The following is a 71,354-nucleotide window of genomic DNA, read 5'->3' on the forward strand; positions in this document are numbered from 1 at the left end:
TTTGTCTAGGTCACCCTGGACTCTATCCCTACCTTCCAGTGTATCTACCTCTTGTCCTAGCTTAGTGTCATCTGAAAACTTGCTGAGGGTGCAATCCATCCCATCATCCAGATCATTAATGAAGATATTGAACAAAACCAGAGCCAGAACCAACCCCATGGGCACTCCACTTGATACCAGCTGCCAACTAGACATCAAGCCATTGATCATTACCCATTCAGTCCAACGATCTAGCCAACTTTCTATCCACCTTGTAGTCCATTCATTCAAGCCATGTCTTTAACTTGCTGGCAAGAATACTGTGGGAGACCATATCAAAAGCTTTGCTAAAGTCAAGATATATCACATCCACCACTTCCCCATAGTCACAGAGCCAGTTATCTCATCACAGAAGGCAATCAGGTTGGTCAGGCATGACTTCACCTTGGTGAATCCATGTTGATTGTTCCTCTCCTCCACCCACAGCTAGCCTTTGCATTTGTGATCCTTTAAGATCCTTTCAAATCCCCCTTCCAGGTTTGTGAGACTTTCATCTCAGGCCCTAAATTATTATGTTTTAGGATGAAATCAAAGTGTGATTCCCAAGCAGAGGGCTGAGAACACTGCATCACAGGATACACTGAAAGATGGGAGGAGTAGAAACTGGAGAACATAAATTCTATCTCAAAGAGAGAAACAATGCTGGAGTAATTTGGAAGGTGGGACTCCCTCCAACTCACTGCTTCTTCTTCAGGTGTCACAGAGGTTGAAAAAAACTTTTCTTTTCATGTCCCTAATCCTGCTCCTTCTCTTTGTTATATTTAAATATATTAAAAATGAGAAAAATGGTACAAAAACATTCATCAGAACCCAGTGCAATGTGAAAACAATTGGGAATGAGACAATTTGTCCATAGTGGGGGAACCTGGTGAACAACACTTGCTTTGCAGTGGGAGAAAAAGTAAAAATGTGATGCTCCAAATTTGTTTACACTAGGGAAAGGGTTACATCAGGTCTTCATGAAGTTTGCTAAATTACTGCGGCCACTATATATGGGCTATTTTTATTGAAAAAAAAAACCAGTTGTTTTTACATCAAGATTGTTAATTGAAGCTAGTTAAATCCTAGTGGAATCAAGGCCCAAGTATATTTAACCTCCGTGTACCTAGCTGAGGTCACTCCTGGTTCCCTCACTTGGAGTTGACTGACATTCTTGTTTGACAAATATCAGAGGGGTAGCCATGTTAGTCTGTATCCACAAAAACAACAAGGAGTCCGGTGGCACCTTAAAGACTAACAGATTTTTTTGGGCATAAGCTTCCATGGGTAAAAAACCCACTTTGTGTCTGACATATAGCCAAATAAATCTGTTAGTCTTTCAGGTGCCACCGGACTCCTTGTTATTCTTGTTTGAGGGACACACTTCCATGACATAGAACAAAGCAGATGATCATGAAGACTATGAGATTTTCCCCAAGACAGGATGTGCTACAGAAGAGAAAAGCAGACAACTCAGCTGGGGGAACTGAAAGATCACAGGGACACAAATGAGGCCTTAAATTTTACTATGTGGGAATTAGCAAAAGGAAAACAATCTTTTCTCATCTCTAGACAGGGTTTGTATAGTCTCTAGCTCCCTTGCAGCATCTCTAATGCTAAATAAAGCCTGAGTTCTGATATAAGAACCTGGCATATTCATAACATTCACAGGGTCACTCTCTTGTGTGGATCCTCTGATGTGTAACAAGGGCTGAGCTCTGAGCAAAGGTTTTCCCACACTCACAGCATCGATAGGGTTTCTCCCCTGTGTGGATATTCTGATGTTGAATAAGAGCTGAACTCCGAGAGAAGCTTTTCCCACACTCACAGCATCGATAGGGTTTCTCCCCTGTGTGGATTCTCTGATGTTGAAAAAGAGCTGAGTTCCGATAGAAGCTTTTCCCACACTCACAGCATCGATAGGGTTTCTCCCCTGTGTGGATCCTCTGATGGCTAACAAGGTTTGAAGTACCAGTAAATGTTTTCCCGCACTCAAAGCATTCATAGAGTTTCTTCCCTGTGTGGATCCTCTGATGGCTAATACGGTGTGAACGATCAGTGAACATTTTCCCGCACTCAAAGCATTCATAGAGTTTCTCCTTTGTGTGGATCCTCTGATGGCTAATAAGGTTTGAGCTCTGAGTGAAGGTTTTCCCACACTCATAGCATTCATATGGTTTCTCCCCGGTGTGGATTCTCTGATGTTGAATAAAGGATAAACTCCGAGAGAAAGATTTCCCACACTCCCAGCATCGATAGGGTTTCTTTCCTGTGTGGATACTCTGATGTTTAATAAGGCTTGACTGCTCAGTGAAGGATTTCCCACACTCACAGCATCGATATGGTTTCTCTCCTGTGTGGATTCTCTGATGTTTCATAAGGCTTGAGCTCTGATTGAAGGTTTTCCCGCACTCACAACGATAGGGTTTCTCCCCCGTGTGGATTCTCTGATGTTGAATAAGAGCTGAGCTCTGAGCAAAGGTTTTCCCACACTCACAGCACCGATAGGGTTTCTCCCCAGTGTGGAGTCTCTGATGTTGAATAAGAGCTGAGCTCTGAGTGAAGGTTTTCCCGCACTCACAGCACCGATAGGGTTTCTCCCCGGTGTGGAGTCTCTGATGTTGAATAAGAGCTGAACTCTGCGCAAAGGTTTTCCCACACTCACAGCATCGATAGGGTTTCTCCCCTGTGTGGATTCTCTGATGGATAATCAGGAGTGGGAGCCTATTAAACTTTTTACCACACTCAGCGCATGTGTTATTTCTCTCACCCGTGAGGATAATCTGCTGGGCCATGGTTTTCTTGTGGCATTTCTGAGTTCCCTGATAATGAACAGATCGACCAATTTTCTGCATTGGCTGGTTTCCCTGCTGCTTCGCTGGCCTGTACCGATTCTTACAGGTTTTTTCCTGCTCACAACTCCTGGACACATTCCCTTTGCATCTTTGCAGTAACACCCCATGTAATTCCCCTTTCTCATCATCTTCCTGCAGGGGATTCTGCTCCACAGTCTCATTCACGATCCCATCATCTGGTGGGACAGAAAAAGAAAAACCTCAGAAACTAGAATGGAAAAGGGGAGAACAAACCAAAAGAAGAAGCTGGAGATGGAAAAAAAACAAACAGGGGCTGAAGTTCCCCAAACTCTTTCCTAAAGGGGAGAGAGTAGGGGATCAATTCCGCATCCAGCTCCCATCCAAACACTCGGGGAGAAGGAAGTTCAGGGAGGGAGCTACTGCCAGGAGTAAGTCAGGATAGGTAGGAAGCCATGAGCAATATCTGTCCTGTGGATATGACATCTGCTGGGGACAATCCTGAATTCATAAAGCTCAAAAAGTCTTTGTTGGGAATCCCAGCTATTTCCTTCAGGCACTGAGTTGGTTTGATGATCACTCACCTGTACTCCTGCCTCTCAGGAGCTCTCTTTCTACTGAGGTCTGGAGATCTGGGGAAAACGGCTCTTCCTTTTGTTCCTGCTGGGAGATGACATCAGGTTTGGAAACTGGAAACCCTGCTCAAGGGAAAGAAGACAAGTGACATTAGGTAAATTCATGAGACATTTGTCACCCACAAAAACAGTTCTGTTATTTTAACCCAAGCCCATTTTAAAGCAGTAAAATCCTGGGGCCAGCTCCCCACGTTCTCAAAGGTGTATGGGTTTAACTGTGCCCATGTCTCATGGGAACACACACAGCCAGACACTCATGATCAAAGGAAAAACCCAGAGCAGATTCCAGCCAGAGGGGACTCCCCCTACAACTGCTTCCTATTGACAGACAGAGGCCCACAGACATTGAGGGAGAGAGAAAGGCTCAAGGCCTGACAGCTGAGGGGAGATACTCAGAGAGATAAGGAAGGGCACAGAGAGGCAGCTATCCCTGCCAATCACTATGACCCCCTCATCTCTTCCTCTAATTGCTCTCACCCTTTCCCAGCTCCTGCAACCTGAGGAGCAACCACTCCTTGAGTATGTCTACACTACAGGATTATTCCAATTTTACAGAAACCGGTTTTTGGAAACAGACTGTATAAAGTCGAGTGCACGCGGCCACACTAAGCACATTAATTCGGTGGTGTGTGTCCATGTACCAAAGCTAGCGTCAATTTCCAGAACGTTGCACTGTGGGTAGCTATCTCATAGCTATCCCATAGTTCCCGCAGTCTCCCCCGCCCATTGGAATTCTGGTTTGAGATCCCAATGCATGATGGGGCAAAAACAGTGTCACAAGTGATTCTGGGTAAATGTCATCAGTCAACCCTCCCTCCGTGAAAGTAACGGCAGACAATCATTTCGAGCCCTTTTCCCTGGATTACCCTGGCAGACGCCATAGCATAGCAACCATGAAGCCCGTTCAGCCTTTTTTCACTGTCACCGTATGTCAACTGGATGCTGCTGACAGACGCGGTGCTGCAGTGCTACACAGCAGCATCCCATTGCCTTTGCAAGTTAGCAGAGACGGTTACCAGTCATATTGCACCATCTGCTGCTGTCATGGGTGCTCCTGGCTGGCCTTGGTGAGGTTGGGCCAGGAGCGCATGGACAAAAATGGGAATGACTCCCCAGGTCATTCCTTTCTTTAAGTTTTGTCTAATGGAGAGTCAGTCCTGCCTAGAATATCAGGCAAGCCTGCTAAAGAACCAGAGAGGCAAACTGCCGCTCCGGGTCAGAGCCCCAGACATCCCACAGAAATGATGAGCTGCATGCCATTCTAGGGGGTGCCTCTGCAACAACCCCACCCATTGCTTCCCTCCTCCCCCACCCCTCCTGGGCTATCGTGGCAGTTATCCCCCCATTTGCGTGACGAAGTAATAAAGAATGCATGAATAAGAAACAACACTGACTTTATTTAATCCTGAGAGAAGCGCAGGAGCTGGTCCAAGAGGTAACTATAGCAGGACCGCTTGGAAATAGTGACCATAATACAATAGCATTCAACATCTCTGTGGGGGGAAGAACACCTCAACAGCCCAACGCTGTGGCATTTAATTTCAAAAGAGGGAGCTATACAAAAATGAGGGGGCTAGTTAAACAAACGTTAAAAGGTACAGTGACTAAAGTGAAATCTCTGCAAGATGCATGGGCCCTTTTTAAAGACACTATAATAGAGGCTCAACTTCAATGTATGCTCCAAATTAAGAAACACAGTAAAAGAACTAAAAAAGAGCCACCGTGGCTTACCAACCATGTAAAAGAAGCAGTGAGAGATAAAAAGACTTCCTTTAAAAAGTGGAAGTCAAATCCTAGTGAGGCAATAGAAAGGAGCACTAACACTGCCAGCTTAAGTGCAAGAGTGTAATAAGAAAAGCCAAAGAGGAGTTTGAAGAACAGCTAGCCAAAAACTCCAAAGGTAATAACAAAATGTTTTTTTAAATACATCAGAAGCAGGAAGCCTGCTAAACAACCAGTGGGGCCCCTTGACGATCGAGATACAAAAGGAGCGCTTCAGTCTTCACGGCTGAGGATGTTAGGGAGATTCCCAAACCTGAGCTGGCTTTTGTAGGTGACAAATCTGAGGAACTGTCACAGATTGAAGTGTCACTAGAGGAGGTTTTGGAATTAATTGATAAAAACTCAACATCAACAAATCACCGGGACCAGACGGCATTCACCCAAGAGTTCTGAAAGAACTCAAATGTGAAGTTGCAGAACCATTAACTAAGGTTTGTAACCTGTTCTTTAAATCGGCTTCGGTACCCAATGACTGGAAGTTAGCTAATGTAAAGCCAATATTTAAAAAGGGCTCTAGAGGTGATCCCAGCAATTACAGACTGGTAAGTCTAACGTCGGTACCGGGCAAATTAGTCGAAACAATAGTTAAGAATAAAATTGTCAGACACATAGAAAAACATAAACTGTTGAGCAATAGTCAACATCATTTCTGTAAAGGGAAATCGTGTCTTACTAATCTATTAGAGTTCTTTGAAGGGGTCAACAAACATGTGGACAAGGGGGATCCAGTGGACAAAGTGTACTTAGATTTCCAGAAAGCCTTTGACAAGGTCCCTCACCAAAGGCTCTTATGTAAATTAAGCTGTCATGGGATAAAAGAGAAGGTCCTTTCACGGATTGAGAACTGGTTAAAAGACAGGGAACAAAGGGTAGGAATTAATGGTAAATTCTCAGAATGGAGAGGGGTAACTAGTGGTGTTCCCCAAGGGTCAGTCCTAGGACCAATTCTATTCAATTTATTCATAAATGATCTGGAGAAAGGGGTAAACAGTGAGATGGCAAAGTTTGCAGATGATACTAAACTACTCAAGATAGTTAAGACCAAAGCAGATTGTGAAGAACTTCAAAAAGATCTCACAAAACTAAGTGATTGGGCAACAAAATGGCAAATGAAATTTAATGGGGATAAATGTAAAGTAATGCACATTGGAAAAAATAACCCCAACTATACATACAATATGATGGGGGCTAATTTAGCTACAACGAGTCAGGGAAAAGATCTTGGCGTCATCGTGGATAGTTCTCTGAAGATGTCCACGCAGTGCGCAGAGGTGGTCAAAAAAGCAAACTGGATGTTAGTAATCATTAAAAATGGGATAGAGAATAAGACTGAGAATATATTATTGCCCTTATATAAATCCATGGTACACCCTCATCTCAAATACTGTGTACAGATGTGGTCTCCTCACCTCAAAAAAGATATTCTAGCACTAGAAAAGGTTCAGAAAAGGACAACTAAAATGATTAGAGGTTTGGAGAGGGTCCCATAAGAGGAAAGATTAAAGAGGCTAGGCCTCTTCAGCTTGGAAAAGAGGAGACTAAGGGGGGATAGGATAGAGGTATATAAAATCATGAGTGAAGTGGAGAAAGTGGATAAGAAAAAGTTATTTACTTATTCCCATAATACAAAAACTAGGGGTCTCCAAATGAAATTAATAGGTAGCAGGTTTAAAAGAAATAAAAGGAAGTTCTTCTTCACACAGTGCACAGTCAACTTGTGGAACTCCTTGCCTGAGGAGGTTGTGAAGGCTGGGACTATAACAATGTTTGAAAGGGAACTGGATAAATTCATGGTGGCTAAGTCCATAAATGGCTATTATCCAGGAAGGGTAAAGAATGGTGTCCCTAGCCTCTGTTCATCAGAGGTTGGAGATGGATGTCAGGAGAGAGATCACTTGATCATTGCCTGTTAGCGTCACTCCCTCTGGGGCACCTGGCATTGGCCACTGTCGGTAGACAGATACTGGGCTAGATGGACCTTTGGTCTGACCCGGTACGCCCGTTCTTATGTTCTTATTATGTTTATTGCCTTTGCAAGCAGAGATAAAGGTAGGGGGGAGATGGCAGCCTCCAGCAGCTATGATATTCCAGGCAGGACTGAATCTCCATTATACATCAAACAGGGGAGGGGAGGGCAGCCTCAAGCTGCTATGATACTCCAGGCAGGAGTGAATCTCCAGGAGACAAAGCTTAAAGAAGGGAATGACCGGAAGTCATATCCGTTTTTGCCCAGGTGCCCCCGGCAGACCTCACTGAGGCCAGCCAGGAGCACTCACGGGATGTTGAATACCAGTCATATTGTACTATCTGCCATCGGGAAGGGAAGGGAATGCTGCTGTGTAGCGCTGCAGCACTGCACCTGCCAGCAGCATCCAGTAGACATACGGTGACACTGAAAAAAAGGCAAGAATTTTTTTTCCCTTTTTTTTCACGAGGGGTGGGGGAAGGGGCTGATGACATACCCTGAACCACCCACGACAATGTTTTTGACCTTTCAGGCTTTGGGCGCTCAGACAAGAATGCAAATGGTTTTCAGAGAGTGCGGGAACTGCAGGATAGCTGGAGTCCTCAGTCCCACCTCCCTCCCTCCACGAGCGTCCATTTGATTCTTTGATTGATTCCTCATGCATCTGAGGAAGTGGGTATTCACCCACGAAAGCTCATGCTCCAAAACGTCTGTTAGTCTATAAGGTGCCACAGGATTCTTTGCTGCATTTGATTCTTTGGCTTTCTGGTACACTTGTCTCAGCTCCTCCATGCAGCACTGTGTTGAGTCCCTATTGTGGCCTCTGTCCAACATAGCTTTGGAGATTTTTTTCAAATGCTTTGGCATTTCATTTTTTAGAACAGCGTTCTGATAAACAGATTCATCTCCCCACACAGAGAGCAGATTCAGTATCTCCTGTACGGTCCATGCTGGAGCTCTTTTTTGATTCTGGGACTGCATGGTCACCTCTGCTGATTGGCGCTCCACACTGGGCAAACAGGAAATGAAATTCAAAAGTTCGCAGGGCTTTTCCTGTCTACTTGGCCAGTGCATCCGAGTTCAGATAGCTGTCCAGAGCGGTCACAATGGTGTACAGTGGGATAGCACCCAGAGGCCAATTCCGTCAAATTGTGGCCACACTAACCCTAATCCGAAATGGAATACCGATTTCAGTGCTACTCCCATCGTCAGGGAGGAGTACAGATAATCACTATTAAGAGCCCTTTATAATCGATATAAAGGGCTTTGTTGTGTAGACGGGTGCAGGGTTAATGTGATTTAACACTGCTAAATTTGATATAAACTCGTAGTGTAGACCAGGCCCTTGTGTTTCCTCCTCAACTCCCCCATTGCCCAGTGCCCTCCTTGCTACCAGTACTCCCAAATTCTCTATTCCCCAGCCTTTTCCACCCATCATCCCACTGTCTCAATTGTTCCTTGGTCCTGATTCCCAAGAGTTCCTGCCAGAAGTGTGTCCCATTGCTAGCACCTCTATTTCCTGGAGCACCACTACCTAGAGTAAAGGGAGCATGGGTTCTAACCAGCACCAACCGTTCCAGATCCTTGATTTCCATTTCTTCCAGCCCTCCACAGCATCCTAATTCCCTACAGCAGCTGTTCCATGGCATCCCCACTCTTAGTGTCTCCAGCACTCCTGGCTCACAGGAGCTCTTTGCCCAAAACCTTCCTCTCCTCAGCTCTCTAACGCCTTCCCTTCCACTGCCCAGAACCTGCCTATTGTAGCCAATAATGTTAGTTTGGTATTCATTTATTGTGTGGCGCTAAGATTAATCAATGTGTTATATGTGGTATACTCACTATGTTAATAAAAATTGATTTATAGAAATTGGTTTATGGAATTATAAAAGCATAAGATTAAGCAAGACATGAGGATGAGTAATATTTAGTGGAACTAGGTGAGAAATCAGACAAGCTGAAATGCAAGGAAACTGTAGGCTGAAACCTGCAAGATCTAGCTTAGCTATTTTAGGCCTTAGATACAAGAAATGGTTCAGGGATGACCTGATGACCTAAAATTCTAGTAACATTGCGAAAGCAACTTCAGGAAAGCTTAAAATTAATCATAAAATGCTGCAACAACAAAATGGTTCGTAACACACGCCTTAACTGCAAAACAAAGGTGGAATATCATCCTACACAGTCTATAGAATTCGGAGTCCCTTGTGTCTCCAAGGGACAACAACCAATAAGAAAGAGACAATCAGAGCATGTACATGCACAGAAGTAGGTATAGTCAAAGTCACTGTATAAAAAGGGGTGCCCAAGAATAGGCAAGTTCAGCTCCCTTTGGGAGACTCTAGCAGGAACCACTACCATACAGATAATCAATCCATGTGAGGGCCAACAGACACTGGGAGGGCCGAAACACTCTAACACCGCCTAAGAGGATGTGACTATGTCTATAGTTACAGTTAGGGCATGGTACATATCTTTTTGGAATTATATATGCTGTTACTTTCATGATTCTATTGGCAACTTTAATAAAATTACTAAAAGACAGATGCTCTTGTAATTGTAGGTGTTACTTGCCTATGGTTTACTGTATTCCTATGGGCTCCAGATCTAGAACCAAGAGACACACCTCTGTTGAACTGGAGACCGTAGCCACCAGAGCTGAACCCAGGGAAATACAATTAACTTTAAGTAGAATAAAAGACTACACCATTATTATAATTTCTATTACTGTAGCATTTAGTAGCATTAGTCACGGACCATGATCCCATTCTGCTGGACATTCTACAAAACACAAAACAAAAAATTCTTTGCCCCAAAATATGAGAATCTAAGAATAAGATAAGAGGAAGATGGATACAAACAGACATGGATTTGACAGAGATGAAATTTTCTGCAATATTCTGAATCATCCTTAGAGAATTAACTCAAACCTTACTGAATTAAGTGTTCAGTATTCTAGGAATTTATTTTATTAAAAATATGAATGTGTATGCATTATTGTGGGATGGTCTGTAACCCCTCTGGGGAGGGGACCTGGCTAACAAAAGCCCTAGAAAGTGTTATGCGCTTCAAAGAATCCTTTGAAACAATATGCTAGACAAAGTTAAGTAGGATTACTAGGAAGTACATGGGGGGAGGAGAAGGCAATGTTCCACCTCCATCCCAAACCTATGGTAGCTGCACCCGGAGAAGAAACCATTGCCTATTGATCACCTATTACCTGAATGTAAGTTCTACTCCTGGGAAAACTCTGCAGCAAAAATTAAAAATTCTGCTCACAATAGTTTAGAATTCTTTATATTTGTCAAAATAGAACAATACAATCACACAAGTTTCAATTATTTTAATAATTTATTTCACAATACCTGTCAGCAAGTATTTCTGTAGCAATACAGTGCACAAAAAAGATTAAAGAAATGTTTTTTGACAAATAGATTCATTACTAGTGTGACGCTGTACCCCATAATGCTTTATGGGAATATGACATAACTGGAATATGTTTTGTGCTGCCTGTGCCATATAACGTATCTCTGTAAAGGTTATGGTTTACTATATCTATTCATCCTATTTGTACACATCTCATTTTGTACTTGAGGTTAAGAATATGGGCTGTATACCTGCTTGATTTCTAAGTAAGCTTTTTGAGGCATTTGGTCAGCTTCTTTAGGAAGGAATTCGCAAGGTTAAGTACCTGATCAGGAAGCACTTGGGAAACAGTGCATCTTGGAATGCTTCAATCCACAAAAGAAGTTTTCCTGGAGACAAACAAAATACCATGTAGACGATGGCTTCTGCCTGTAAAGAGTGTGAGTCATGCATGAACATGTGACTTGCCCAGGCAACTCTATAACTCCATCTTGGAGCTGGACTTTGCATAGGAGGAAGGTCTTCACCCACAAGAGAAAGTCTATTTAAACTTGAGAGACCTCTCCATTTTGTCTTCAGCTGGCTAAAGAGAAAGCCTCTCCATTCCAAAAGAGACCAGAAAGAAACTGCAAGGGGGTGAGTGATTGCTGGACCCAGACTAAGCCCACGTCCAGACTAACCCACGGCATCGGCGGGTTAAAATCGATTGCTCGGGGATCGCTATATCGCGTCTAGTCTGGACGTGATGTATCGATCCCCGAGCGCGCTTACATCGATTCCGGAACTCCATCAACCCGAACGGAGTTCCGGAATCGACATGGAGAGCCGTGAACATCGATGCCGCGCCGTCTGGATGGGTGAGTACCTCGATTTTAGAAATTCGACTTCAGCTACGTTATTCACCTAGCTGAAGTTGCGTATCTAAAATCGATTTTAATACCCTAGTCTGGACGTGGCCTAACAGGAGATTAGTCTGTGAAAGGGAGCATTCTGGAACTGGTGAGGATCTTATCTGTATTCAGTTTGATTAGACATAGATTTGCACATTTTATTTTATTTTGCTTGGTGACGTACTTTGTTCTGTCACTACTTGGAACCACTTAAATCCTACTTTCTGTATTTAATAAAATGACTTTTTACTTATTAATTAACTCAAAGTATGTATTAACACCTAGGGGAGCAAACAGCTGTGCATCTCTCTCTATCAGTGTTACAGAGGGTGAACAATTTATGAGTTTATCCTGTATAAGCTTTATACAGGGTAAAATGGATTTATCTGGGTTTAGACCCCATTGGGAATTGGGCATCTGAGTGTTAAAGACAAGCACACTTCTGTGAGCTGCTTTCAGGTAAACCAGCAGCTTTGGAGCAAGTAATTCAGGCCCTGGGTCTTCGCTGGAGCAGACGAGAGTGTCTGGCTTAGCAAGTCAGGGTCCTGGGGCCCGAGCTGGTAGGGAAGGCAGGGGTAGAAGTAGTCTTGGTACATCGAGTGGCAGCTCCCAAGAGGGTTTCTGTGATCCAACACATCATAACTGGGCATATTAATACAAAACTTTGAGTAATAATTCATTTAAACTACACTAGAGATATGTATTTCCAGCACCCCCAGAAGCAGTGCAAAGGTTTGGGGAAGGGGTAATGGAGGAGTTGATGGTGTGGAAAGTAATTGCTGGAAAGGTGCCTGGGTGTTAACCTCGAAGGTTGCTGAGGGTGGGTGGGAGAAGTATGGAACAATTGTTGAGGGGGCGTGTGGGGAATTCTTAGGGAGCCTCCCTGATGCAGATCCTGGCTGACCCATAGCCTCTCTCTCTCATTCAGTCAGGCACATTTGCCTCTGTCCCCATGTAGCCCTGCAATCCCACTTAGCCACCCCCACCTCTATCTCCAGGTGTCTCTGCATCCCCACTCAGCCACTCCCTTCTCCTCGCTCCATGTGTCCCTACACCTGTCAGCCATTTCTATGTGTCCCAGCACACCCTACTCCCTGTCCTCAAGTGTCATTGAACCCCCTTTCCAATTGAGGCCCCACACCAGGCTGTCCATACCCACTATCTCTTCTGACCACCCAGTCTGACCACCCAGCATCCCCATGTGCTCACGCTGTCCATCCACTCATAGCCAGTGCCTCCTGACCTGGCACCAGTTAGGACACTGTGAGGAACTGAGCCTCTTCTCTTCCCGATCTACAGCAGGAGTCGCTTGTGCCTGAGAGCAGCTGCTCTCTGTTCTGGCACCACAGAAGACCCAGGTGGGCAAAAGGTATCACTGCAGCACATCTCTGGCAGAATATATTTTCTGCAGAGAAAAAAAATTCTGCAAACACATGAATTCTGCACATCTGCGGAATTCACACAGCCGCAGAGCCATCCTGTCCATAGGACAGACTGGGGCAACTGCCCCAGGCCCCTCAGTTTGGGGGGACCCCACAATTCAGGGGGATGCAGGGTCCATAGCAGTGTGGGAGTTAGCAGGGGCCCTGTCACCAGCAGCAACAAGTGACCTGGCCCCAGCCCACTCTACTCTGCTCTGCCTCACTGGCTCCCAGCATCGCGCAGGGGAGAGGGCATGTAGACATCTGCTGTTGAGGTCGCCACTCCTTGGGGCGACTGAGAGCCAGCCTGCCTCACTATACGAGTCCGGTGAGCTGGCGAATTAGCCTGGTGAGGCAGGAAACAGTCAGGAGCTCAGGCCCTCAGGCAGGGGCTGAGCAAATAGTTCCATATTGTAAGCCCAGGCCCTTGATCAGGGTGGGGCAGCAAACAACAGTTCAGAGCTCAGACCCTCAGGCAGGGGCTGAGTAAAGTAGTTCAGGATTTAACAAGCCCAGGCTCCTGGTCCTGAGCGTCGGGGGCGAGGGGGAGACTGCCACCCGGGAGTCAGGTGGCAGGGGGGATACAGGCCCGCCCACTCCTCTGCGTCCCAGCCTGGGGCCCTAACAGTGGCAGGCAGCCTGCTGCAGTGTCAGTGGGGATCCTGGCCGCAACACACTGACATTGGCTCTGGGTGTGCTGCAGCCAGACTAGGGTCGGCTGCCTCCGGATTACTTCCGACCTCCCCCTCTACCAGTACCTGCGTCTCAGCGGCGTCTTCCATGGCGTCTAGCACCATGGGCTCCTCGGGATATTGAGCGAGGGGTAAACTGGGCAGCTCCTCTTGGACCCTTTGTACCCGTCTGTCATAAACAGATAGCTAAGGGTTAATGTCTCTTTCACCTGAAAAGAAGTAACCTGAAACACCTGATCAGAGGACCAATCAGGAAACAAGACTTTTTCAAATCTGGGTGGAGGGAAGTTTGTGTGTGAGTCCTTTGTTCTTGGTCTTCTGCCTGTACGCTCTCTCCGCTATGAGAGGATTTCTATCTCCTGCTTTCTAATCTTCTGTTTCCCAGTTGTAAGTACAAAAGATCAGATAGTGATTTATATGTTTTTTTTGTATTTACCTGTGTGTAGTTGCTGGAGTGTTTTGAATTATATTCTTTTTGAATAAGGCTGTTTATTCATATTTCTTTTAAGCAATTGACCCTGTATTTGTCACCTTAATACAGAGAGACCATTTTTATGTACTTTTTCTTTCTTTTTATATAAAGCTTTCTTTTTAAGACCTGTTGGAGTTTTTCTTTAGTGGGGAACTCCAGGGAATTGAGTCTGTGCTCACCAGGGAATTGGTGGGAGGAAGAAGTCAGGGGCAAATCTGTGTGTGTTAGATTTACTAGCCTGACTTTGCATTCCCTCTGGGTGAAGGAGGGGGGTGGGGGAGAGATTGGCTCTCTCTCCTTGTGTTTCCAGGACTGGAAATAGAGAGGGTGGAGTCCCTCTGTTTAGATTCACGGAGCTTGCTTCTGTGTATCTCTCCAGGAACCCGGGGGGGGGGGGGGGAACACCTGGAAGGGAGAAGGGAAGGGAAATGGTTTATTCCCCTTTGTTGTGAGACTCAAGGAATTTGGGTCTTGGGGTCCCCAGGGAAGGTTTTTGGGGGGACCAGAGTGCCCCAAAACACTAATTTTTTGGGTGGTGGCAGCTTTACCAGGTCCAAGCTGGTAACTAAGCTTGGAGGTTTTCATGCTAACCCCCATATTTTGGATGCTAAGGTCCAAATCTGGGAACAGGTTATGACGTGAGTGGCAGTGGTGAGATAGATAGAATCCAGAAGCTAGTAGGAATATTATATTTTTCTTTTCTCTGCTAGGGGCTTTTAAGCAGAGAGAAACAGTTTGGTTTCAAAAGGAACCAGAGACAATTTTTTTTCTCTGCTCTCTCTTGCAGTTTTTGGCTTGCATATTAAGCAAGGAACCATTAATGGACTATTATGGGTCTTTTGTCACACAATAGCACTCCCATTGTGAGACAAGTATCCAGCAATACACATGCAAATAAAGTAGTTTTTCTGGTTTACTTTACATTGAAAAGAGTAGCTAGAGGAAGAAATGGAAAAAGGCACTGTTACTAGGCAGACCCCAGGAGGCAACAGAGCCTGCAGTTCGGACAATAAACACCAGAGGGCACCCCAACACAAGAAAACAGGTACCATGACTTCCAAGGAAAAAAGGGAGGTAGAAGAACAAATCAAAGAAGTTGAACACAAGCAACAACTGGAGCTGAAAGAAAAGGAAGAAAGCATCAAACTGGCAGCCTACAAAAGAGAACAAGCAGCCAAAGAGGCAGCCCACAAAAGAAAACTAGAAGAAGAAGAGGTGGCCCACAGAAGGAAACAAGAAGACATGGCCCACTGCCGAGAAATGGAAAAACAACAAAAAGAAAGTGAAGAGAATGAAAAACAGGGAAAACATGAACTGGACTTAGCGCAAGCTGGGCTGCATGCGCCAGCCAATCCTAACAACCCTTCGCCAATTATGGTTCCACATCACAGGAAATTTCCCACCTACAGGACAGGTGATGACACTGAGGCCTTCTTGGAAAATTTTGAAAGAGCCTGTCTTGAGTACCGCATCTCTGAAGACCAGTACATGGTAGAATTGAGGCCACAGCTCAGTGGACCTTTAGCAGAGGTGGCTGCTGAAATGCCTAAGGAGAACATGAACGACTATAAACTTTTTCAAACCAAGGCCAGATACAGAATGGGGATAACCCCGGATCATGCCCGTCGGTGTTTCAGAACCCAAAAATGGAAACCAGATGTGTCATTTCCCAAACACGCCTACTACATTGGGAAAAATTATGAGGCCTGGATATCAGGACACAATGTTAAATCCTTGGAAGAACTGCACCTCCTCATATAAATGGAGCAGTTCTTGGATGGTGTTCCTGAGGACATAACACGGTACATACAAGATGGAAAACCCAAAAATCTCACCGAGGCAGGGGAGATTGGAGCCAGATGGATGGAAGTGGCAGAAAGCAAGAAAGCTACTGTCAAGGGGAACGAATACCCCAGAGGGCACACCGACCATAAACTCTACAACCAAGGGCAGCCAAAAACCCCACCTACAACCCAAGTAAAGCCACAGACACACTATTCTTCCACCTCACCAGTCTCCAGTAACTCACCTCGACACAGTGATCCATCAGATGGAAGATGCTTTAAGTGTAATGAACTGGGACATATCAATGCCAATTGTCCAAAAAACGCCATCCGAGTGCAGTTCTTTAAACCACCATCACACAAAAGATCCCCAGGCCCAGATGCCTCTCAAATACCCTTGGAGCGAAGGGAAAATTTGAGAGTGGGCGGAAAGAAGGTTACTGCGTGGAGAGACACAGGGACACAAGTGTCAGCTATCCACCAATCCTTTGTAGACCCCAAATTCATCAACCCAAAGGCCCAAGTGACAATTTACCCCTTCATGTCACAAGCTGTAGACTTGCCTACATCTGAACTGCCTGTCCAGTACAAAGGCTCGTCAGGAATGTGGACTTTTGCAGTCTGTGACAATTATCCTATCCCCATGCTACTGGGGGAAGACTTGGCCAACCAGGTGAAGCGGGCCAAGAGAGTGGGAATGGTTACACGCAGCCAAACCAGACAAGCCTCCAAACCCATTCCTGTTCCTGAGCCGTCCACAGACGCCCCGTCTGTGTTACCAGAAACCCAGACAGAGGTAGTGGACCCGGATTCCATGCCAACCACTGAAACAGCCACAGCACCTTCAGTCCCAGGCCCGGAACTGGAACAGCAACCAGCACCAGCAACTGCAACCACATCTTCAAACTCAACACCAGAGGGCGCCAGTGAGCCAAAACTGGCAGAAGCAACAGACAGCCATACCCAAAAGGCTCAGCCAGAGCCTGAAATACCCTCAGGTGCACCAGCGGGGAGCGGTTCACCAGCAACGGAAACAACCCCATCACCTACATCGCTTCCAGAGGGACCAAGCCCTAATCCACAGTCTGAGGAAGAACTGGTGACCCCAGCCTCAAGGGAACAGTTCCAGACTGAACAGGAAGCAGATGACAGCCTTCAGAAAGCTTGGGCGGCGGCATAGAGCACCCCACTGCCTCTCAGCTCTTCTAATCGATCCCGGTTTGTTATAGACCAAGGACTTTTATACAAGGAGATTCTTTCTGGTGGACACCGGGAAGAATGGCAGCCGCAAAAACAGTTGGTGGTTCCAACTAAGTACCGGGGGAAGCTCTTAAGCTTAGCCCAAGGACCGGTTGGGGAAGTCCTTCCACTGGGAGGGGATGGGCAAGGACGTTGCCAGGTATGTCCGGTCTTGTGAGGTGTGCCAAAGAGTGGGTAAGCCTCAAGACCAGGTCAAGGCCCTTCTCCAGCCACTCCCCATAATTGAGGTCCCATTTCAGCGAGTAGCTGTGGATATTCTGGGTCCTTTCCCAAAAAAGACACCCAGAGGAAAGCAGTACGTACTGACTTTCGTGGACTTTGCTACCCGATGGCCAGAAGCAGTAGCTCTAGGCAACATCAGGGCTAACACTGTGTGCCTGGCCCTAACAGACATTTTTGCCAGGGTAGGTTGGCCCTCCGACATCCTTACTGATTCAGGATCTAATTTCCTGGCAGGGACCATGCAAAAACTGTGGGAAACTCATGGGGTGAACCACTTGGTTGCCACCCCGTATCACCATCAAACCAATGGCCTGGTGGAAAGGTTTAATGGAACTTTGGGGGCCATGATACGTAAATTCGTCAACGAATACTCCAATAATTGGGACCTAGTGTTGCAGCAGTTGCTGTTTGCCTACAGGGCTGTACCACATCCCAGTTTACGGTTTTCACCGTTTGAACTTGTGTATGGTCACGAGGTTAAGGGACCATTACAGCTGGTGAAGCAGCAATGGGAGGGGCTTACGCCTTCTCCAGGAACTAACATTCTGGACTTCGTAAGCAACCTACAAAGCACCCTCCGACACTCTTTAGCCCTTGCTAAAGAAAACCTAAAGGATGCTCAGGAAGAGCAAAAGGCCTGGTATGACAGACATACCAGAGAACGTTCCTTCAAAGTAGGAGACCAGGTTATGGTCTTAAAGGCGCAACAGGCCCATAAGATGGAAGCATCATAGGAAGGGCCCTTCAAGGTTCAAGAGCATCTGGGAACTGTAAACTACCTCATAGCATTTCCCAATTCCTCACTAAAGCCCAGAGTGTACCATGTTAATTCTCTCAAGCCTTTCTATTCCAGAGACTTACAGGTTTGTCAGTTTACAGTCCAGGGAGATGATGCTGAGTGGCCTGATGGTATCTACTACGACGGGAAAAAAGACGGTGGCGTGGAAGAGGTGAACCGCTTAACCACCCTGGAACATCTGCAGCGGCGACAAATCAAGGAGCTGTGAACTAGCTTTGCCCCATTGTTCTCAGCCACCCCAGGACGGACTGAACGGGCATACCACTCCATTGACACAGGTAATGCTCACCCCATTAGAACCCCACCCTACCGGGTGTCTCCTCATGCTCAAGCTGCTATAGAACGGGAGATCCAGAACATGCTACAGATGGGTATAATCCGCTCATCTACCAGTGCATGGGCATCTCCAGTGGTTCTGGTACCCAAACCAGATGGGGAAATATGCTTTTGTGTGGACTACCGTAAGCTAAATGCGGTAACTCGTCCGGACAACTATCCAATGCCACGCACCGATGAGCTATTGGAGAAGTTGGGACGTGCCCAGTTCATCTCTACAATAGACTTAACCAAGGGGTACTGGCAAGTACCGCTAGATGAACCTGCCAAGGAGAGGTCAGCATTCGTCACCCATGCGGGGGTGTATGAATTTAATGTCCTTCCTTTCGGCCTTTGAAATGCACCTGCCACCTTCCAGAGGCTGGTAGATGGTCTACTAGCAGGACTGGGAGATTATGCAGTTGCCTACCTCGATGATGTGGCCATTTTTTCAGACTCCTGGCCCGAACACCTACTACACCTGGAAAAGGTCTTTGAGCGCATCAGGCAGGCCGGACTAACTGTTAAGGCCAAAAAGTGTCAAATAGGACAAAACAGAGTGACTTACCTGGGGCACCAGGTGGGTCGAGGAACCATAAACCCCCTACAGGCAAAGGTGGATGCTATCCAAAAGTGGCCTGTCCCAAGGTCAAAGAAACAGGTCAAATCCTTCTTAGGCTTGGCCGGGTACTACAGGCGATTTGTACCACACTACAGCCAAATTGCTGCCCCACTGACCAACCTGACCAAAAAGACCCAGCCAAATGCAGTTAAGTGGACTGATGAGTGTCAAAAGGCCTTTACCCAACTTAAGGAAACGCTCATGTCTGACCCTGTGCTCAGGGCCCCGGACTTTGACAAGCCATTCCTAGTAACCACAGATGCATCTGAGCGTGGTATAGGAGCAGTTCTCAGGCAGGAAGGACCGGATCACAACTTCCATCCTGTCGTGTTTCTCAGCAAGAAACTGTCTGAGAGGGAAAGTCACTGGTCAGTCAGTGAAAAGGAATGCTATGCCATTGTTTACGCCCTAGAAAAGCTACGCCCATATGTTTGGGGACGGCGGTTCCAGCTACAAACTGACCATACTGCACTAAAGAGGCGTCATACTGCCAAGGGGAACAACAAGAAACTTCTTCATTGGAGTTTAGCTCTCCAAGATTTTGATTTTGAAATTCAGCACATCTCAGGAGCTTCTAACAAAGTAGCGGATGCACTCTCCCGTGAGAGTTTCCCAGAATCCAATAGTTAAAAAGTGTTCTTAAAATGTAGAAGTCTGTTAGTTATATACTTAGTGGTATATGTAACGGTGCATGTGTTGTATTAATCTGTTTAGTTTAAAGTTTTAGGAGGAAATCGCCGCCACTGAGCTTCCCCACTGTCTGCAATTTGGGGGGCCTGTCATAAACAGATAGCTAAGGGTTAATGTCTCTTTCACCTGAAAAGAAGTAACCTGAAACACCTGATCAGAGGACCAATCAGGAAACAAGACTTTTTCAAATCTGGGTGGCGGGAAGTTTGTGTGTAAGTCCTTTGTTCTTGGTCTTCTGCCTGTACGCTCTCTCCGCTATGAGAGGATTTCTATCTCCTGCTTTCTAATCTTCTGTTTCCCAGTTGTAAGTACAAAAGATCAGATAGTGATTTATATGTTTTTTTTGTATTTACCTGTGTGTAGTTGCTGGAGTGTTTTGAATTATATTCTTTTTGAATAAGGCTGTTTATTCATATTTCTTTTAAGCAATTGACCCTGTATTTGTCACCTTAATACAGAGAGACCATTTTTATGTACTTTTTCTTTCTTTTTATATAAAGCTTTCTTTTTAAGACCTGTTGGAGTTTTTCTTTAGTGGGGAACTCCAGGGAATTGAGTCTGTGCTCACCAGGGAATTGGTGGGAGGAAGAAGTCAGGGGCAAATCTGTGTGTGTTAGATTTACTAGCCTGACTTTGCATTCCCTCTGGGTGAAGGAGGGGGGTGGGGGAGAGATTGGCTCTCTCTCCTTGTGTTTCCAGGACTGGAAATAGAGAGGGTGGAGTCCCTCTGTTTAGATTCACGGAGCTTGCTTCTGTGTATCTCTCCAGGAACCCGGGGGGGGGGGGAACACCTGGAAGGGAGAAGGGAAGGGAAATGGTTTATTCCCCTTTGTTGTAAGACTCAAGGAATTTGGGTCTTGGGGTCCCCAGGGAAGGTTTTTGGGGGGACCAGAGTGCCCCAAAACACTAATTTTTTGGGTGGTGGCAGCTTTACCAGGTCCAAGCTGGCAACTAAGCTTGGAGGTTTTCATGCTAACCCCCATATTTTGGACGCTAAGGTCCAAATCTGGGAATAGGACCTCCCCCTCTACAGTACCTGCGTCTCAGCGGCGTCTTCCATGGCGTCTAGCACCATGGGCTCCTCGGGATATTGAGCGAGGGGTAAACTGGGCAGCTCCTCTTGGACCCTTTGTACTCGTCGGCTTAGGGGCTCTTCCAGCGTCTGGTGGGCGTCCAGCCTCCGTAGGTATGGCCAGTCCTCGGGTTGGTCACAGGTGGTGGGAGTCTCCCCAGCGGGAGCTGGGGCATCAGCGTCTGGCTCTCTGGCGGCCAGGCTGCTTCTGAGCCCTGGGGTTGGGCTTTTATACTTCCTGCCCGGTGCCTTGACCTCTGGGGGGCGGGAGCAGGCTCCAGTGACTCCGCCCACTTTGGCATCTGCAGGAGCTCATCCCTCTCTGGGGCAGCTGGGAGCCAGGCCGCCTCACTACAGGGTGGAAGCTGGAAAGAGGTGAAGCGGGGCTTGGGAGAAGGGGTGGAATGGGGATGGGAGGGGGCAGAGCAGGCATGGGAATAGGGCTGGCCTTACCATGAGGCAAACTGAGGCAGTCACCTCAGATGCCAGACTGGTGGGGGGGGCACCACTAGGACCCAGAGTGTAGAAAATTGTGTCTGCTGCTGGTGCATATGTATTCTCCCTGCTCCAGATGCACAGAGATGGTGGAGTGCTGTGCTGGAGGAGGGAGGGCACAAGAGACATAACAAGCAGGCAGGACAAAAGGTGAGAGGGAATAACAGAAAGCAGCAGGAGCTGCAGGGAGAGAGAGGAGGAGGAGGAGCCTCTTATGTACCTCTCCAGCACCCTCAAGGAGCCTGGACTGATTCACACCAGCTTGTCAGGGAGCTTCAAGTTTCCTGCTGCTTCTCTGAACCTACTTGAGGAAAACAGGCAGTCAACTGAAGTAGTAGGAGCCAGTTAATCCCTTAAGATGCTGATATCTTCCCTCACTCAGGCCCTGCTACCAGCCTGCTTATTTGTCCCCTTCAACTGGGTGTTGAGAGCCACTATAGCTGGCATAGAACAACAGTCATGAGTGAAAGAAGAAAACGCCCCTCTGGGGCAGCATTCAGAAAAAGCAAGCAAAGGAAGCTTTTCTATCTAAGCAGGAAGGTGCTCTCCTAAGATACACAGAAACAAATGTTCACGGCGAGCCTTTTGGCCCCAGTGAGGACAAGAGTGGTGAGAAGATGCCTGATCTTCCAGTTAGTCAGACTGCAGGTGACCTGGCAGCTACTGCAGCGTCCACATATCCATCTCAAATGGATGTAACCATGTATGTGCCAAACAATGGAAATTTCCTTAAAATTGTGGAGGTGATGGCTGAGTTTGATGCTGTAACCCAGGAGCATCTAAGAAGAGTCATCACCTAAGAAATGTACACACACCATTACCTTGGAAAAAACAATTCAAAATGAGATCATACTGGCAACAAAAGTAAAAGAGAAGATTGTGGCAGATCTGAAGTCAGTAAGATATTACTCTGTTATTCTGGACTGCACACCTAACATCAGCCATAAGGAATAAATGACTTTAATGGTGTGTTTTGCAACAACAACTGAAGCTAGTGAAAATGTCCCTGCAATGGTGACTGTCAGAGAGCATTTTCTAGAATTTAGTGACATTGATGATACTACAGGAGCTGGTATGACAAATGTGCTTCTTAAAAAGCTGGAAGATACAGGAATTGCGATAGCCGACATGAGAGGTCAAGGCTATGATAATGGTGCCAACATGAGAGGAAAGAACAGAGGAGTGCAGACACAGATCCAAGAGTTAAACCCTGGAGCTTTGTGTGTCCCAGGTAGTTCTCATTTATTGAACTTGGTGGTCAGTGATGCAGCATCAGCTTCTAGCGAGGCTGCTGAATTTTTTAATGTAATTCAAAAAGTATCTATATATTTTTCTCTGCATCAACTCATCGATGGCAAATTTTGAAGCAACATCTGGAAACATTCTCTCTGACACTGAAACCAATGAGTATCACACAATGGCAAAGTTGAGTGGAGGCGATAAAGCCTATCAAACACCAAATTGGGAAGATAGATGAGGCCATAGTTGCCATTATGGAGGATAATACTATGACAGGAACTGTTTGTAGGAGAACTGTGGCAGAGGGAAATGGAATTACCAGAAACATACATAACTTCAAATTTCTGTGTGGCTTCGTGTGGTGGCATGACATACTATTTGAAATATATGTTGTAAGCAAGAGACTCCAAGGTGTTGATAGTGATATATCTGGAGCAATGGAACAACTGGACAAAGCATACCTGCAGGCTTACCGGTCAGATGAGGGATTTCAAAACATTCTGAAGAGTGCACAAAAGTTGGCAGAGGAACTTTACACTGAAGCTGTTTTCTCACCCATTCAAGAATACAAGAGTCACCGAAGAAGACAACATTTTGATTACGAGGCATGGGATATTCCCATAAGAGACCCCAAACAACAACTCAAATCATAGAATTATAGAATATCAGGGCTGGAAGGGACCTCAGGAGGTCATCTAGTCCAACCCCCTGCTCAAAGCAGGACCGATTCCCAACTAAATCATCCCAGCTAGGGCTTTGTCAAGCCTGACCTTAAAAACCTCTAAGGAAGGAGATTCCACCACCTACCTAGGTAAGCCATTCAATTGCTTCACCACTCTCCGAGTGAAAAAGTTTTTCCTTATATCCAACCTAAACCTCTCCCACTGCAACTTGAGACCATTACTTCTTGTTCTGTCATCTGCTACCACTGAGAACAGTGTAGATCCATTAACTTGGGAACCCCCTTTCAGGTAGTTGAAAGCAGTTATCAAATCCCCCCTCATTCTTCTCTTCTGCAGACTAAACAAGCCCAGTTCCCTCAGCCTCTCCTCATAAGTCATGTGCTGCAGCCCCCTAATAATTTTTGTTGCCCTCCGCTGGACTCTTTCCAATTTTTCTACATCCTTTTTGTAGTGTGGGGCCCAAAACTGGATCCATACTCCAGATGAGGCCTCACCAATATCGAATAGAGGGAAATGATCACGTCCCTCGATCCGCTGGCAATGCCCCTACATATACAGACCAAAATGCCGTTAGCCTTCTTGGCAACAAGGGCACACTGTTGACTCATATCCAGCTTCTCATCCACTGTAACCCCTAGGTCATTTTCTGCAGAACTGCCTCCTAGCCATTCGGTCCCTAGTCTGTAACAGTGAATGGGATTCTTCCATCCTAAGTGCAGGACTCTGCACTCGTTCTTGTTGAACCTCATCAGATTTCTTTTGGCCCAGTCCTCTAATTTGTCTAGGGCCCTCTGTATCCTATCCCTACCCTCCAGCGCATCTACCACTCCTCCCAGTTTAGTGTCATCTGCAAACTTGCCAAGAGTGCAGTCCACACCATTCTCCAGATCATTAATGAAGATATTGAACAAAACCGACCCCAGGACAGACCCTTGGGGCATTCTGCTTGAAACCAGCTGCCAACTAGACATGGAGCTGTTGATCACTACCCATTGAGCCCCACGATCTAGCCAGCTTTCTATCCACCTTATAGTTCATTCATCCAGCCCATGCTTCTTTAACTTGCTGGCAAGAATACTGTGGGAGACCGTATCAAAAGATTTGCTAAAGTCAAGGAATAACACATCCACTCCTTTCCCCTCATCCACACACCCAGTTATCTCCTCATAGAAGGCAATTAGGTTAGTCAGGCATGACTTGCCCTTGCGTAATCCACGTTGACTGTTCCTGATCACTTTCCTCTACTCCAAGTGTTTCAGAATTGATTCCTTGAGGACCTGCTCCATGATTTTGTCAGGGACTGAGGTGAGGCTGACTTGCCTAGTTCCCCGGATCCTCCTTCTTCCCTTTTTAAAAGATGGGCACTACATTAGCCTTTTTCCAGTCATCCGGGACCTCCCCCGATCGCCATGACTTTTCAAAGATAATGGCCAATGGCTCTGCAGTCACATCCACCAGCTCCTTTAGCACCCTCTGATGCAGCGCATCCAGACCCATGGACTTGTTCTTGTCTAGTGTTTTTAAAATAGTCCCAACCCACTTCTTTCTCCACAGAGGGCTGGTCACCTTTTCCCCATACTGTGTTGCCCAGTGCAGCAGTCTGGGAGCTGTCCTTGTTTGTGAAGACAGAAGCAAAAAAACATTGAGTACTGTGGCAAATTGCCAGTACTGTTATGCTGGGTCTCGCGCTTTCTCTTCTTTGGGGAAGGTTCAGGGTGCCATTGCTTGCCTCTGAATTGGTATTTAACTGCCCCACTAGTGTCCTTGAGGAGGGGAGTGGAGAGGGAGGGGCCTGGGCCCACCCTCTTCTCCAGGTCCCATCCCAGGGGCCCTGAGGTTTGTGGTGAACCACTTGAACTAGCTGTTCCTTCCCCTGAGCTACTTCCCTCTCCTGCCCTTCAGCTTGTGGAGGGGCTTCTTGCCCTCCTTCTACACAAGCCAGTTGCCCCTTACCTAGGGTTTTTGGATTTCTCAGCCCACCACAGCACTCCTCCAAACTTTCCTTTTGTCTCTCTTCAAAACTGTTCTCTGCTCCAACTCCTTCAAATTGCTCTCTGCTGCAATCAAACCTTCCTGCTCCAACTCCCACACTGTCTGACTGAAGCAGGGGTTTTTATCACAGGACTGACTGCTAGTGCTCTAATTGGCTTCAGGTGCTCTATAGCAAACCTTCCTCCCCTTGCAGGGAATAAGGCTCCCTGCTAACACTCTCCTGCTGCCCTCTGGCCATGTAGTATCACAGTACATTAGCTTTTTCCACATCCTCTATCACTAGGTTGCCTCTCTCACTCAGTAAGGGGCCCACACTTTCCTTGACTTTCTTCTTGCTGCTAACATACATGAAGAATCTTTCTTGTTACTCTTAACATCTCTTGCAAGCTGCAACTCCAAGTGTGATTTGTCCTTCCTGATTTCACTCCTGCATGCCTGAGCAATATTTTTATACTCCTCCAAAGATGAATTATTTAATCGGGTACTAGATTGTGCAATACAGTCAGCTGAAGAATAGTTCATGCAGCTCAAGGAACACAGCAGTATATTTGGGATGTTGTATGATATTTCAAAACTTTTCACTATACCTGAAGAAGACCTACACCATCAATGCAGGGCACTAGAGACAGTGTTGACACCTGATGATATGTGTGATATTGATGTGAGTGATTTAGGTGACGAACTGAAAACCTTTTCAAGATAAATTTCAGCAGGATCAACTCCAAAGGCTGTTCTGGAATATATGTGCACAAATAAGATGACCATCCTCTTTCATAGAATATCAGGGTTGGAAGGGACCTCAGAAGGTTATCTAGCCCAACCCCCTGCTCGAATTAGGCCCAATCCCCAGACAGATTTTTGCCCTAGAAGCCTAAATGGCCCCCTCAAGGATTGAAGTTACAACCCTGGGTTTAGCAGGCCAATGCTCAAACCACTAAGCTATCCCGCCCCCTATGCTTTTGTTGCTCTGTGCATACTTCTAACACTTCCTGTAACAGTTGCCAGTGGAGAAAGCAACTTCTCCAAGCTGAAGTTAATAAAAACACCTCTACACTCCACAATGACACAGGAGAGGCTGGTCGGCCTTGCAACCATCTCAGTAGAGCATGAGCTGGCCCAGACTATGGACCTTCAGGAAGCAGTTCAAATCTCTGCAACCAAGGCGGCACGGAAAGCACCACTTTGATTATTCGGATATAAAAATGCCAGTGTTTACTATGCAGACAAGACAAGTTATATTTGCTGTTCAGGCGTTTGAAAGTGAAGTGTTACTTAAAAATTTTGAACAAGGCATTTTAAGTTGTTAGTTCTCCTTTACTGGGGTAGGTAGCAGAGCAGGACCATGAGAGGAGTAGAACAGGAAGAAGGCATAACTGAGACCTTTCAAAGTTTTGGCCTAAGTGAGGGGGCATGGGGGCATCATTTGAGATCCTCGCCTCAGGTGCTAAAATGTTGTGGGCTGGCTCTGGGTAGGAAGAGGCAGGGTAAAGGTGTTTGGTGAAGTGGTGGAGTGGGGGTGGAGCCTGGGGGGGGTGGGGGGAAATAGTCCTGGGCCCCGCAACCCCGCCAAGGATGGCCCTGCCCAAGAGTAAATTTCAGTGGCCTAAACTGGATAAAATAGTGAGCTAACAATTATTAGCTTTTGACCACAGGGTAATAAAAAACAAATTAAAAAAAAATTGTGGTGGGGTTTGAAGATCTGTACACTTGCCTCAGCCCTTGGTGGGGCTGGGGTGATCTCTAGTAAGCTATTAGCATGTGTCTAGGCTCTCTAATCTTTTACCTTGAGAATCATTGTTTGCTGGGAAACAGAAGTGTGGTAAGTTAAGCAGGGGCAGTTACAGTGTTCAGAGCTGTGAAGCCTGGAGATACATCTCTATCACTCCTGACTGTTGTGCGTTTCTACCCAAAAGAGGTGACAGCTGGGCAGCAGAGGGGGAATACAGGTACAATGGCCCTGAATAGAGACGGGGAGCACAAGACAACATTTGTCAACCTGCTAAACAGCGGTCTCAGCAGCCTAACCATTGTCCTGTGTTTGAAAGCTTCATGGAACAGGGGAGCTGTATGGAGGGATGGGAAGGATGATAACAAAGTATGTCTGTGGATGCTTATGAGTAGTTTCTCCAAAGAGCAAGGAGCAACATCAGAGAAAGCACAGAACCATCAAAAAGTAGGGCTGCAAGGGAGCTCAAGAACTCTACAAGTTCAAACTGCTGTGCTATCACAGGACCCACTAAACCTAGACCATTCCTCACAGACGTTTCTCCAATCTGTTTTTTAAAACTTCCAATGACGGGGAATTCACAAGCTCCTTTGGAAGCCTATTTCAGAGCATAACTATCCTTATTAGGAAAAACTTTCTACCTATATCTAACATAAATCTTCCTTGCTGCAATGTAAGCTCATTCAGGTCCTAACGGAAGAGACCTCTGAGCCATTGGGGATAATCTTTGAAGGTGTCTTCAAGTGAGGAAGCCCTGATGAAATACATGCAAGAATACTTAAGGAACTGGCCAAAGAGACACCTGAGCCATTGACGATTACCTCTGAGAATTCATGAAGGATGGGAGATGTGACAGGATCATCGGGGTGCAGCCTTGGGCCATGGGACCACTGTGCCCCCTGAACTCCAGCCTGGGCTGTCTCTCACAATGTCCTGCTAGTGACCAGCAGCAACCCCTCCTCCAGGCACTGTTATCACTCAGCACTACTGAATATGCAGACCCACACCCAGCTGCTAGATTGCATGAATGCTCCCAAAGCCATTCAACAATCACACAGAGAAAGGCACCAGAGCCAAATACCCCCAACTTCCAGCACTTTACATCAGGAATATATGGTCTAATTTATTAATTGGTTCACTACTTCATCAGTGGAAAGTGGATATACACCGGCCTTTGATACCTGAGCAATTACCATTCACTTCAGACAAACTCACTGGTGAAGTTAAACAGTTAAACTATAAAAGATAGCTTTTTAAGTGATCGGCAAAAAGTCAGAGTTGACCACCAAAAGAAAAGATAACCATAAACTCTCAACTCTTTTAGACTGGGCAACATCTAGAGTAAGCACTTTTTCTCACCCCACTGGATAGTGCAGTCTATAGTATACAGCTTGGGTAGAGCAGTAAATATGATATATTTTGAATTTTGGTACTGTCTCACATGACCTTCTCATAAGCAAATTAGGGAAATATAGCCTAGATGAACCGACAGTAAGGTGGGTGCACAAGTGGCTGGAAAACCACTAATAGAGTATAGATGTGAATGGTACAGAGTCAAGGTGGAAGGACATATCGAGTGGAATTCCCCCAGGGATCTGTTCTGGGTCCACTTCTATTCAATATGTTTATAAATGGTTTCCAAAATGGCAGAGATAGCACACTTACAAAGTTTGCAGACAACACCCAGCTGGGAAGGGCTGCAAGCACTTTGGAGGACAACATTCAAGTTCAAAATGATCCTGACAAACTTGAAAAATGGCTTGAAATAAATAGCATGAAAGGCAATAAGGATATAAGGGAGGCAGAGTGAGAGGAAGAGTGAACAGGAGCGGCTAATGGGAGTTTGGCAAGGGAGTTCTCCAGGTGAAGGAGGAGCGATTACATGACCCTTGGGGTAAGTTTGTTATCCACAGTGTGGGTATCTGTGTTTGTGGTGTGCTTGCTGCTTGACTCAAATATACCGCGTGCGCGGTTTGTTTGGGAGACCATGTGCTGACCTTGTCTGTGCTGACCCTAGCGGCCTGCTAGGCAAGGCTGAGAGCTGAGAGTTTCTTAAGGAGGCTGTGATCCCTAAGCCTTTTAGCACTCATCAACCCTTAACCAAGGGACGGGGTAACTCAGGAAGACCAGAGCTTTAAAAAGCCTGCTCCTAAGTGACCAGAGGAGCGAGTTACCAGGAGCAGCTAACGGGAGTTTGGCGACAGAGTTTTTAGAGGAGAAATGCAAGCAGGGGCTAGAACTCAACATTGTTTAAACTTAAAAGCCAAAAACACCCCCTTGATATAAACAAAAACAACAAAGAACCCAGCTGCAGGAGTAAAAACACAATGTAGGCAGAAGCCCAGCACCAGAGTGGGGGCTATCCAGTTTATTGCACCCAGGGCAGCATGTATGATTACCTGCCCTATGGACAGGTGGCGTGTGTGTGCATTCAGTCCAAGATGCTCCTGGCCTCAGAGACCATGTACGGGCATTGAAGACCAGGGTGGCTGAGCTGGCGGAGCTGAGGGACACAGAGAGATACATAGATGAGACTTTCCGGGACACAGCAGAATGGCCCACCCAGGTCTGACAGCCTCTGTGCTGTTGAAGAGGATGAAAGTCCTAGGGAAGGAGAACATCCAACTGGAGCAGAGGGAAACAATCCCATAGTTGGGAACCTCCTTCCAGATGATGTTGTGGTATCCTCTCGCACTGAGCATACATCTCCGGGGGAGGGAACTCCAGCTATTTGGAAGACACAGGTATTAGTAGTGGGCAATTAGACCATTAGAAACATAGCTAGCTGGATTTGCGACGACCAGGAGAACCGCATAGTGACTTGCCTGCCTGGTGCGAAGGCTGCGGATCTCTCAAGACATCTAGATCTATGAGTAGTGCTGGGGAGGAGCTGGTGGTCATGGTACATCAGGTATCAATGAGATAGGGAAGGATAGGGTAGAGGTCCTGGAGGCTAAATTAAGTCTGCTAGATAAGAGATTGAAGTCCAGGACCTCTATGGTAGCATTCCCCTAGATGCTCCCAGTTCCATGCGCAGGGCCAGTTAGACAAGCGGAACTACAAGGTCTCAGTGCCTGGATGAGATGATGGTGTGGGGAGGAGGAGTTTAGAATTATTAGGAACTGGGAAGACTTTTGGGAAAGAGGGAGCCTACACAGGAAGGATCAGCTCCACCTAAACTAAAATGGAACCAGATTGCTGGCACTTTACATTAAAAAGATTGTAGAGCAGTTTTTAAAACTAAGGGCTGCGGGAAAGCCAACATGTGTGGAGAAGCACGTGGTTCTGACATCCCTTAGGGGAAGATATATTAATACAGAGTCTCTCTGTCCTAGTGAGGACGAGAGGATGGAAAATGATAAAATATGGGCAGGGTCTGATCAGAAACAGTCAAATAAAAAAGAGTCTCATTCAATTACATCATGTAATGGCAGACAGCTAAAAGGCGACAAGTTTTTAAAGTGCTTATATACCAATGCTAGAAGACTAAATAGTAAAATGGGTGAACTAGAATGCCTCATATTACATGAGGATATTGATATTATAAGCATCACAGAAACTTGGTGGAATGAGGGTACAGTAATACCAGGGTACAAAATATATCGGAAAGACAGAACAGGTTGGGTTGGTGGGGGAATGGCATTATATGTGAAAGAAAGCACAGACTCAAATGAAGAAAAAATCATAAAATTAATCAAACTGTACCATAGAGTCTCCATGGACAGAAATTCCATGCTCTAATAAAAAAAATATAGTGGTAGAGATATATTAGCGACCCCTTGACCAGGATGGTGATAGCAACTGTGAAATGCTCAGGGAGATTAGAGAGGTTAATAAAACAAAAATCTCAATAATAATGGGGGATTTCAATTACCCCCATATTGACTGGGTACATGTCACCTTGGGACGGGATGCAGAGATAAAGTTTCTTGACACCTTACATGACTGCTTCTTGGAGCAGCTGGTCCTGGAACCCACAAGAGAAGAGGCAATTCTTGATAAAATCCTAAGTGGAGCACAAGATCTGGTCCAAGAGGTGAATATAGCTGGACCGCTTGGTAATAGTGACCATAATATAATTAAATTTCATCACTCTATGGCAGGAAAAACAAACACAGCGGCCCAACACTGTATCATTTAATTTCAGAAGGGAGAACTACAGAAAAATGAAGAGATTAGTTCAACAGAAATTAAAGGGTACAGCCCCCAAAGTGAAATCTCTGCAAGTTGCATGGAAACTTTTTAAAGACACCATAATAAAGTCTCAACTTAAATGTATCCCCCAAATTAAAAAACATTGTAAGAGAACGAAAAAAGAGCCATGTGGCTAAACAAAGTAAAAGAAGCAATGAGAGGCAAAAAGGCATCCTTTAAAAAGTGGAAGTTAAATCCTAGTGAGGAAAACAGAAAGGGGCATAAACACTGGCAAATGAAGTGTAAAAATATAATTAGGAAGGCCAAAAAAGAATTTGAGGAACAGTTGGCCAAAGACTCAAAAAGTAATAGTGATTTTTTTTTAATACATCAGAAGCAGAAAGCCTGCTAAACAACCAGTGGGGACACTGGATGATTGATGTGCTAAAGAGCACTCAAGGACAATAAGGCCACTGTGGAGAAACTAAATGAATTCTTTGGCTTGGTCTTCACGGCTGCAGTTGTGAGGGAGATGCCTAAACCTGAGCCATTCTTTTTAGGTGACAGATCTGAGAAACTGTCCCAGATTGATGTATCATTAGAGGTTTTGGAACAAATAGATAAATTAAATAGTAATAAGTCACCAGGACTGGATGGGATTCACCCAAGAGTTCTGAAGGAACTCAGACGTGAAATTGCAGAACTACTAACTGTAATCTGTAACCTATCATTTAAATCAGCTTATGTACCAGATGACTGGAGGATAGCTAATGTGACACCAATTTTTAAAAAGGGCTCCAGAGGTGATTTGGGCAATTACAGACCTGAAAGCCTGACTTCAGTATTGGGAAAACTGGTTGAAACTATAATAAAGAACAATATTGTCAGACCTACAGATGAACTTAATTTGTTGAGGAAGAGTCAACATGGTTTTAGTAAAGGGAAATCATGCCTCACCAATCTGCTATAATTCTTTGAGGAGGTCAAGAAGCATGTGGCCAAAGGGGATCCAGTGTATTTAGATTTTCAGAAAGCCTTTGACGAGGTCCCTCACCAAAGGCTCTTAAGCAAAGTAAGCTGCCACAGGATAAGAAGGAAGTTGCTCTCATGGACTGGTGACTGGTTAAAAGACAGGAAACAAAGGGTACTTATAAATGGTCAGTTTTCCGAATGGAGAGAGTTAAATAGTGGTGTTCCCCAGGGTTCTGTTCTGGGACCAGTCCTATCCAACATATTCATAAATATTCTAGAAAAAGGGGTAAATAGTGAGGTGGCAAAATTTGCTGATGACACAAAATTAATAAAGATAGTTAATACCCACGCAAAAAGATCTCTCAAAATTGGGTGACTGGGCAACAAAATGGCAGATGAAAATCAATGTTGATAAATGCAAAGTAATGCACATTGTAAAGCATAATCCCATCTATACATATAAAATGATGGGTCTAAATTAGCTGTTAACACTCAAGAAAGATCTCAGAGTCATTGTGCATAGTTCTCCGAAATCATTCACTCAATATGCAGCGGCAGTCAAAAAAGTGAACAAAATGTTCGGAATAATTAAGAAAGGGATAGCTAATAGGACAGAAAATATCATCTTGCCTCTATATAAATCCGTGATATGCCTACATCTCGAATACTGTGTGCAGATGTTGTCATTCCATCTCAAAAAAAATATTTTGGAATTGGAAAGGATCCAGAAAAGAGCAACAAAAATTATTAGAGGTATGGAATGGCTTCTGTATAAGGAGAGATTAATAAGACTGGGACTTTTCATCTTGGAAAAGAGATGGCTTAGGGGAGATATGACTGAAGTCTACAAAATTATGACGGGTGTAGAGAAAGTAGATGACAAAGTGTTGTTTACTACTTCTCATAACAGAAGAACTAGGGGCCACCAAATGAAATTAATAGGCAGCAGGTTTAAAACAAACAAAAGGAAGTATTTCTTCACACAACACATAGTCAACTTGTGGAACTCCTTGCCAAAGGATGTTGTGAAGACCAAGAGCAAAACAGGGTTCAAAAAAAAACTAGATAAATTCATGGAGCATAGGTCCATCAACAGCTATTAGCCAGGATGGGCAGGGATGGTGTCCCTAGCCTCTGTTTGCCAGAAACTAGGAATGAGCGACAAAAGATGGATCACTTGATGATTTTCCTGTTCTGTTCATTCCTTCTGGGGCACCTGGCACTGGCCACTGTTGGAAGACAGGATATTGGGCTAGATGGACCTTTGGTCTGACCCAGTATGACCGTTCTTAAGCACAAGAGCAAACTATCCCACTGCATAGGAAAGATGGAGAGTATGGTAAGAGGCTCACCTTGGCTCTTCAGTGATCTAAAAATCAAAAAAGAGTCCTACAAAAAGTGGACATTAGGTCAAATTACAAAGAACGAATACAGGCGAATCTCATCTTACACAGGGGTTCCGTTCCGTAGTTAGCGCATAAAGCGAAAACCGCATATAGTCAAAATTACATTGAGTTGAATGGCGGGTGGAATCGCCCGCACTACAGGTACAGTATTAAAATTGTTATTGTTCCCTTTTTTTTTTTTGCTGACCATGTAAAGCTGAAATCATGCGTGTTAAATGCACATAAGATGCGACAGACCGGTATAAACAAATAACGCATGTATGTAGGGGCAAAATTAGAAAGACCAATGCACAAGGCGAGATCAAACTAGGTAAAGACATAAAGGTAACAAGAAAACATTCCACAAATACATTAGAAAAAAGAGGAAGACCAAGGACAAGGTAGGCCTGTTACTCAGTGGGATGGAGGAAATAACAACAGAAAATGTGGAAATGGCAGAGGTCCGTAATGATTTCTTTGTTTCAGTTTTCACCATGAAGGTTGGTGGTGATTGGTCATCTAACGTAGTGAATGCTAGTGAAAATGAGGTAGGATCAGAAGAGGTTAAAGTATGGAAAGAACAAGTTAAAAATATTTGACAAATTAGATGTCTTCAAGTCACCAGGGTCTGATGAAATGCATTCTAGAATAATCAAGGAGCTGACTGACGAGATAGCTGAGCCATTAGCATTTGAAAAATCAGGAAAGATGGGAGATTCCAGAAGATTGGAAAAGGGCAAATATAGTACCCATCTATAAAAAGGAAAATAAACACAACCCAGGAAATTACAGACCAGTCAGCTTAACTTCTGTACCCAGGAACATAATGGAGCAAATAATGAAGCAATCAATTGGCGAACATCTGGAAGATAATAAGGAGATAAGTAACAGTCAGCATGGATTTATAAAAAACAAATTGTGTCAGGCCAACCTGATAGCTTTCTTTGACAGGGTAATAAACCTTGTGGATAGGGGGGAAGCGGCAGAAATGGTGTATCTAGACTTTAGTAAAGCTTTTGATACTGTCAAAACTAGGGAAATGCAACCTAGACGAAGCTACAATAAGGTGGGTGCAAAACTGGCTGGAAAACCATTTCCAGAGGGTAGCTTTCAGTGGTCCACAGTCATGCTGGAAGAGAATAATGAGTGGGGTCTCGCAGGGATCAGTTTGGGATCCGGTTCTGGTCAATATCTTCAACAATGATTTAGATAATGGCATACAGAGTACACATAAAGTTTGCAGATGATATTAAACTGGGAGAGGTTGCAAGTGCTTTGAAGGATAGGATTAAAATTCAAACTGGAGAAATGGCCTGAAGTAAATAAGATGAAATTCAATAAGAACAAATGTGAAGAACTGCATTTAGGAAGGGACAAATCAGTTGCACACACACAAAATGAGAAATGACTGCCTAGGAAGTCATACTGCGAAAAAGAATCTGGGGGTCATAGTGAACCAAAAGCTAAATATATGAGTTAGTGTAGTGCTGTTGTAAAAAAAGTGAACATCTTCTGGGATGCATTAGCAGGACTGTTAATAAGCAAGACACGAGAAGTAATTCTTCTGTTCTACTCCGTGCTGATTAGGCCTCAACTGGAGTATTGTGTCCAGTTCTGGGTGCCATGTTTCAGGAAGGATGTGGACAAACTGGAGAGAGTCCAGAGAAGAGCAACAAAAATGAATAAAGGTCTAGAAAAATGGCTTATGAGAGAAGATTGAAAAAAATGTATGTAAAAGGCATAGGCCCCACAAAATTTTGGTTTTCTAAAACGTTTAAAACAGTAGAAAATACCCTTTGCAACCTTCAAACCCCATCGCCCGAGGGAGCCTGCTAAGCTTCATGGGCAAGAAATTTAAAGAGTCTATAAAATGAATGCCTAGGGCTTTAACTTCCATACACATTAGTTATCAGTTGTATGCACATTCTTTCCTTCAGTAACTGTCTAGCGATGAAGTACACATTGTAACCTTTGGAATTGTGTGCTATGAAAGTGTAGTCCTGGAACTTCTTTCCAGTAAAGGGCTTAACAAAGGTAGAAAGACGCTCACTGCCCTTAAATTCCCAGGATTTTTCCGGCTTTAGGGACATGGCAATAATATAATTGGGCACATGCAACCCATTCTCCTGCATGCATCAAAATCGTTAAAAATATACTTTTCCTATGATTTGGGCTTTCTAATACTGTCCATAAAACACAAGTGGCTGTCTGCATCACTGGTGATCAAACCCTGATAACGCTTACAACGCCTCCCATTACACTGGTGCTCCTTGTCCACATAAGATTGACACTTATCACATAAAGTTTTAGACAGGCATTCAACTTGTTTTTTTGATGCACAGTCGACGTGTTTGTCAAAACAGTCTTTGGAGCAACAATACAGTTTACAGCTAGGACACCTCAGCTGCGCGCCCACACTGTCTGAGCACGTCGCACTTGAGCAGAGGCGGCAACAGTACCTGCAAGAGTGGTCGTGATTGTACACTGCATGGCAAAAAACTCACATTTTTCACAGCGAACAACTTTTTCAAATTCAGCACCCCAAAGAAATGCTCATCATACAACAAGATGAAAAAAGTCTTGGGGTACACCGGGCCTATTGGTTAAAAAAACCCACCCGCATAAAGCATCACCTTACGTTGACTTGTAAATGCTGTTCAGATGCCGCTACATTACTGAGCATAATCTTTTTTTGATCTGACCGCCCCAGTTTCTCATGCAACTTTCCAGTCTAACAATTCCGCTGTTAGACTACAGCTATTCAGGCCTGCCTGTAAAGGCCTATACTTTAATAATTTAGGTGTGTTATAGAGGCATAAAACAAAGAATCAAAATCACAGTCTGCCTGTGTATGGGAACTAGAGTTAGGGTTAAGGTGAGGATAGTCACTAGGATAGTCTGAGGCCTTGTTCTTAGGCTAAGCAGCAGAGGTAGCCATAAGCTGGGAAGCATACGGTCACATCTTCACATTCCAAACTAGTCACATTGAAATAAGGTGCTATTGGCCTGTTAGGAAAGCGGTTCTGGCCTGATAGTGCCCATCACTGTCAGATAAAGAAACAGATCTTAAGATGGTTAAAGAAAACTTGGTTTGATATAATCTTGTCTGGCAAGAACTCACTTATCAATAGTTGTGGTTGTGAAACTTTCATTTCTGTATTGTTCTGTCTTTATGGCCCTGACTTTTCTATTGTTAATCTGTCTGGTTCTCTAATTGCTTCTGTCTGCTGTATAATTAATTTTGCTAGGTGTAAGTTAATTAAGGTAGAGGGATATAATTGGTGAGAGAATAATGTTATAATATGTTAGAATTGGTTAGTTAAATTTCAATAAAATGATTGGTTAAGGTATAGCTAAGCAAAACTCAAGTTTTACTATACAAACTGAGGTCAAATAGAAATGGGAGGATGGGAACAGGAACACAGGCAAGGCTCTGTGGCATCAGAGTTGGAAAGGGGACACGGGGTAAACATTCTGCAGCATCAGAGCTAGGAAGGAACTCTGAGGAAGGAAACTGGAATCATGCTTGCTGGAAATTCACCCCAATAAACATCAAATTGTCCTCGCTTTGGATTTCTGGTCTTTTTTGCTCTCTGTCTGAGTGAGAAGAACCAGGGAAGCGGGAGGGTGAAGCAGAAAGCCCTCTAACATCTGCGTCTGTAGGTTTACAGTCAGACATGATGGCTAAAAGCCCGTCCACAAAACATAGATTGGTACCTTTAAGTCAGGTCTACCAAACACTGTTTCTTTTTATGGATGATTTGACTACTGAGGATGAATTTAAAACTCCAGGGCCACCCTCGCCGATATTTTTTACAGCTCACAATGAGGCGCAACATCCCATAGACATGCATCTCTCCATTACTTTGTACCAGCTTTGTGGTTTGATTTAAGTCTTCAGGAGATAGCTCATCCCTAGTTCTTCTTATGGAAAACAAAGGGCTGGTTAAATTACGACTCTCTAAACATAACTGAACGTAATCAGCAGGAGCTACTCTACCGTTTACATCATCGAGAACTAACTGTATCCCCCTATGTACGGCTTCAATGACCTGCTGAGCTGAATTTATTCCCTCAACACTGACAAAATGAAATTCTTCACAATACACCAAACCCCTAAATCTAGGTAAGTCCCATTGCCAACTTCTCACTCATTCCATATACACATCTATTTGGGGGTCTGCAGCTGCCTTTTCAGGGTTACTTCGGGGTTCTTTTACAGGGCCATCAGCTGCATCTTCTACATCAGATGCTATTTGAGAGTCAGACTCCAAGGGGCCACTGAAAGGATCAGCAGGAGTAGATGAGGATCCGTCTAGAGCAGAGACAGGCAAACTTTTTGGCCTGAGGGACGCATCAGGTTTCAGAAATTACATGGTGGGCCGGTTAGGGGAGGGGGTCATGGCCCGACTCCCCCATCCACACCCTCCCCGGACTCCTGCCCCATCCAACCCCCCTGTTCCCTGACTGCCCCCCTGGGATTCCTGCCCCACCACACCCCCCACACCCCCTACCCCTCACCACCCCCAGAACCTCCACCCAACTGCCCCCAGCTGCCCCATCCAAACCCTCCTCTAATTCCTGATGCCCCCCGCTCCCCGAGACCCCTGCCCCATCCAACCACCCCTTCTCCCTGTCCCCTGGCTGCCGCTGGAACCCCTGCCCCTGACTGCCCCCCGCCACCCCATCCAACCCCCCCTCCTTCCTGACTGCCCACCCCAGGACTCCTGTGCCATCTAACCACCCCTTCTCCGTGTCCCCTGACTGCCCCCAGAACCCCTACCCCTGACTGTCCCCCCACCGCCCCATCGAACCCCTCCTCTCATTCCTGACTGCTCCCCCAGGACCTCTGCCCCCATTCAACCCCCCTGTTCCTCACCCTCTGACCGTCCCAACCCCTATGCACACCCCTCACCCCCTGACAACCCCCCCCCAAACTCCCCTGCCATCCATCCAACCCCCCTGCTCCCTGCCCCAGGTGGCTGCCTGGAGCACTGGTAGCTGGCAGTGCTACAGCTGTACTGCCCAGCTGGAGCCAGCCACGCCACCACGCAGCACAGAGCACTGAGTCAAGCCGGGCTCTGCAGCAGTGCTGCACCAGGAGCTCGCAACCCCGTCACTCACGGCTCTGTGCCGGTGGTGGGGCGAACTGAGGCTGTGGGGGAGAGTGAACAGCAGGGGAGGGGCCAGGAGCTTGCCTCCTGGGGCAGGAGGGTCCCACAAGCCGGATGTGGCCCGCAGGCCGTAGTTTGCCCACTTCTAGTCTAGAGAGCCTTTTGGAGAATTTTTGAAATCAGACTCTGTGTGAGAGTCAACACTGTCCTGCAGGTTGGATTCTGCCTTCCCATTCTCAGACACACCAGTTTGAGAACCTCCAACAGGGGGCATCTCCTTTTGTTTTTCTTCTTCTCATCACCTCTTTAGCCTTTTAAAAAAAATTCTAGTGATCCTGGCTTGTAACTTTTGAGTCCGTTTATCTTCCAAATGCCGTCCCCCCTTTTGTTTACGCCTTAGCTGATGTGTATCCTTGAGGGTGCCCCTTTTACTCAAGCCCCTTTCCACAATTAGTCATTCCTGCTCAGAGCCACCCAATGGAAAAATGAACATATATTTCAAAAATTCATCCGCAAGAGCTTTTGCATTTTAGATGTAGTTTCCAGTCCTCCTTTCTTTTAGAACTCCTGAAGATACAGAGCCCATCAGCTTTCTAAACAAAGCATCGTATATTTCCCAAATCTTTTTAGAATACTGAAGATACTGTGCCGAGCTTATTGTGTGGGGAGAATGAGTTGTAATAAATTTCCAGATACTTCATAAGGAGCTACCCCAGCTTTCAGTCCTTGTTTTTTTATTCACAACCCCTAAAGCATGTGCTCCGGGTTTGTGAATGTGTGTGTTTTCGCTCACAGTTTTCTCAGGGCTAGGTGTGGTGCTGACCACTGAGAAACCGGAGTTGTGTTTGCGTGGTTGCTTTTTACCGGGATCTTTTGTTTTGTCCTTTGGCTTGACGTATACGAGCTTTGGACTCATCTGCGCTCTTGTGCTGTTTTGCGTTGGCATTGTTGTTAAAGGTCTTAGAGCAGATTCCTGGTTCTTTGGCAGTTCTTGCAGAGGTGTCCCGGCAGCTCTGACTATGGCATTATCAGGCGAGCTGGCTATGCCTGATTAGGACAAACAGATGTTGCAAATTAGCCTCAAATAAACATTTTACAAAATTCACCAAACCCACAAAACTTAACTTTACCATCTTCCTCAACCACATCTATGTATTCACTTAAAATACAAACCCTCATAAAATAACCAAATCAATAAGCAAAATATATTTACTGGGCTTCACCCATTTGTCAGCCACTGACACTGGTGAATTTTTCTTTTCAGCTGTCTCTTTCCTTTTCCTTTTGAGCTTGTTTACCCCCTGGTCTAAGGGTCTCTCATGTTTTGCCTGTACTGTGGAGCAGACAACATTACTATAAACTTACTAATAAATTACTAATTAGGGTTTTTCCTATTAAAAAGTCATCGTTTTAAACAAAATAATCAATTTCAGGCTCTACAACAAACATAGATTTTGGTTTATTTCTACCGCTAGCGTTTCTTCAAAACCAAGACATTTTTAATACAAGAACATGTTTCCACCATGCACCCAAAACATAGTGTGCAGCAGAATATGTTTTAAATCCCTCACCATAACTATGTCTTGCACAGGACCCCCAAATCAACCAACAATTTAAACATTTAAACTAATTTTTAAACAGCCCAGTTTAAAATATCACATCACATTTTGCAGAGTAAAAACCAAACTGTTTAAAAATGAAATATTTCAAAACCCCACACTTATCTCTAGGATAGCCTCAAGTCACAATTTAAACATTTAAACCAAATCTTAAAAAAAAAAAAAAACATTTTAAAACAAACACACACAAGTCAATTATATTAAATTTACCATCCACCCCAGGGTAAAGGGGTGCTGGCACTTGACTGTTCTGTTTTCCCTCATGTGTATTTGAGCTTTGGATTAAAGAAGAAGCAAAAGTTTAGTTAGTATTATTCCCCAAATGCATCAAATCCCTATACAATCTGTGAAATACCTGATATTTTTTAATTTAATAGTATTAAGCATAACTATAGCTAATTTTTTAAAAAAGTTTTACCTGGCCCTGGTGAAATGCAGCTTGAAGTTGTTGATTCCATGCTAAACAGTTCACACTGCAATAAAGAGGGCTGCCATTAATTAGTAAGGATAGCATGGACAACAGGCGTCAGCAACCTGCGGCACGCGAGCCGATTTTTACTGGCACGCTGCTGCCAGCCGGGGTCCCGGCCACCACCCCCGTGCAGCTCGCTGCTGGCCTGGGTGAACAGAACCCCAGGCCAGCAGCAAGCTGAGCAGGGCAGGTGTCCGGGACCCCAGCTGGCAGGAGCCGACAGACAGAACCCCAGACCATAGGAATTTCTCCCCGTAGGAATGCGCTACTTGCAGAGCACCAGGACTGGCAGCCATAAGTAGTACACCGTAAGTAGCATATTTCAACGGGGAGAAATTTAATACACTACATCTGGGTAGGGAAGGCTGTGCCCCCCTAAACAGCCCACCCTCACCCACCCCCTCCCACTCCCGACTGCTCCCCTCAGAACCCCTGACCCATCCAACCCCCATCCCGCTCCTTGTCCCCTGATCACCCCCACCTGGGACCCCCTGCCCCCCAACTGCCCCACTCAGAACCCCACACTCATCCAACCCCCTATTCTCCTTGTCTCCTGACCGCTCCCTCCCGGGACCCCCTGCCCCCTCACTGCCCCCCTCAGAACCCCACACCCATCCAATCCCCCCAGCTCATAGTCCCCTGACCGCCCCCTCCCAGGACCCCCTCAGAACCCCCCATCCATCCAACCCCCCTGGAGCTAGTCCCCTGACCGCTCTCTCCTGGGACCCCCTCCCCTTTCCGGCCCCAGCAGCACACCCAAGCCCCCCTGCTACCTGACTGCCTCGACCCCTATCCACAACCCCGACAGGCCCCCTAGGACTCTCACGCCGATCCAACCCCCCATTTCACGTCCCCTTATCATGCCGCTTAGAGCACCAGGACTGGCACCCATATGTAGTACACCGTAAGTAGCACATTCCTATTGGGAGCAATTTAATACACTACACTCCAGCCCCGCTCAGCCTGCTGATGGTCTGGAGTTCTCAAAATATGTTCTCGCACCCCTTATCAAAAATTACACTACAATTAGCTTAAAAACTTGAAAACTTTGTTTGTATATTACAGTAATCATTAAAAAAAAGTATAATGTTAATAAATACATAGGTTTGATGAAACAAAGTAGTTGTACTTATGTGCCTGTGCTTAATTTTTGTTTTCGATGATTTACCTTCTTAAAAAAAATCTCGCATGTCTCGCACCCCCAGAAAGGGCATCTCACACCCCCAGGGGGTGTGTCCACCCCACGTTAAGACCCACTACACTAAACTGATAAGATCTGCATTTTAATTTAATTTTAAATGACGCTTCTTAAACATTTTTAAAACCTTGTTTACTTTACATACAACAATAGTTTAGTTATATAAGAGAGACATAGAGCGAAACCTTTTAAAAATGTTAAAATGTATTACTGGCATGTGAAATCTTAAATTAGAGTGAACAGATGAAGACTTGGCTCACCACTTCTGAAAGGCTGCCGATCCCTGTTATATAATATACATTTTCAGACTTAAAAACAAGCAACATATCTCATCCTGCAGTCCAGCAACTATTCTGTTCAAGATTGTTCTCTTTCAACAGAAACAGTCTCCAAAAAACAGAGGTTTTTATACCATCCTAACGCTTTGTTTCAAAGTCTGTAGTTAGCAGGTTAATTCAATCACTTTGTGGTGTTCAGATGTGCTTGTAATTATTAGAACTGAGAGCACTGGCTGTTGGGAGTCTGAAAGGACAGGAAACAGGAAGGAGGGGGGAGGAGTTGAGGAGGCTGAGTGAGAGTGACAGAGGGTGCAGCAGCAGCTTGGTACAGAGGTTTTCACTGTAAAAATAAAGTCCTGTTGAAGTTGTTAGTACCTTGCTTGGTTGATACAACATTTTGGCGACAAAGGTGGGATCTTCTGCCTCTGAACCCACCTGCACCCTTTCTGCACAGCCCAGGTGAGCCTCCAATTGCTTTAACTCTCTGGATCCATATGTTTGAGACTCATCTGCTTGCAATCAGTGCCACAGAGATTTCTGAAGTAAGAAAGCGTGCTGTGCTAATCCACGGCCTTGGAGCAGAAGGGCAGCGTATATTTTACACTTTTCCCCCTTGCAGATGATAAATATGAGACTGCACTCACTGCATTAAAGAACTTTTTTGTGCCAAAAGTGAATGTAGTAGCTAATCGCTACAGATTTCACCAGCGTGCGCAAAAACCAGGGGATACTATAATGCAGTATATTGCTTCCCCAAGGAGTCTGACTGTAACTTGTGAGTTTGGGAATATGGCAGATGAGATGATCGGAGACCATGAGAAAACAACCATGCTTCCTGTAAGAGAATGCTTACTTCTAGAACCACAGCTTATTGTAGAAAAAGCAATAACCATTGCTGCTCAGATTGAGTCAGCTATAGCTGAAGCCAAAATAATGAGCAGAGATACAGAAAGCACAGTCCAGGCTGTGACTCCTTTGCAGAAAAGTTCACTATCACTGCAGACAAACAATTGCCAGAGGAAAACTACTAAAAAGCCACTGAATCAGCAAATGCAAAATACAGTACAAGCATGCTTTCACTGTGGATCCTCACAACACCTTGCAAACTACACAGGATGTCCAGCATAAGTAGCTCAGTGCAATCATTGCAAAAAGAGTCAGCATTTTGCTAATGTCGCAGTAGCCAGTTCAGTCAACAGGTGCATGCAGTTACGATACCAGATGTAAATGTAATGAGTGTGACCAAAATCACTACTGCACATATTTCAGAACAGATAAAGTGCATTGTAAATGTTTCCGCCGTACCCTCAAGCAAATCACACTCTATTTAGTTAATGTTGGACACTGGCTCAGCAGTATCTATACTACCTGATTCCATCTATTTGCATTACTTGAGAGATGTGCCTCTTACTGAACCCAAACTTCAGTTGATGTGCTATTTGAAAAACCATATTCCAGTACATGGCTGCCTGCCAGAAATAGTTACTTTTGGTGATTGCTGTGTAACTGCAGAGTTCTACATTGTCCATAAAGGCACTCCTATCCTTGGCAAAGATTTATTGGCTTCTTTAAATCTCAGGGTAGTAAATGGACGAATTGATCTTCCTCAGCAAAGCACGCTTGCGGTACACACACCAGTTTCAGCTAGGACCCAACACCAGGTTGAGGAGAAACTCAGCTGTGATTATGGGTTTCTGCATAAATAATGTGATGCCTGTATGACAGAAACTACAGCGCTTACCGTTTCAGTCAGGGAAGCTGTTTCAGAGGAACTTAGACAACTTGTTCAAAATGACATTATTGAAGAGATTAACTCCTCAGAATGGGTTTCAGCTATAGTGGTGACGCAGAAGAAGGGTGGAGGCATTCGCCTTTGTGTGGACTTAAGGGAGCCAAATAAAGTTATTGTGATTGACAGCCATCCTCTTCCTCACACAGAAGAAGTATTTGCAGAACTCCGTGAAGAAAAGATGTTTTCTACTCTTGATTTGCAGAGCGCATACCACCAGGTTATGTTGCATGAAGACAGCAGAGACCTCACAGCATTTATTACACATGAGGGACTATTTCATTTTAAACGTGTTCCACACAGTACCGCATCAGCCCCAAGTGCCTTCCAAAATGATGTCATTGATTCTGAAGAATCAACATGGAGTTCAGTGCTGTTTGGATGATATTATCGTGTTTGGAAATATCACTGAGGAGCATGACAATAACCTGCAGTCTGTACTAAACTGCATCAGCAAATCAGGCCTCAAGCTCAATAGGTCCAAATGTAAATTTAGACAAACTGAACTCTCCTTTCTGGGGCAAACAATTTCACAGGCTGGACTAAAACCTGATCCAGATCTATCCTTGTACCTATAACTTGGAAACAGAAGATTAGAAAGCTTGGAGATTCCTGTGGTCACTCTCAGAGCCCAGAACGAGAACAGACCAAGAACAAAGGACTCACACCCAAAACTTCCCTCCACCCAGATTTGAAAAAGTCTTGTTTCCTGATTGGTCCTCTGGTCAGGTGTTTGGTTCCCTTTGTTAACCCTGTACAGGTAAAAGAACATTAACCCTTAGCTATCTGTTTATGACAATTTCTAACACAGAGAAGGAGTGGGATATCCTACAGGAAGATCTGGATGACCTTCTAAATTGGAGCAATAGTAACAGGATAAAATTTAATAGTGAAAAGTGCAAGGTTATGCATTTAGGGATTAAGAACAAGAATTTTAGTTATAAATTGGGGACACATCAGTTGGAAGTAACAGAGGAGGAGAAGGACCTCGGAGTATTGGTTGATCACAGGATGACTATGAGCCGCCAATGTGATATGGCCATTATAAAAGCTAATGCGGTTTTAGGATGCATCAGGCGAGCTATTTCCAGCAAAGATAAGGAGGTGTTAGTACCGTTGTACAAGGCACTGGTGAGACCTCATCTGGAATACTGTGTGCAGTTCTGGTCTCCCATGTTTAAGAAGGATGAATTCAAACTGGAACAGGTTTTGAGACGGGCTACTAGGATGATCTGAGGAATGGAAAACCTGTTTTATGAAAGGAGACCAAAAGAGCTTGGCTTGTTTAGCCTAACCAAAAGAAGGTTGAGGGGGATATGATTGCTCTTTAGAAATATATCAGAAGGATTAATATCAGGGAGAGAGGGAAATTATTTAAGCTTAGTACTAATGTGGAAACAAGATATGGATATAAACTGGACACTAGGAAGTTTAGATTTGAAATTAGATGAAGGTTTCTAACCATTAGAGGGGTGAAGTTCTGGAACAGCTTTCCAAGGGGAGTAGTGGGGGCAAAAGACATATCTGGCTTTAAGACTAAGCTTGATAAGTTTATGGAGGGGATGGTATGATGGGATAGCCTAATTTTGGCAATTAATTGAGCAATTGATCTTTGATTATCAGCAGGTAAGTATGCCCAGTGGTCTGCGATGGGATGTTAGATGCAGTGGGATCTGAGTTACTATAGAGAATTCTTTCCTGGGTGCTGGCTGGTGAGTCTTGCCCACATGCTGAGGGTTTAACTGATTGCCATATTTGGGGTCAAGAAGGAATTTTCCTCTAGGGCAGATTGGCAGAGGTCCTGGAGGTTTTTTTCCTTCCTCTGTAGCATGGGGCACAGGTCACTTGCTAGAGGATTCTCTGCAGCTTGAGGTCTTCAAGCCACAATTTGAGGACTTCAATAACTCAGACATAGGTTAGGGATTTGTTATAGAAGTGGATGGGTGAGATTCTGTTGGCTGCGACTAGATGATCATAATGGTCCCTTTTGACCTTAAAGTTTATGAGTCTATAACAAAGGGAGAGGAGCCATCATGAAGGATCCCCTCACTATCACCTGAGCTGGAACAAGAGCTGGACCAAGGGAAAGAATTGTGTCCAGGCCTGGAAAGTGTCCAGTCTGAGGAAAAAAACTTATTGAAGCATCTCTAAGGGTGATATTATCTGTATTCAGTTTGATTAGACATAAGATTGGCATGTTTTATTTTATTTTGCTTGGTAATTTACTTTGTTCTGCCTGTTACTACTTGGAACCACTTAAATCCTACTTTCTGTATTTAATAAAATCACTTTTTACTTATTAATTAACCCAGAGTATGTGTTAATACCTGGGGAAGTCAAACAGCTGTGCATATCTCTCTATCAGTGTTATAGAGTGTGAACAATGTATGAGTTTACCCTGTATAAGCTTTATACCAGGTAAAATGGATTTATTTGGGTTTAGACCCCATTGGGAGTTGGGCATCTGAGCATTAAAGACAAGAACACTTGTGTTAGCTGCTTTCACTTTAAGCCTACAGCTGCTAGGGGACGTGGTTCAGAAATGGGTCTGGGTTTGCAGCAGGCTAGCGAGTCTGGCTCAAACCAGGCAGGGCACTGAAGTCCTAAGCCGCCAGGGCAGGAAAGCACAGGCAGAAGTCTGTGAAGCATGCTTACTGAAACATCTTTGAGGGTGAGGTATTATCTGTAATCAGATGTTAATGTATTAGGCTTAGACTTGTGTTTTATTTTGTTTTTTGTGACCTACTTTGATCTGTCTGCTATTACTTGAAACCACTAAAATCCTACTTTTTATACTTAATCAAATCACCTTTGTTTATTAATAAACCCCGAGTAAGTGATTAATACCTGAGGGAGCAAACAGCTCTGTATATCTATCAGTGTTATAGAAGGATTGGCAGGGGCCCTGGAGGTTTTTCGCCTTCCCCTGCAGCGTGGGGCACGGGTCGCTTGCTGGTGGATTCTCTGCAGCTTGAGGTCTTCAAACCAATTTTGAGGATTTCAATAACTCGGTCCTGGGTTAGGGGTTGTTATAAAATTGGATGGGTGGGGTTCTGTGGCCTGCCTTGTGCAGGAGGTCAGACTAGATGATCATATTAGTCCCTTCTGACCTATGAGTCTATGAGTCTAAGGTGGACAATTGATGATTTTGCCCTGTATAAGCTTTATACAGAGTAAAACAGATTTATTTGGGGTTTAGGCTCCCAGAAAGACTGAATGCTGGGTGCTGGGAAAGTCCCTGTTAACTGAGAAGCCCTTAAGCTGAGTGAATCTCGGTTTCTGTGAAATAAAGGAGGCCGTGGCCCAACCTCTTGGTCTGTGCTGGAGCCGACTGGTGCGCCCAGTTCAGCAAGATGGGTGCGCCCAGTTCAGCAAGATGGGAGTAGTAGGAACTCTTTTCTGGCGGGGGGGGGGGGGGAGGGGTTGTTCTTAGTGGTATCCCAGCGCATCTAGTTACAGTCTTGAGAGAGTTTTTGTGATCCAACCCATCACAGGTACCTTCTTCGCATTTTGTGAAACCTACAGTGAAAGGGTTCTGAAAACTAATGTGCTGGGTCATCATCCAAGACTTCTATAACATGAAGTATATGGCAGAATGTGGGTAAAACAGAGTAGGAGACATACAATTCTCCCCCAAGGAATTCAGTCAGAAATTTAATTAACACATTTTTTTAACAAGCATCATCACCATGGAAGCATGTCCTCTGGAATGGTGGTCAAAGCATGACGGGGCATAGGAATGTTTAGCATATCTGGCAGTTAATACCTTGCAACATTGGCTACAAAAGTGTCATGCAAATGCCCATTCTTACTTTCTGCTGACATTGTAAACAACAAGCAGGCAGCAGTATCTCACATCAATGTAAACAAACTTGTTTGTCTTAGCAATTGGCAGAACAAGTAGTAGGTCTGAGTGGACTTGTAGGACTTATATATTGTTTTGTTTTGGAGTGCAGTTATGTAACAAAAAAAATCTACATTTTGTAATTTGCATTTTCAAAGAGATTGCACTTCAGTTCTTGTATGAGATGAATTGAAAAATACTTTTTTTTGTTTATCATTTTTACAGTATTTGTAATAAAAAATATATATAAAGAGAGCACTGTACACTTTGTATTGTGTTGTAATTGAATCCATATTGAAAATGTAGAAAAACACCCAAAATAATTAATAAATTTCAATGTGTATTCTATTATTTAAGAATGTGACTGATCGCAATTCATTTTTTGTAATCGCAGTTAATTTTTTTGAGTTAATCACGTGAGTTAACTGCAATTAATTGACAGCCCTACTATTTACCCAACTGTCCATTCACTGGGGTCTCCTCTCTCCCCAGAGCTGATCACCAGTAAAATCTGTGTGGGTGTCACCAGAGCGAAGGTAGATAAGCTCCAGAATACTCTTACAAGGATGGCTGTGGAGTCCCTTTCCCTAGAAGTTTTTAAGAATATGTTGGACAAACCTCAGTCAGGTATAATTTCCATATACTTGGTCCTGCCTCTACAGAGAGAGCTGGACTTGATGACATCTTGAGGTCCTTTCCAGCCCTATGTTTCTATGATGCTATGCAATATATTTATGTATAAAAATGATACATACAGGGAAAAAAACCCACCACAAGATACTGTCAGGCCATTCACAAAAAAAGAACAAAAAACAAAAAAACTAGACTCCACAGCGTAAAATGACACAATGCAGAGGAGAAGAAAGCAACACAATGCAAACTAACACACCCTAGGACAAAAGTACACAAGGGAAAAGAGCTCAACTCAAACTAACACAACAGAGGCACCAAACAACCTGAGGCAAAACAATGCACCATAGAACTATGCAATACGGCATGGTGCATCAAATTTCCAAAATGGCGCCATGCAAAACAGCTCAGCGTGGAACAGGACACAGCACAAAAAAGAATTATTTCAATTTAGGCCTGGAAGGGATCTTGAGAGGTCGTCTACTCAAGCCTCCTGTGATGAGTCCAGACCAAGTATCCCTAGACATTCCCAGAATGATGTAGCTCTAACCTGGCCTTAAAAATGTCCAATGAAGGACGTTCCACAACTGCCTTTGGAAACCAATGCAATGCAAACACTCAGACCAAAACAACGCTGTACACACAGCTGGCTTGTGGTTAAGGGGAGAGGCAAAAATTCAAACAATCAGGGTTCACTTCTCAGTTCTGCCTCAAATTCTCCATGCAAACTTGAGCAAATTACTTCAACTCTCTGAGCTTCAGTTTCCCCATCGGTAAAAAGGGGAACAGCTTCCCACCATCAGCCTATTTGGCCTCTCAGCTTTTTCTGGCACGGACTCTGTCTCACACACTGTGGGTATGTCTACACTGCAGTTGGACACCAGTGGCTGGCCCTTGCCCACAGCCTTGGACTCACAGGCCTCAGGCTGCAGGGCTTTTTAATTGTGGTGTAGATGTTGTGGCTTGGGCAGCAGCCCAAGGTCTGGCACCCTCCCACCTTTCAGGGTCTACAGCCTGGCTCCAGACCAAGCCCAGACATCTACACAACACTGTGAGCCCAAGCCAGTTGCCATGGGTCAGCTGTGGGTTTTTAAATAGCAGTGTAGACAGATCCTTGGTGTCTGTTCAGCACTATCACAATGGGGACCCTGATCTTGGTCAGTGTCTGTGCAGAGCCCTGCACAACAGGGGGCCTTGGGCGAGGGCTCTGCAACTCCCAGCACTACAGGATCTCTGAATTTGTTTGGGATCCCTGCAGCACCTGGTAAAATTGGGGGCCGGGGGTGTATGATCTCTGTCAGGATCTCCGCAGTACCCAGGGCAGCGGTGGGGACTGATCTTGGACGGGGTTAGTGCAGTGCCAGACCCAACAGGGACATAGATCTGAAGTGCCCAGCAAAATGCAGGCAGGAGTCTGGGATGCAGTCATGGGCTATCTGGAACCAGGAGGCACTAAAGATCTCGGTCCAGATCTGTTTTACCTGTCACAATGGTGGGCCCGTTGTCAGTTGGGGGTCTCTGCAGTGCCCAGTACAACAGGGGCACAGATCTCAGTTGGGGTCACCACAGCAGCTGTCACAACAGTGGGGTCTGGCCTCTGTTGGGGTCTCTGCAGCACCTGACATAACAGGACCCAGATCTCACTTGGGGTCTCTGCAGTTCCAAGAACAACAAGGTCCCTGATTTTGTTTGCTGTCTTTGCAGCACCTGGCACAATGGGAGTCTGATTTCACTTGGAATCAGGGTGCAGGGCCCAGCACAACAGGAGCCCAGAGCTCGGTCAGGGTCACGGTAACACCCGGCAACAACAAGGTCCCTGCTCTCTGTAGGGGTCTGTGTAATTCCGGGAACAACGACTGCCCTAAACTTGGTCAGGCCTTGTGCAGTGCCCAGCACACTGGGGGATCAGATCTCAGTCAAGACTTGTGCCCCTATGCTCAGTATGATAAGAGCCCTAATCTCAGTCAGATACCTGGAGGCTCAGAACCGAGGAGAAAATGGGGCAAAAACTAAATATAAGAGAAAAACACCAACATCTGGGGAGACTATGTCACCAGTCAACAATTCAAGGAGAAAAGGGAGAAATTTGAGAGGATTATACAGTGATATTCAATCAACGGCAGAATGGGTTGGATTCTTCTTGCCTCACATTCACATGGTAAGCACGGAGTCCTGGCTGCTGTCTTTCACAGGGGAAAGGAGTGGTGCTGGAGTCAGAAGGTCACAGGCAGTGGGGAGGGGATGGCAGAAGGTCTCGGAACGGTAACTAGCAGGAGCCGGGTGAGGCTTCTGGATTGGGCAGGGTGGGGGAGAGGGAGAAGCTGGGACTGGGAAACCTGGGGCAGTCTCCATGGGGGGATGCTTGCTCCTCCCTTCCCTTCCTGTGTCTTTCCATTCCCTGTTGCCAACAAAGAGTGGCCACCCCAGCCCAGTCTAGAGGTATCCATGTGGCAGGGCTCTCCCAACCTCTGCCCATTAATCCTCTTCCCAGTTCAAAAATCACTCAGGGTAATGATTTCCCACCTAAACAACAATTAATTGCAGGTAAAAATTGGAGGGGGGGAGGAGGGAAACACTCTACATCTGAGATTTGAATTGGTTATTGGAGAAGTGGAGAGAAAATGGGGCAAAATCAGTGGAGAAGAACAGAGACCTTCTCAGTAATTTGAGGGGAAACTCACCACAGATTTTGATCTTTGCTACCTAGAGAAAAAGGGGAAAGGAGAGGAGAGAATGTTATCACTATGGGAGAGGGCACCGGTAAATCAGAGGAGATCTCCCACCGCTCCTCTGGGGTCACCTACCCTTCTCCTCTTCCTGCAGTTTCTTGGCTGCACAGAAATAGTTCCATCTGTCCCTTTTCCCAGGTCTCCCTTCACTCCTCCATCCATTTCCTTCCAGCTCGATCTCACTTCTCGCCCTTCCTGACAGCCTCCCGCCAAGCCACACACGGAGGAACCCTCCTGAATCTCTGGGTTGTGCCCCAGGGCAGATCCTGGCAGGGGCCACACGTAGGGTGCCCAGATGTCCCTATTTGATAGGGACAATCCCGATTTTGGGGTCTTTTTCTCATAAAGGCTTCTATTACCCCCCACCCCGTCCCGATTTTTCCCATTTGCTGTCTGGTCACCCTAGCCAGGCGGGGCGCTGGGCTCCCAGCTGTTACAGAAGCTCGGAGCACTCCCATGGACACATCCGTCGCCCCCAGGGAGTGGATCGCAGGGGCTGCGAGATCTCAGGTTCCCACGGACACTGGCGCCCAGCCACTTCCCCGCCCCCTCCGCAGCACCTTCCCCGCGATCTCTCTCCATTAGCTGGAGACACCCCACAGGTTCGCTCCAGCTGGAGAAGTTCCCCCCAGGCCGGGCACAAGGGGGTTAAGGAAGGAAGGTCTCTCCCCAGCACAGACCCCAGCTGAGCCCCGGCTCCCAGGTCACGCTGGAGGCAGCAGCGTGGCACTCACCCAGGAGCTGATCACACTGTTCTTCCTTTGTTCTCCCGGACTCAGCACCCGCCACGGCTCGCCTGCCTGAGCCTAAAGACTGGGGCGGGAGGGGAGCTCCCCCAGGAGCTGCCGGGAAAGCCCCTTGTGCCAGGTGTTCTGGGAAATGTAGTCTCTGTGAGTTCTGCCTATGCAGCCAGGGAGATGCTGTATGTGCCTTGCAAGTGTGGACGGTGAGTAAGTTGCAGCGCTGTAAACCCACCACCAGCACTGCAACTCTCCAGTGTAGCCATACCCTAGGACTCTCCCCACCACCACCCTACGCTGCCATCTGCACATACCAAGAGCCAGGGAGCTAGAGAGGGCCTTATCTTGTATTCCACCAGCTTCTGTTGGCGAGAGACAAGCTTTGGAGCTGCGCAAAACTATTCTTCAGGTCTGGGGAAGGCTCCAACTGCACTGCATCAGCCGGGTAGAACAGCAGCACCCTGCACCAGTTAGTAGTCCTTGCTTTTATTCCAGGGATTCTCACAACAAAAATTTTGGTGGCCTCGGAGTCTGGTCACCAACTCTTGCTGGTGGCCTCTGACAATTTTTCCTAAAACATTCAATAAACTTTAGGAAAAACAAGTAAATATGCACATAAACATGTCCATGTAAATGTAATGTACATTTGTCTCTCTTCTTTACTGGACCTAAACAGAATAGAAACACAAATAAGGTGCTTTGATGTTCTTGTCTTTTGTTGTTGTTTGTTTATTTAGCCTTTTGGTTGCTTTTTTGTTTTTGTTTTGACTTGCTAGCTAGTAAGTCTGCTTCCCTGAAAAGTGTTATTTGTTAATATCTTTTTGCAGCAGCAACACTTGCTAGCTAGCTGGGAGGTAGAGAAAAGTGATATTAACAAACAAACATACAAGTAACACTTTTCACAGCAGACTTACTCTGGCAAGCTGGAGGCCAAATTAAGCCCTGTATGGGAAGGTGGTAGGAGCAGGGGTGATGGTGAGGGCAATTGGAGGGAGCAGGGGAGGCAGTGGGGATCCAAAGCCCTGCAGCCTGGGACCAGAGTTGGAGGACACAGTGGAGGCCAGGAGGAATGGAGGGGTGGTGAGCCCAGGGCCCCACTGCACATGGGGGAGGGAGCCCAATGCCATGCAGCCAGAGCCTGCAGCTCGCTACTCAGGGCTGAAGCTGGAAGCCTGATCTCTGCCACCCCTGGGAAGGTAGGGAATTTACCTGGGGCAGCTGCCTGCTCCTCCGGCATTTGCAGCTCCAGAGGGGGGCAGGGCCAAATGCCTGCTGGCTGCACTGGGGGAGGGGCCGCTGCTTTGCCTCCTTCCGCCCCCTACTCCCAAATCACCACCTAGGAGGCTGTGGCTGCAATAAAGTCTCCTGGTGGCTGCATTTAAGAAACAGACCACCCTGCCAAATTGGTTTGAGTATTAACCCTCCCTGTTTGAGCAGACGCAGAATCCAAGTGGCACCATTCAGGCCATACTGAGTTCTGGATGCAGATGTGGTTGGGAAGGTGCTGGGGAGGGGGCGGGCAAGTGGCTGGGCGCCAGTGTCCGTGGGAACCTGAGATCTCGCAGCCCCTGCGATCTACTCCCTGGGGGCGATGGATGTGTCCATGGGAGTGCTCCAAGCTTCTGTAACAGCCGGGAGCCCAGCGCCCCGCGTGGCTAGGGTGACCAGACAGCAAATGTCAAAAATCGGGATGAGGTGTGGGGTAATAGAAGCCTATATGAGAAAAAGACCCAAAAATCGGGATTGTCCCTATCAAATAGGGACATCTGGGCACCCTACATGTGGCCCCTGCCAGGATCTGCCCTGGGGCACAACCGAGAGATTCAGGAGGGTTCCTCTGTGTTGTGGCTTGGCGGGAGGCTGTCAGGAAGGGCGAGAAGTGAGATCGAGCTGGAAGGAAAAGGAGGGAGGAGCGAAGGGAGACCTGGGAAAAGGGACAGATGGAACTATTTCTGTGCAGCCAGGAAACTGCAGGAAGAGGAGAAGGGCAGGTGACCCCAGAGGAGCGGTGGGGGGGGGCGGGCTGAGATCTCCTCTGATTTACCGGTGCCCTCTCCCATAGTGATAACATTCTCTCCTCTCCTTTCCCCTTTTTCTCTAGGTAGCAAAGATCAAAATCTGTGGTGAGTTTCCCCTCAAATTACTGAGAAGGTCTCTGTTCTTCTCCACTGATTTTGCCCCATTTTCTCTCCACTTCTCCAATAACCAATTCAAATCTCAGATGTGGAGTGTTTCCCTCCTCCCCCCCTCCAATTTTTACCTGCAATTAATTGTTGTTTAGGTGGGAAATCATTACCCTGAGTGATTTTTGAACTGGGAAGAGGGTTAATGGGCAGAGGTTGGGAGAGCCCTGCCACATGGATACCTCTAGACTGGGCTGGGGTGGCCACTCTTTGTTGGCAACAGGGAATGGAAAGACACAGGAAGGGAAGGGAGGAGCAAGCATCCCCCCATGGAGACTGCCCCAGGTTTCCCAGTCCCAGCTTCTCCCTCTCCCCCACTCTGCCCAATCCAGAAGCCTCACCCGGCTCCTGCTAGTTACCGTTCCGAGACCTTCTGCCATCCCCTCCCCACTGCCTGTGACCTTCTGACTCCAGCACCACTCCTTTCCCCTGTGAAAGACAGCAGCCAGGACTCCGTGCTTACCATGTGAATGTGAGGCAAGAAGAATCCAACCCATTCTGCCGTTGATTGAATATCACTGTATAATCCTCTCAAATTTCTCCCTTTTCTCCTTGAATTGTTGACTGGTGACATAAAGTCTCCCCAGATGGTGTTTTTCTCTTATATTTAATTTTTGCCCCATTTTCTCCTCGGTTCTGAGCCTCCAGGTAACTGAGATTAGGGCTCTTATCATACTGAGCATAGGGGCACAAGTCTTGACTGAGATCTGATCCCCCAGTGTGCTGGGCACTGCACAAGGCCTGACCAAGTTTAGGGCAGTCGTTGTTCCCGGAATTACACAGACCCCTACAGAGAGCAGGGACCTTGTTGTTGCCGGGTGTTACCGTGACCCTGACCGAGCTCTGGGCTCCTGTTGTGCTGGGCCCTGCACCCTGATTCCAAGTGAAATCAGACTCCCATTGTGCCAGGTGCTGCAGAGACAGCAAACAAAATCAGGGACCTTGTTGTTCTTGGAACTGCAGAGACCCCAAGTGAGATCTGGGTCCTGTTATGTCAGGTGCTGCAGAGACCCCAACAGAGGCCAGACCCCACTGTTGTGACAGCTGCTGTGGCGACCCCAATTGAGATCTGTGCCCCTGTTGTACTGGGCACTGCAGAGACCCCCAACTGACAACGGGCCCACCATTGTGACAGGTAAAACAGACCTGGACCGAGATCTTTAGTGCCTCCTGGTTCCAGATAGCCCATGACTGCATCCTAGGGTATGTCTACACTACGAGATTATTCCGATTTTACAGAAACCAGTTTTTTAAAACAGATTGTATAAAGTCTAGTGCACGCAGCCGCACTAAACACGTTACTTCGGCAGTGTGCGTCCATGTACTGAGGCTAGTGTTGATTTCCGGAGCGTTGCACTGTGGGTAGCTATCCCATAGCTATCCCATAGTTCCCGCAGTCTCCCCTGCCCATTGGAATTCTGAGTTGAGATCCCAGTGCCTGATGGGGCAAAAAATATTGTCGTGGGTGGTTCTGGGTACAGCCTTACCCCTCCCTCTGTGCAAGTAGCAGACAACCATTTCGCGCCTTTTTCCCTGGGTGAACTGTGCAGACCCCATAGCACGGCAAGTGTGGACCCTGCTCAGCTCAAGACAGCAATCATGGACGTTGTAAACACCTCGCGCATTCTCGTGCAGTCAATGTTGAATGTTGTTCAGGACCTGCAAAACCAGTCGAGGAGGAGGCAGCTACTGCAGCGTGGCAATGAGAGTTATGAGGACATGGACACAGAATTCTCTCAAATTGCGCGCCTCTGCGCTTTGGAGATCAGGCTGATAATGGGGCAGGTTCTAGCCATTGAACGCTGATTTTGAGCCCAGGAAACAAGCACAGACTGGTGGGACCACATAGAGTTGCAGGTCTGGGACAATTCCCAGTGGCTGCAAAATTTTCGCATGCGTAAAGGCACTTTCATAGAACTTTGTGACTTGCTTTCCCCTGCCCTGAAATGCAAGAATACCAAGATGAGAGCAGCCCTCACAGTTGAGAAGCGAGTGGCAATAGCCCTCTGGAAGCTTGCAACGCCAGACAGCTACCAGTCAGTCGGGAATCAATTTGGAGTGGGCAAATCTACTGTGGGGGCTGCTTTGATGCAAGTAGCCAAAGCAATCATTAAGCTGCTGCTACGAAAGGTTGTGACTCTGGGAAATGTGCAGGTCATAGTGGATGGCTTTGCTGCAATGGGATTCCCTAACTGTGGTGGGGCGATAGACGGAACCCATATCCCTATCTTGGCACCAGAGCACCAGGACACCCAGTACATAAACCACAAGGGGTACTTTTCCATGGTGCTGCAAGCACTGGTGGATCACAAGGGACGTTTCACCAACATCCACGTGGGATGGCCGGGAAGGGTTCATGACGCTCGCGTCTTCGGGAACACTACTCTGTTTAAATGGCTGCAGCAAGGGAATTACTTCCCAGACCAGAAATTAACAGTTGGGGATGTTGAAATGCCTGTAGTTATCCTGGGGGATCCAGGCTACCCCTTGATGCCCTGGCTCATGAAGCCATACACAGACAGCCTGGACAGTAGTCAGGAGTTGTTCAACTATAGGCTGAGCAAGTGCAGAATGGTGGTAGGATGTGCATTTGGCTGTTTAAAGGCACGCTGGCACACATCACTGACTCGCTCAGACTCAGCCAAATCAATGTCCCCATTGTTATTGCTGCTTGCTGTGTGCTCCACAATCTCTGTGAGAGTAAGGGGAAGACCTTTATGGCAGGGTGGGAGGCTGAGGTAAATCACCTGGCTGCTGATTACGCGCAGCCAGACACCAGGGTGATTAGAAGAGCACACCAGGAAGTGGAGCGCATCAGAGAAGCTTTGAAAACCAGTTTCATCACGAGCCAGGGTACAGTGTGACTGTTGTGTTTGGTTCTCCTTGATGAAACCCCCCTACTCCTTGATTGACTCATTCCCTGTAAGCCACCCACCCTCCCCCTTCGATTACCGCTTGCTTCCTAAGGAAATAAAATCACTCTCATTTAAAAATCATGTATTCTTTATTAATTAATTATAAAAAGAGGGCAAGAACTGACAAGGTAGCCCGGGTGAGGTTTGGGAGGAAGATAGGAGGGAAGGAAAAGGCCACTAAAAAAATTTCAAAATAATGACAGCCATTTGGTTGGGCTGTCCACTGGGGTGGAATGGGCGGGTGCACGGAGCCTCCCACCATGCGTTCTTAGTTGTCTGGTGCTTGAGGAGGCTCAGGAACATGGTGAGGGGGGAGGGCGGTTATAGAGGGGCTGCAGCGGCACTCTGTGATCCTGCTGCCATTCCTGAAGCACCACCAGACACTGGAGCATATCCGTTTGATCACACAGCAGCCCCAGAGTTGCATCCCGACACCTCAGATCTTCCTGACGCCACCTCTCATCTCAAGCGTCTCTCCTCTCCTCACGTTCGTCCCTCCTATCCTCACACTGGTCCCTCCTGTCCTCACGGTCACTGGCATCTTTCCTGTACTTTGATACCATGTCCTTCCACTCATTCAGATGAGCTCTTTCATTGCGGGTCACTTTCATGATTTCCGAGAACATTTCATGTCGCATCTTTTTTTTCCACTGCCTTATCTGAGATAGCCTTCGGGATGGACGAGGGAGACTTGAAAAATTTGCAGCTGCAGGAGGGAGGGAAAAAAGAGAGAGAAGTATTTAAAAAGATACATTTTACAGAACATTGGTTATACTCTTTCACGGTGAACAACACTATTCACCTTACATAGCACATGTGATCTCACTACAAGGTTGCATTTTGCATCTTAATATTGAGCGCCTGTGGCTTTGGTATTAGAGATCACAGACACATGTCCAGTCATCAGAATTTGGCTTGCATGCAGCCATGGTAAGCCATTGTCTTTCGGCTTCTGCAGCCTTCATATATCCAGTGCCCCCCTTTCCCAAATACCAAGCAAAGCCCGTTGAGTGCTACTTCTTTCCTGTTATCGTGCAGCACCAGAACCGTCCCCATCCAATTCTCTGGGATGATCACCTTACCCCTCCCCCCACCGCGTGGCTGGTATCATGGAAGATTGCTGCTAGCCACCCTCCCCACCACCGCGTGGCTGATAGCAGGGAAGATCCCAGCTAGCCAAACGCAAAAAAGCTCAGCGCCAATCACCCCCTCTCCCCCTGCTTGGCTAAATGCAGGGAAGGATTTCTTTTAAGCCACAGGCAAACAGCCCAACCATCTCTGTCCCCTTAATTAAATTGCTGGATTTCAGCCAGGTTACCATGAACGATATCACTTTCCTGAGGATAACACAGTGAGATAAAGAAAAGATGTTGCTTGAATGCCAGCAAACACTGGGACCATACACAGCTAGGCTTTGTCATGCAATGATACCAGGTTACTTGCTACATGCATGGTGTGGTCAAGTGTCCTACCATGGAGGATGGAATAAGGCTGCCTTGCCCAGAAACCTTCTGCAAAGGCTTTTGAAGTACCTCCAGGAGAGCTTCATGGAGATGTCCCTGGAGGATTTCCGCTCCATCCCCAGACATGTTAACAGACTTTTCCAGTAACTTTACTGGCCGCGAATGCATCCCAAGTCCTCCGGGCAAATTAATCGTTAAAAAACGCTTGCTTTTAAACCATGTTTTATATTTACAAAGGTACACTCACCAGAGGTCCCTTCCATGGCTTCATTGTCTGGGACAGTGACTTGGGAGGGGTGGGAGGGTAATTCCATCAGGATGAGAAAAAGCTCCTGGCTGTTGGGGAGAACGGAGTGCTGTGTGCTCTCTGCAAGCTCGTCCTCCTCGTCCTCCTCCTCATCTTCCCCATCCGCAGAATCCTCAGGCATGGCTGAGATTATAACCCCCACCTCGGAATCCACGGACGGGGTGGGGTAGTGGTGGCAGACCCCGCTAGAATTGCATGCAGCTCAGCGTAGAAGCGGCATGTTTTCGGCCCTGCCCCGGACCTTCTGTTTGCTTCTGTGGTTTTCTGGTAGGCTTGTCTGAGCTTCTTAACTTTCACACGGCACTGTATTGAGTCCCTGCTGTGGCCTCTCTGCATCATAGCCTTGGAAATTTTTTCAAATGTTTTTTCATTTTGTCTTTTGGAACAGATTTCTGTTAGCATGGAATCCTCTCTCCATACAGCAATCAGATCCAGTACCTCCCGTGCAGTCCATGCTGGAGCTCTTTTTTGAATCTCAGGAGACTGCATTGTTACCTGTGCTGATGAGCTCTGCATGGTCACCTGTGCTGGTGAGCTCTCCACATTGGCCAAACAGGAAATGAAATTCAAAAGTTCACCGGGCTTTTCCTGTCTACTTGGCCAGTGCATCCGAGTTTAGATGGCTTTCCAGAGTGGTCACAATGGTGCACTGTGGGATACCACCCAGAGGCCAATACTGTGGAATTGTGGCCACACTAACCCTAATCCGACATGGGGGAATACCAATTTCAGCGCTACTCCCCTCGTCGGGGAGGAGTACAGAAATCGGTTTTAAGAGCCCTTTATATCAATATAAAGGGCTTCGTTGTGTGGACGGGTGCAGGGTTAAATCAATTTAATGCTACTAAATGCAATATAAACACGTAGTGTAGACCAGGCCCCAGAATCCTGCCTGCATTGTGCTGGGCACTTCAGATCTATGTCCCTGTTGGGCCTGGCACTGCACTGACCCCAGCCAAGATCAGTCCCCACCACTGCACTGGGTACTGCGGAGATCCTGACAGAGATCATACCCCCCGCCCCCAATTTTACCAGGTGCTGCAGGGACCTCAAACAAAATCAGAGATCCTGTAGTGCTGGGAGTTGCAGAGCCCTCACCCAAGCCCCCCTGTTGTGCACGGCTCTGCACAGACACTGACCAAGATCAGGATCCCCATTGTGATAGGTGCTGAACAGACACCAAGGATCTGTCTACACTGCTATTTAAAAACCCACAGCTGGCCCGTGGCAACTGGCTTGGGCTCACAGTGTTGTGTAGATGTCTGGGTTTGGTCCTGAGCCAGGCTGTAGACCCTGCAAGTTGGGAGGGTGCCAGACCTTGGGCTGCTGCCTAAGCCGCAACATCTACACCACAATTAAACAGCGCTGCAGCCTGAGGCCTGTGAGTCCAAGGCTGTGGGCAGGGGCCAGCCACTGATGTCCAACTGCAGTGTAGACATACCCACAATGTGTGAGACAGAGTCCTTTCCAGAAAAAGATGAAAGGCCAAATAGGCTAATGGTGGGAGACTACTCCCCTTTTTACAGATGAGTTAGGGTTAGGGTCGGGGTCAGGGTAGGGTCAGGGTTGGGGTTGGGGTTAGGATTTGGGTTGGGGTTGTGATTGATGGCAGAGTAAGGTTAGGGTAATGGGTAGGGGTAGGTTAGGGTTACGATTGGGTTAGGGTTTGGGTTAGGATTAGGGTTTAGAGTGAGTGTTTAGCATTAGGTTTAGTGATAGGTTAGGGTTCAGGATAGTGTCGGGGGTTATGTTTAGAGTTGGGTTAGGGTTAGGGATAGGTTGGGGGGGTTAGGATTTAGGATTAGTGTTGGATTAGGGTTAGGTTAGGATTAGGGTTAGGGTTGGTTTGTGCTGGGTTAGGGTTAGTTTTTGTGTTTAGGTTTAGGGTTTATTGTTTGGCATAGAGTCAGGGTCAGTTAGTGTTATGGTTAGGGGTTAGGGATACATTAGGATTAGGTCAGGACCAGGGTTAGGGTTAGGTTAGGGCTATGGTTAGCTTTGGGTTAGGGTCAGGGTTAGGGTGAGGGTCATGGGTAGGGTGAGGGTTAGGGTAGTGGTGAGGGTGAGTGTTGGGTTGGGGTAGGGTCAGGGGTAGGATTGAGTTAGGGTTTAGGGGTTAGGGTTAGGGTTTAGGATGAGGATCAGGGTGAGGGGTAGGGTTGTGTTAGGGTCAGGGTCAGGGGTTAGGGTTCATGCGTTAGGGTTAGGGTATGGTTAGGGTTATGTTTAGGGTCAGAATAAGGTTAAGGTTTAGGGTCAGGGTCACATTGGGTAGGATTAGGGTTGGTTTAGGGTTAGGGTCAGGGTTTAGGTTTTGGGTTTAGGATTTGGAGTTAAGGTTAGGGTCCGGGTTGGGTTAGGGTCAGGGTCTGAGGTTTGGGTTTGAGTTAGGGTCAGGGTTAGCGTTAAGGGTGGGGTTATGGTCAGGGTTTGGTTATGGTTGAGACTCAGGGTAAGGGAGGAGTTCGGTGGATTCAGGGTGGGGGATAGGGTGACCATTCAGTTAGGCTTAGGGTAGAGGCTAGGGTTTAGGGTTTGGGTGGGGCCGGTTAGGTTTGGGTTACTGTTAGGGTAGGGTGGGGGTTGGCTTGAGGTAGGTCAGATTTAGGGGTCGGGTTAGGGTCAGGGGTTAGGTTGTGGGTTCAGTTAGGATTGGGTGAGGGTTTAGGGTTAGGGTCAGGGTTTAGAGTTACAGGGGGGTTAAATGTATGGGAAGCTTAGGGTTACTCTTCAGTTAGGGTTTAGGATACGTTTAGGGGTCGGGGTCAAGGGTCATGGTCGGGTTTAGGCTTAGAGTGAGGGTTTCGTTTAGGGTTAGGGTTTAGGGTCAGGGTTACGGTTTAGGGTTAGGGCTAGGGGTTTAGGGGTTAGGGTTTATGAGTAGGGTTAGGGTTAGAGTCAGTGTCGGGTTAGGGTTAGGGCTAGAGCTAGGGCTAGGGTTAGGGTTAGGTAGGGGTTAGGGGTAGGGGTATGGTTGGATCAGGGTTGGGTTAGGGTTGGAGTTGGAGTGAGGGTGAGAGGGTTAGGTTGGGGTTAGGGTTAGGGTTAGGGTTAGGGTTAGGGATTAGGGTTTAGAGCTAGGGTTAGGAGTAGGGTTAGGGTTATGGGTTGGGGTTGGAGTCAGGGTCAGGGTCAGGGCTAGGACTAGGGCTAGGGTAGAGTAGGTTAGGTTAGGGTGAGGGTTAGGGTTAGAAGGTTAGGGTTGGTGATGGGGTAAGGGTTAGGATTAGGCTTTAGGGTTAGGGTTAGGGTTGGGTTGGGTTACGGTTAGGGTCAGGGTTAGGGGTTGGGGTTAGGGTCAGGATCAGGGTCATGGTTAGGTTAGGGTTAGGACGGGGTCAGGGTTAGGGTTAGGGTTAGGGTTGGGGTTAGAACTAGGACGAGGGCGAGGGCGAGAGCGAGTGTTTAGAGTTGGGGGTTAGGGTTGGGTTGGGTTACGGTTAGGTTTAGGGTTGGGGTCGGGTCAGTGTCAGGGATAGGGGTTGGGGTTAGGGTTAGAGTCATGGTTAGGTTAGGGTTAGGATGGGTCAGGATCGGGGTCAGGGTCACGGTTAGCGTTAGTGTTAGGGTTGGGTTACGGTTAGGGTTAGGGGTTGGGGTCAGGGTTGGGGTTAAGGTTAGGGCTAGGGCTAGGGCGAAGGCGAGTGTTTAGGGTTGGGGTTAGGGTTGGGGTCGGGGTTTAGGATTAGGATTAGGGTTTAGGGTTAGGGTTTAGGGTTAGGGTCAGGGGTTAGGGTTAGGGGTTTGGTTTAAGGTTGGTATTGGGGTTAGGTTTAGTGTTGGGGTAAGGGGTTAGGATTAGTAGGTTAGAGTTTGGGGTTAGGGTTAGAGGATTATGGTTAGGGATAAGGTTAGGGTTAGGGTTCAGGGTTAGATTTAGGGGTTAGAGATTAGGGTTGGAGTTGGGCTCAGGCTTGGGGTTAGGTTTAGGGGTTGGGGTAGGGTGAGGGTGAGGGTAAGGGTGAGGGTTAGGGGGTTAGTATTAGAGTGAGAGGGTTAGGAGTTAGGGTTAGGAGTTAGGGTAGGGTTAGGGTTAGGGTTCCTATGGGTAGGGCTTCCCGCCATACAGTTAGTGTTCCTATGGGTAGGGCTTCCTGCCCTGGGGTTAGGGTTAGGATTAGTATGGGTAGGGCACTTGGAGCTAGGGTTAGGGTCCTATGGTTATGGCACATGGACCTACGGTTACGGTTCCTACGGGTAGGCCTTCCCGCCATAGGGTTAGGGTTCCAATGGGTAGGGCACTTGGAGCTAGGGTTAGGGTTCCCATGGGTAGGCCTTCCTGCCCTAGGGTTAAGGTTCCTATGGATAGGGCATTTGGAGCTAGGATTAGAGTTCCTATGGGTAGGCATTCCTGCCCTAGGATTAGAGTTCCTATGGGTATGGCATCCCGCCCTAGGGTTAGGGTTGCTATGGGTAGGGCACTTGGAGCTGGGATTAGGGTTCCTATGGGTAGGCCTTCCCGCCTTAGGGTTAGGTTTCCAATGGGTAGGGCACTTGGAACTAGGATTAGGGTTTCTATGGGTAGGGCACTTGGAGCAAGGGTTAAGGTTACTATGGGTAGGGCTTCTCGCCCTAGGGTTAGAGTTCCTATGGGTAGGGCTTCCTGCCATAGGGTTAGGGTTCTTCTATTTAGGTCATTTGGAGCTAGGGTTAGGGTTCCTATGGGTAGAGATTCCTGCCGTAGGGTTACGGTTCCTATAGGTAGGGCTTCCCACCCTAGGGTTAGGGTTAGGGTTAGTATGGGTAGGGCACTTGGAGCTAGGGTTAGGGTCCCTATGGGTAGGGCACTTGGAGCTAGGGTTTCAGTTCCTATGGGTAGACCTTCCCGCCCTAGGTTTACAGTTTCTATGGGTAGGGTACTGGGAGCTAGGGATAGAGTTCCTATGGGTAGACCTTCCCGCCATAGGGTTAGGGTTCCTATGGATAGGGCACTTGGAGCTAGGGTTAGGGTTGCTATAGGGAGGGCTTCCCGCCCTAGGGTTAGGATTCTTATGGAATGGGTTACCCGCCCTAGGGTTAGGGTTCCTATGGGTAGGGCAATTGGAGCTAAGGTTAGAGTTCCTATGGGTAGGCCTTCCCGCCTTCAGGTTAGGATTTCTATGGGTAGCGCTTCCAGCCCTAGCATAAGGCTTCCTATGGGTATGGCAATTGGAGCTAGGGTTAAGGTTACTATGGGTAGGGCTTCCCGCCCTAGGGTAAGGGTTCCTATGGGTAGGGCTTCCCACCCTAGGGGTAGGGTTAGGGTTACTATGAGTAGGGCACTTGGAGCTAGGGTTAGGTTCCCTATGGGGTAGGGCACTTGGAGCTAGGGTTTCAGTTCCTATGGGTAGGCCTTCCTGCCCTAGGTTTAAGGTTCTTATGGGTTGGCCACTTGGAGCTAGGGTTAGGTTTCCTATGGGTAGGTCTTCCCGCCCTCGGGTTACAGTTCTTCTAGGTACGTCATTTGGAGCTAGAGTTAGGGTTCCTAAGAGTAGGGCACTTGGAGCTAGAGTTAGGGTTCCTATGGGTAGGGCATTCTGCCCTAGTGTTAGGATTCCTATGGATAGAGCTTCCCCCCCTAGGGTTACTGTTCCTATGGGTAGGGCTTCCCACCCTAGGGTTAGGATTCCTATGGGTAGGGCTTCCGGTCCTAGGCTTAGGGTTCTTATGGGTCGGGCTTCCCGCGCTAGGATTAGGGTTCTACTGGGTAGGGCACTGGGAGCTAAGGTTTTGGTTCCTATGGGTAGAGCTTCCTGTCCTAGGGTTCCTATGGGTTGGGCACTTGGAGCTAGGGTTAGGTTTCCTATGAGTAGTCCTTCCCTCCCTAGTGTTAGGGTTCTTCTAGGTAGGTTATTTGGAACTAAGGTTAGGGTTCCTAAGGGTACGGCACTTGAAGCTTGAGTTATGGTTCGTATGGGTTAGGCTTTCCGCTCTAGTGTTAGAGATCCTATGGGTAGGACATCCTGCCCTAGTTTTAGGGTTCCTATGGATAGGCCTTTACGCCCCAGTGTTAGAGTTCCTATTGTAGGGCTTCCCATCCCAAGGTTAGGGTTCCTATGGGTAGGGCGCTTGGAGCTCTAGTTAGCATTCCTATGGGTAGGACACTTGTAGCTAGGGTTAGGGTTCCTATGGGAAGGGTGTCCAGCCCTAGGTTTACGGTTCCTATAAGTCGAGCACTTGGAGCTAGGGTTGCAGTTCATATGGGCAGCGCTTCCTGCTCTAGGGTTAGGGTTCTTATGGGTCGGGCTTCCCGCCCTAGGGTTAGGGTTCCTATGGGTAGAGCACTTGGAGCTAGGGCTAGGGTTAATATAAGTAGGGCACTTCGAGCTAGGGTTAAGGTTCCTATGGATAGAGGTTCACGCCCTAGGGTTAGAGTTCCTATGGGTAGGGCTTACCGCTATAGGGTTAGGGTTCCTATGGGTAGGGCTTCCGGTCCTACGGTTAGGAGTCCTATGGGTAGGACTTCCTGCCCTAGGGTTAGTGTTCCTATGGGTCTGCCTTCCCACCCTAAGGTTAGGTTTCCTATGGATAGGGCTTCCCGACCTATGGTTAGTGTTCCTATGGGGACCCTTAACTCTAGCTCCAGGGGCCCTACCCATGGGGCGCCTAACCCTAGCTCCAGAGGCCCTTCCCGTGGGATCCCTAACCCAAGCTCCAGGGGCCCTATCCGTGGGGCCCCTATCCCTAGAACCAGAGGCCCTACCCATGGGAGCCCAAACCCTAGCTCCATGGTCGCTGCCCGTTGGACCCCTAACCCTAACTCCAGGGGACCTACCCGTGGGGCCCCTAACACTAGCTCCAAGGTCCCAATCCATGGGGTCCCTAACAATACCACCAAAGGCCCTTCCCGTGGGACCCCTAACTCTAGCTCTAGGGGCCTTACCCCTGGGGCGCCGAACCCTACCTTCAGGGGCCCTACCTGTAGGGCCCCTAACCCTAGTTCCAGGTTCCCCACTCCTGGGACCCTAACCCTAGCTCCATGGGCCCCATCCCTGGGGCTCCAAACCCTAACTGCAGGGGCCCTAACCCTGGGACCCCTAACCCTAGCTTCGGGGACCCTACCTGTGCGGCCCCTAACCCTAGTTCCAGGGTCCCCACCCCTGGAACCCCTAACCCTAGCTCCAGGGGCCCCAACCCTGGGGCTCCAAACCCCAGCTATAGAGGCCCTGCTCGTGAGGCCGCTAACCCTAACTCCAGGGGCCCCATCCCTGGAAAACCTAACACTATCTCGAGGCACCCCACCCCTGGGAACAATTACCCTGGCTACAGCGGCCCCATCCCTAAGGCTCCTAACCCTAGCTCCAGGGACCGGACACGTGGGAACCCTAACCCTAGCTCCAGGGGCTCCACCCCTGGGACCCCTATCCCTAGCTCCAGGTTCCCTACACCTTGGTCTCCTAACCATAGCTACAGGGACCCTACCCGTGGGGACCTTTACCCTAGCTCCAGAGGCCCTTCCCGTGGGTCCCCTAACCTAGCTCCAAGGGCCCTTCCCATGGGAAACCTAACCCTATCTCCAGGGGCCCTACCCCTGGGGCCCCAAACCCTAGCTTCAGAGGCCCTACCCGTGGGACCCCTTACCCTAGCTCCAGAGGCCCTACGCGTGGGTCCCCCTACCCTAGTTCTAGGGGCCCTGCCCTTGGGGCTCCTAACTCTAGCTCCATAGGCTTTACCCTTGGGGCCCCTATCCCTAGCTCCAGGAGAGCTATCTCTTGGGTCCCAAACCTTAACTCCTGGCACGCTACTCGTGGGACACCTAACCATAGCTCCCAGGGCTCGACCCCTGGGTCCCCTAACCCAGCTCCAGGGGCCCTACTCATAGGGCCCCTAATCCTAGCTCCAGGGTCCCTATCCGTGTGGCCCCTAACCCTCGATCCAGAGGCCCTACCCGTGGGACCCCTAAGCCTAGCTCCAGGGGCCCATCTCGTGGGATTCCTAAACCTAGCTTCAGGGGCCTTACCCCTTGGGCCCCTATCCCTAGCTCCAGGGGCCCCACCTCTGGGACCACTAACTGTAGGTTCAGGGGCCCCATCCCCATCCCTAGCTCCAGGGGCCCTACCTGTAATACCCCTAACCCTAGATCCAGGAGCCCTGCCCTGAGGCCCCTAACCTTAGCTCCAGGGGCCCTACGCATGGGACCCTTAACCCTAATACCAGGGGCCCCACCCCTGGAAACCATAACACTACCTCTAGGAGCCCCACCCCTGAGACCCCTATCTCTAGCTCCAGGTGCCCTACCCTTTCATCGCCTAACTCTAGCTCAAGGGACCCTACCTTTGGGGCCCCTTACCCAAGGTCCAAGGGTCCTACCCATGGGGCCCGGAACCCTAGCTCCAGGGGCCCTAAGCATGGGAACCCTAACCCAAGCTCCAGGGGCCTTTCCCATGGGAGCCTTTATCCTAGCTCAAGGGGCTCCACCCCTGGAAACCCTAACACTAGCTTCAGGGGCCCCACCCCTGGGACTCCTAACCCTAGCTCCAAGCGCCCTATCCCTTGGTCCCCTAAACCTATCTCCAGGGATCCTACCCGTGTGGCAATTTACCCTACCTCCAGGGGCCCTACCTGTGGGTCCCGTAACTGTACTCCAGGGGTCCTGCCTGTGAGGCCCCTAACTTTAGCTCCAGGGGCCCTACCCGTGAGGCCCTTAACACTAGCTCCAGGGCACCCACCCCTGGACACTCTAACACTACCTCCCGGGGCCCTATCCCTGGGACCCCTAACCCTAGCTCCAGGGTCCCTTCTCATGGGACTCCTAACCCTTGCTCCAAGGGCCCTGCCCCTGGGTCCCCTAACCCTAACTCCAGGGGTCCTATCTGTGGGGCCCCTAACCCTAGCTCCCAAGGCCCTTCCCGTGGAATCCCTAGCCCTAGCTCCAGGTGCTCCACCCCTGGGACCCCTAACCCTAGCTTCAGGGGTCTCGTCCCTGGGTATCGTAATCCTAGCTCCATGGGCTCTGCCTGTGGGGCCCTTAACCCTAGATAAAGGGACCCCACCCTGGAAACCCTAACACTAGCTCCAGAGGCCCCACCACTGGGAACCCTAAGCCTAGCTCCAGGGGCCCTACCCGTGGGGCCCTTAACCCTAGATAAAGGGACCCCACCCCTGGAAACCCTAACACTAGCTCCAGAGGCCCCGCCACTGGTAACCCTAACCCTAGCTCCAGGGGCCCTACCCTTGGGAACCCTAACCCTAGCACCAGGGACCCTGCCCATGGGGCCCCTAACCCTAGCTCCAGGGCCCTGCCCTTGGTTCCCCTAATCCTAGCTCCAGGGGCCCAACCCGTGGGGCCCTTAACCCTAGCTCCAGGGGACCCACTCTTGGAAACCCTTACACTAGATCCAGGGGCCCCACCCCTGGGAACCCTAACCCTAACTCCATGGGCCATACCCCTGGGGCCCCTAACCCTACCTCCAAGGGCCCAACCTGTGGGGCCCCTAGCCCTCGCTCTAGGGGCCCTATGCATGGGGCCCCTAACTCTAACTCCAGGAGCCCTTTCCCTTGGGCCCCTAACTCTAGCTCCTGGGGCCCTACCTGTGGGGCCCTTAACCCTATCTTCAGGGGCCCTACCAGTGGATCCCCTAAACCTAGCTCTAGAGGCCCTTCCCGTGAGACCCCTAACCCAAGCTCCAGAGGCCCTATCCGTGGGGCCGTTAACCCTAGCTCTAGGGGCCCTGCCCGTTGGACCCCCTAACCCTAGCTCCAGGGGACCTACCCATGGGGCCCCAACCACTAGCTTCAGGGGCCCAACCCGTAGGGCCCCTAAACCTACCTCCAGAGGCTCTACCCATTGGACCCCTAACCCTAGCTCCAGGGCCCCCTGAAACACCCGGGAAAATGTTTTTGACCCTTCAGGGATTGGGAGCTCAGCTAAGAATGCAAATGCTTTTCGAAGACTGCTGGGACTATGCGATAGCTGGAGTCCTCAGTCCCCCCTCCCTCCCTCCATGAGCGTCCATTTGATTCTTTGGCTTTTCTTTACGCTTGTCATGCAGCACTGTGCTGAGTCCCGGCTGTGGACTCTGTCTATCATAGCCTGGAGATTTTTTCAAATGCTTTGGCATTTCGTCTTCTGTAACGGAGCTCTGATAGAACAGATTTGTCTCTCCATACAGAGATCAGATCCAGTATCTCCCGTATGGTCCATGCTGGAGCTCTTTTTGGATCTGGGACTGCATCACCACCCGTGCTGATCAGAGCGCCACGCTGGGCAAACAGGATATGAAATTCAAAAGTTTGTGGGGCTTTTCCTGTCTACCTGGCCAGTGCATCCGAGTTCAGATTGGTTTCCAGAGCGGTCACAAGGGTGAACTGTGGGATACCGCCCGGAGGCCAATACTGTCGAATTGCGGCCACACTAACCTAATCCGACATGGCAATACCGATTTCCGCGCTACTCCCCTCGTCGGGGAGGAGTACAGAAATCGGTTTAAAGAGCCCTTTATATCGATATAAAGGGCTTCATTGTGTGGATGGGTGCAGGGTTAACTCGGTTTAATGCTGCTAAATTTGGTTTAAACACGTAGTGTAGACCAGGCCTAAGAAAGCAGCTGTTTGACCTACAAACAATGACAAAGTAAAATCTGCAAGAACAACCTTTCAACTCAGAGGTCTAATAATAAGATGTTACTAATAACTGACAAAAGAGTTACAAACGACTCAAAACCATACTCAGTACAAACCAAACGGGAACATAGACAACACCACTTTTCTTCGCTGCTCTTCAACCATGATATTCTCCCCATAGGGAGGTCCACCGCTCCTGGGGGTTCAGTGCCACAATAACAGGGTGATGTGTGCAATGGATGAAGGAAGCTGCTATTCCATCTCCCTAGTCCAAAAATCAGTTTAATAGCTAGTCCTGAGATATAGGAAGTATCAGTTATTAAAGTGATAAGAACTAATTTAACATTTTGATTCCAGCCAATGTTAAAATGATCTAACATACAGGTTAATAAAAACATTTCTAGTCCTCTGCATAGAACGCTTAAATGATGCAAAAATTGCAAGTTTGGTTTAAAAAGTCATAAAAGGGACATCATCCCTAATCTGACACTTGGTGAAATGTAAGTCTAGAACACACAACCAATTTGGGGCTTGTGCCCTGCTTCTTAACAGTCTGCCCGGAGGCTGCCATTTGCAGTCACAAGCTACTCTGGGTGGCTCAGGCCCTCTCATGGATCAGTAACTGATTAGCAGCTTGGAAAGAAAGAGTAGGACTAAATAGTCAGTTTTTGCAACGGAAAGGGGTAAATAGCAGGCTTCCAAAGTATGAGACGAGACGACATTAGGGCTGGTCAGTTAAGACAAGACCGTACAGCACCAGTTCTCAACCAGGTGTCTGCCAAAAGAAACCAGGCTTGACCCACCTCCTCAAGCCACCAAGCCTGCCTGCCTGCCTTGAAGGGGGGGAGAAAGGGCACAACAAAAAATTGCAGCATCAATGCAGAAGAGACACTTCCCCTGCCTCACAGCCACTGACTCCCTGAACAGGAATAGCAAAAGTCCAGCCACAATTCTACTTTCTTTCCACTACAAGAGATAACAGGTGGGAGCTGCTCTCCTGAGACAATCCTGCTGCAGCCCAGGCGCATGGCAGACAGAGCTGGGCCGGCAAGCTGAGGGTTTTGATTGCTTGAAGGCCCAGAGGGAAAAAGAGACAAGTGCTCACATAGCAGAGAATGGCTTTGATTCATTGACCTCTAGGTTACTGGCCCAACATGCTTCCACTGCACCACTCTGCTGGCTCTTCCCTCTATTCCACCCAGCCGCCACTATCCAGATTAGTGCCTTTTGAGCTTGCGCTGGCAGGCAGATGCACAGGCTGCTAGGCAGCTGCCCTGGTCACAGGATTTTACAGCTTATACAGGGTAAAAGGGATCTATTTGGGGTTTGGACCCCATTGGGAGCTGGGTAGCTGATTGCCGGAGACGGGAGCACTTCTTAAACTGTTTTCAGTTAAGCCTTCAGCTTGTGGGGGACGAGGTTCAGCCTTGGATCCGTGTCTGCAGCAGGCAAGCGCCTCTGGCTCAATCGCCCCCCACCCTGCCCCCGCTGTATTAGCAGACTAAAACCTGGAGCAAACGCACACGCCTTGCAACGGAACAGGAGCTGCGATCTCGAACAAATGTCAACATTTTATTAAGATGATGTTCAAAGAAGAAAAAAGTGTACGGTACAGCTTTTAGGCGCAGAAGTTTCTGGTGATCAGGGAACAATGCACAGATTACCCAGGGGGTGCGAAGTTCGGTTGAAGATTGGGTGGCGTAAGGAATACATAATCTGCAATAGCCCCGACTGGGGGTAAAAGGTTAATGTACAGACACTGAGTTAGGAGGGTATGTTGTCCATGTGAGGGCTACGTTCAGGTGTGGAGTTTAAGAAGCGGGTAAGACGATGAGGATGGATTGACCTGCATTTGGTGAGTTTTAACATTCAGTGTTTTTTAATCTTTGCCACAATCTAGTTTTAGCAGGATCAGTTTGAACTCTGCCCTGCCATCTGTTGGTGATCTGTTGTAAAGGCCTTTTGGGGCTGATGTCATTTGCATGGTTACACCCACCCCAGATTGCATGATGGGAGTGCTTGTCCAAATGGTCATTTCAGCTGCTGTGGGATCCAGAGTCTCTGTTATTGGGGCAGGAGTAATCAAGTA

General features: G+C 47.4%; 1 protein-coding gene and 1 non-coding gene across 17 annotated transcripts; both read right to left on the reverse strand.

Moving 5' to 3' along the window:
* Positions 1–1,313: 1,313 nt before the first annotated feature.
* Positions 1,314–52,058, reverse strand: LOC115659451 (zinc finger protein 271-like). Of its 16 annotated transcripts, none has more exons than XM_030579601.1 (7): positions 51,850–52,058; positions 51,068–51,085; positions 40,594–40,648; positions 40,386–40,450; positions 39,421–39,603; positions 3,416–3,529; positions 1,314–3,049 (listed from the first exon to the last, which is right to left on the reverse strand). In XM_030579601.1, the coding sequence occupies exons 5-7, from the start codon at positions 39,500–39,502 to the stop codon at positions 1,692–1,694; spliced, it is 1,554 nt and encodes a 517-aa protein (XP_030435461.1). In that variant the 5' UTR covers positions 39,503–39,603; positions 40,386–40,450; positions 40,594–40,648; positions 51,068–51,085; positions 51,850–52,058; the 3' UTR covers positions 1,314–1,691. The 16 variants fall into 16 exon arrangements, with proteins under 16 accessions (XP_030435461.1, XP_030435459.1, XP_030435466.1 ...); XM_030579599.1 differs by having other exon boundaries at positions 51,068–51,089; XM_030579606.1 differs by lacking the exons at positions 40,386–40,450; positions 40,594–40,648; positions 51,068–51,085; positions 51,850–52,058 and adding exons at positions 9,919–9,992; positions 10,903–10,966; positions 12,677–12,872; positions 13,647–13,749 and having other exon boundaries at positions 39,421–39,495.
* Positions 52,059–69,445: 17,387 nt separating this feature from the next.
* Positions 69,446–69,638, reverse strand: LOC115660092. Its single transcript, XR_004002740.1, has one exon. It is a non-coding gene; the product is annotated as a U2 spliceosomal RNA (small nuclear RNA).
* Between the last annotated feature and the right edge of the window lie 1,716 nt (positions 69,639–71,354).

This window comes from Gopherus evgoodei, chromosome 11 (assembly GCF_007399415.2).
Source record: "Gopherus evgoodei ecotype Sinaloan lineage chromosome 11, rGopEvg1_v1.p, whole genome shotgun sequence".
NCBI lineage: Eukaryota > Metazoa > Chordata > Testudines > Testudinidae > Gopherus > Gopherus evgoodei.

Coding starts and splice junctions, on each gene's coding strand:
- LOC115659451 (XM_030579596.1), bottom strand. CDS start 40,633: ATGGAATCAACAACTTCAAGCTGCATTTCACCAGGGCCAG. Junction 39,604..40,593: donor CTGCATTTCACCAGGGCCAG/GTAAAACTTTTT, acceptor TGTCCTAATCAG/GCATAGCCAGCTCGCCTGAT. Junction 3,050..3,415: donor CCTGAGAGGCAGGAGTACAG/GTGAGTGATCAT, acceptor CTGTCCCACCAG/ATGATGGGATCGTGAATGAG.